Here is a 72089-nt window from a genome sequence, read left to right as displayed (position 1 = left end):
CATGATTCTAGGTATACGGTAATTCAGTCTGATTTTGTGCTTCTAGAAGGCAGCGCTGACATGTGATTCAAATTGACCCTGCTCTGCACCACAACACACACATATCCCCTTCCCCAGCTGATTAATTCTACTGGCCCTTGCCATTGACTGTTGTTCAGGGGATCCTGATACAAAGCCTTTGATCTCTGAGACAGTGAATCTGAAACAAGGATAGAGGAGCGACGCACAGCACGGTTCAAAAAATTTAACGTGTATATTGTGTTGTCTAATGGTTCTTGCGGATCTAGCAGTTTAGCCAGGACCATTGTCAGTTTTAATCTGTTGTAGCACACCCAGCATAGCAAAACAGTAGGTCCAGTGGACGGCACTAGACATACTTGCTTTTCTCACTAGTGTAAGCAGATGCACCAAGTTTTACTAATTGGGTTGAACCTTCAATCGTTTTAACAGAATGATGCAAATTGTTATCTTCACGCTAGACTACTACAGCTTTGTGAGACTTTCCTAAAGTATGGACAAAAACTGTGCAAGCGTATAGGATCGGACAAAATACAAGTATGTTGACATCAAAGACGTGCAGATTCTACAGCAATTTACATTTAGGCATGCCAAAAGCTATGCCGTTAAGAAAATTAGCTAATTTAATTTAAAAGGACATAAGTTGCAGATAAAAAAAAGATCAAAATTCGATTTCACAAATGGTACATATATGACAAAAGGATCATGGCTCATTAAGACTTAAATTAATTCCCAGCATTTTTTGATTAGTAACAATCAGTATATCAGTCTGTTAGCATTCTCATCCTACTGTCCCACAACAGCCACAGGTTGTTTTTGTGTTGTAATTATAAATAGACAAATATGCAAGTCCAATCGAATGCGGTTAGCCTGTAAGGTTGTCATAAAGTTATTCATCAAAGTCTCCAACTCCATTTTGGCTTTCGTATTCATTGGATATTGTTTTTCCTTACCAGATTGAAGTCCTGTTTAAGTTTTATCAGTGTAGTGTTGGCTTTACCGATACTTTGGCTGCCAATACTCGTGGAAATACAGCATCCAGCACTTCCTTGGAGATTTTTTGCTTGCAGCAAGCAGATCTGCACCATCCAAACATCTTCTTGTGGGACATGCAGCTGAACAGAATTCTCAGAAAACATTATTTGAGTTTACAATTTACTTAACAAATCTTGACCTAAGAGAGGTATAGGGCTTTCTGGCAAATACGAGAATTCAGTTGTTAAAACTTTTTTCCAAATTTGGCGTTCCATTGGTTTCAACAAAAAATGGCCTTTCTTTCTTTCTTTCTCACAATTTCAAAAACTATCACGGTGAATTTAATAAGAAGTCTCTTGCAACTAGTTACCAGAGAGAAAGTCTATTACAAAGGGTTTTGGTTTAATTTCCCAGCTTCATTAGAACTACGGATCTGCTGGAGATGCTTTTGAATTTCACCCTCAGACTGCTTCATTCAGTATTACACCACGGCTGCAGTGTCGGGGGGAGGAAACCCCCCCCTTTTTGCCGCTTTAGAATCTTCTCGCTGCAGTTTAGAAACAGACAAGGCCACACGGGCAGAGGAGGAGGAGGTTGAGCTTATCTTGCAGCTTGGCACAGGCTTTGAATTTATGTTCAAGCTGTACAGCACAGACCTGGGATATTTTGCTTTATTTACTTATTTCTCAAAGTTATGTAGAACAACATTAACTGCCATATAGCACTAAACCCCAGAATTCCACATTCAAACTACATTTTCCTTTTGTCGGAGTATTTCCCCAAAAAGTTACTCTAATGTGTAAGGATGCATCCTAAGGGGGATCAAGGTCGTATTTTAGTAGCGGAACTGGTTCCCATTTTGTAATTATCTCCCCAGACAAAATTATTTTGGTACCAAATATATATATATATTTGTTTATATATATATATATATATACACATACAAACTAAAATACTGAGCTCAGATATGAAAGCCAAACACTAAGTTCAAACATGCAGATGGATCACAGTTGCACTTATTCAAGACAATATCTCAGTTTTAGCATTGCACCTTTGGGCTGCTTGCAGCTCAGCCAGGTGGAGGTTGCCGCTGGATCTCCCTGACAAAACAGGTCAGTGCGCGCTGGAGCCCCAGCGGCACCTGCCCCCCCGCTGCCCTGGCAAGCCGAGCTGGGCAAGGCTTTTATACGCGTCTCATCTGAGGTGCTACAACTGTTATCCCAAAACAGGATTCTTTACTTGGTGTGCATACAAAAGAGCCACATTTAGTACACCGAGATGAGACACAGCCTATCACAGAGTTGCGCAAGTCTGGATGTTGGAATAAAGCTAGCATGGTAGAAAGAAAAGTAACAACTGTTACACACAATCTTATCACCACATTCACACAGTAAAAAACTGAATTACTCACGGTCTTCTGTATAATCACAAAATGCATATTTTGAGTCAACGGATTCTCATGATTCTGTGAACTTACTATATTATATCTCAGGCAAAGACTTATTAAACTGTAATATGCTTAAACAGATACCTACAAAGAAAACAGGTTAGTAAGGAAAACATCTATGACTGCTGTGTTATGCTACTTTTTTTTTCTTCTTTTTTTTATTTTTTTTTTTCCTTTTTTTTTCTTTTTTTTCCTCGCTTTAAAAACAACATTAATTGCAACCAAGTGTTATACTTAAAGGTACTGAAAGGTTCTATTCTCCAGCCGGTTTTCTCAATCATCTGACTTATACGGCAGCCACCACTGATTCTAATAATTCACAAGATCTTCCTTCTTCATATTTCCAAGTGCTTTCCTATGTTCTAAAACACCTTCCACCTTTTCCCAAGTCTCTATCTTAACTCATTGTCACGGCACCAAATGAATCTTTTGAGTCCTTTTCTGCAATAGGACCAACCTTCGCCTCTGGCGCGGCTGCAGCGGGCAAGTCTTTTCTCTCGCCACTCAACATTCTCCCCGCTCGCCGCCCCAGCCTCTGTCTCCGGCGCGGATGGTAACACAGGTTCAGGCGGCGGGCATCTCTCACCTCCTTGCGAATCGCCCTCTTTTTAAACTTTCGATAAAGGAACTGGCCCGATTGGAGGGAGAATTATATCAGTTGAAAAAATTGACGTGGTGACGGGGCATGCTATAGGAGGTTTTTGCTCAGGCGTAAGAGCAGCACACATAGCTGAAGCAGCTTTCTGTTCCTCTTTCATAGTTTGCAGTGTATTAAACAACTTCTGCCAAACCGTCGCATACTTGATCGCCTCTCGAGCTCCCTTGCCACCAGAGCTAATTGCCTCCCATAACGATTTCCCAATTGCTTCTCAAGTAGTCAGTTCAAAACCCACACCGACACCAGAAATCAGGTCTTTTTCCCAGACCCATAATAAAAAGTCTCTTAAAACAGAGGAGTCTATGCTGGAGGAATACTGGTATATGAATTGAACATGCAGTCTCACTGTTTAGAAAACACGATCTTTTTTTTTTATACTTTAAACTTGGATGAAATATTAAAAGGATGAATATTTGCATCCTACTCAACTTGAGTGCAAGCATCAATGTTAAGAATAGTTTCAGTGAAGCTACATTTTTATCTACATTACAGAAAAATGGTATATAGGAGTAATTATTTTTTATTGTTTTCAAGGGGAAAAAAGGAAGTGTTCAAGTACTTTAGGTTGTAGTTCTTTAATAAAAGGCTACGCTACTTGGTACCTTTAATAATTTTCAAACAGCCTCCTGTCTGAGAGCAGAGACACACAAAGTGCTGATATGGAAGCAACATCAGACTAATAAGAATGAGCATTTTGTGTATGCAGAAGATCTAGAATTTTGCAGAGTTGAAATGATAAGAAATTCAATCCCCTTCACTGATTTAATCATGTTCATGTTAAACATGATTACTATCCACTTATTACTATCCACATAAATACATGCTTGGAGGAATACACACCAGGAAAATAATTTTTAAAATGGTATTGTGTTATTTCTTTCTCTGGATATCAATTACATTCTGAATGTATTCAAACAGAAAAGAAAAGTTGTTGTTAATAAATTTGATGAGGGCAAGACAGCATCTAATTGCAACATGTTCCATTCACAGGCCCTCCATCTCTAGCCCACACAGACAATGAAGTCAACTGCATCAGTTGACACTGCTTCATCCACATGGGCTCGAAGAAACCCAAGATTTCCTTGTGTCAAGAGAATCACCACTTGCTTATTTATTTGTTTCTTTGCAGCCTACTCGTACCACCCTTGCAGTGCAAAAGAGCAGTGAACAAGGTTAGAAGCTGGTGCTTGGCTCTAAGGTGATGTACAACGAAAAGTGAAAAAAGCTAAAATACAAACAACTCAGATAAGGTAAATTAAACAGTGAGAGCGCTTCCATATCATTACCACAGGCCATTTGGGTACTCTCCAAAGAGGTAAGTGATTAACAGAACCATGTCCTGGGGCAATTTTCTTGCATAAAGACAATACAATGGAAAATGACAATGTATCTTTAATACTTACCATATTGTATGGGAGCGTAGCGGAAGATTTGGCGAGGAGGTTAGTTAAATGTAAATATGCTCAAAGTGACTTGCACCTGTCTGTAGAACAGGCACATACATCACACTAATTGTTTTACTGACCTTGTGTGCCTGATGAGTAGAACCTCTGTGTTAGATAACATAGGCCTGTGAGAAACTCCGGGCACCTTATCACTATGTCTGAGATTCCTGCTTTGTTGTGAGCAAGAGCGGGAGGCTGCGCCCGCCTGAAGCCTTGAAATCCAGGCGAGCTCAGCAGGCCCAGCGATCTTCCAGCAGGGCTGAACTCACCAGCGCCTGCGTCCCCGCTGGTGTCACCTCTGCCTGGGAGCTCAGGTGCGACTTCGGAGATCCCCCAGTAGAGAGGTAACTAAAATAAAACTTGCTCTTTGCAATGCATTTGTGGCCTCTGGCTCTTCTTGGGATGTGCCTGCGTTATGCGTACACAGTTAAAAACTTTCATATTCTGAAGGATTTATTCAATTACGAGAAAAGAGTCATTAAAATAAATAGAGCATTTTAGTTCACCCTGTGAGAAGCTCGTATTAAGGACAAATGTTTGAGTCAGAAAATCTCTTAAGCATCAAAAATAAACTGTATGGCTAAAGGAGATTCTTCAAAATGCACACTGAAAGTGCTTGATTCCTCTTCTGTTTTTACAGATGTAAATCACACTTCATTTAAAGTGATCAAAGAAAGTGGAGAATTCGGGCCACACTGTCTAACCACACAGTACATGAGTTTCAAATGTATAATGCTTTCTTTTTATTCTTTTTTTACTCAACAGAGGTATCATTTACAGTAAGCCACAGTAGTTAGAATCGTAAGGAAATGTATCATAGTCAGTGACTGATTGTCCTTTGATTAGATTCTGCTCCAGACTGCGTTTGTTCACATCACTTGTTTCTTTATATTTTCAGGATGCACAATTGCAGTCAGATCTCAGACATAAATAATCACAGTATACTTTAGCTGGAAAGATATTGCTCTTTACACAGAGGGGAGTCCTGCTGTCTTTTTCAAAGAATAGAGAAGGCTTTTTTGCCACATACATGAAGAATTGAACCCCTCATTTTTCTTGCTGACCCAGTGCCACCAAGTCTGTAGGAGGATGTTAGATTGAGTGCAGAGTGTAATACGCTGCATTTTCAGCTCCCATCCTAGCCCTGTAGATTCTGCTTCATGCTTGTTCCTAGGGAAACATTCCCAGGCTCAGGTGTTACCTGCCTTTGACATCACTCAAGGGTGGTCTCTTGGTATCTGGCTGATCTAAGCCCAATCTCAGAAAGTATAAGCTGCCTTGCCTTATTTAACATTACTACCCAAACCAAACACTTTATAAGCTATGATGAAAATCATCTTCTTAAAGGAACTACCTTTCAGTTTTTAGGATGCTTCGAATTGCTCTAGATAATACTAGTCCAAAGTGAAACTAAAGGTGCTGACTGATATAAAATGCTGCAAATCGTCTTCTTCTGGCTACAGTATAATGTTATGCCTTTGCTTATGAGGAAAATAAAGTGTACTATAGGATGTGAGCATTTTACTTAATTGATACATTTTCTTTTCCAGATGTTCTGCAGTAGCTGTCAAAAGCTGTGACTACTTTTTTGCTATGGGATTAATCATCATTAAACGCTAAACCATAAGAACATAAAGTAACGTGTCCAACATTATCAAGCTCTATAGATTTAGCAGGCATTACCACAGAATCAGTGCATAGGCCATCTTTAATTACCACGTGCCATTATAAATGTATTCAAATGTCTATGGCCAACCTATGATTGATTCATTTTACAAATGTATTAAACCCACTAAAGTAGCTTGCTCAGGAGATTGCCAGAAATTAGGTAGCTGACAAATGAGTTAAGAATTAACTTGTTCGTTGAATGTGGTCAAATAATTATGAAGTTGTCACGCTCACAAAATCCGTTAACTTTAGTACATAGCATGGTTAATCATGGAGCATTTCCAGGATTGCACATTGTGTGGTCCCTGTCCACAGAAAGAGAGAGAAGAGCTCTTCTTTCAACTGCAGGTTCTCCAACTGTGCCCACATTCTGAGAGTGATCAGATATTTCAGCAGCATGTGTAATGTAGTCTACCAGAAACATGTTAAAAAGGAGCTTTAAGGAAATTGTGTTACTTACCTACAGAGTACTGTTACATTTCCCAGGCTGCCAATCATCCTTTCTTGGTCAAGCATACACTAGGGAGTATATGGTGGCAAATGCAGAATTGCAGATACAGAACAAAATATTTGTAACTTTGATGAACAAATTCATCAGGGGAAGAGTCCCAGAGCCGTAGAGACAGACCACAAACAGCTTGCTCCCAGAGGGAGCAGGGCCAGCCACAAGAATTAGCTGCCATGTAAGGGTGAATACTGGCAGTGAATACGGAAAGAAGGCTCTACAGTATGCAAAAGCAAGACGTAAACTGTAGCTGAAAGACACTGGATATTCAAGGGGCATGGATCAAACTGCAATGCAGTGGGGAAGGAAACAAAAAAACCCCGTGTATTTTGCCCAGGTTGGTTTGTCTCCGGATCTGTTTATCTATGGATGGTACTAATAAAAAAGTAACTGGAATCCTATGATACACCAGCACGTGCAGTGTATTTAGTATTTACCATTTGCTTCTGAAACGTTAACCAATAGAAGCCAAAATTTAGAGCCAAGGGATTCATAAACTCCGGGAGGTATCGATAGTCCCAGGTGCCAGTAGCTGGGTCATGGGTTGTCAGCTCTCAGGCAAGTTGCCTCCAAGGATGTGCCTTCCGTCCCTGACAAAGGGCTGTAGGCACAGGGGAACTTGGTTTGCGAGCAATCACAGCAGCCTCAAAAGCGTCCAGCACTAGAGGACTTGGTTATGGTTCTCACTGGGTCCTAATATCCCCTCATGTCTTATCACATTGTACTCAGGGAAGAAAACAAAAGACAATGGCTCAGCCCTATATTCACAGAATGACTGAATCACAGAATGTTAGGTTTTGGAAGGGACCTCAAAAGATCATCTAGTCCAATCCCCCCGCCGGAGCAGGAACACCCAGATGAGGTTACACAGGAAGGCATCCAGGCGGGTTTTGAATGTCTCCAGAGAAGGAGACTCCACAACCTCCCTGGGCAGTCTGTTCCAGTGTTCCGTCACCCTCACTGAGAAGAAGTTTCTTCTCAAATTTAAGTGGAACCTCTTGTGTTCCAGCTTGAACCCATTACCCCTTGTCTTACTGTTGGTTGTCACCGAGAAGAGCCTGGCTCCATCCTTGTGACACTCACCCTTTACATATTTATAAACATGAATGGGGTCACCCCTCAGTCTCCTCCAAGCTAAAGAGACCCAGCTCCCTCAGCCTTTCCTCATAAGGGAGATGCTCCACTCCCTTCATCATCTTTGTTGCCCTGCGCTGGACTCTCTCCAGCAGTTCCCTATCCTTCTTGAACTGAGGGGCCCAGAACTGGACACAATATTCCAGATGAGGTCTCACCAGGGCAGAGTAGAGGGGAAGGAGAACCTCTCTCGACCTACTAACCACCCCCCTTCTAATACACCCCAGGATGCCATTGGCCTTCTTGGCCACAAGGGCACAGTGCTGGCTCATGGTCATCCTGCTGTCCACCAGGACCCCCAGGTCCCTTTCCCCTACACTGCTCTCTAACAGGTCATTCCCCAACCTATACTGGAACCTGGGGTTGTTCCTGCCCAGATGTAAGACTCTACACTTTCCCTTGTTATATTTCATTAAATTGATATATATGACAGTAAGATCACAGGATAGCCACGGATTAATACAGTGGGTGCCCCGCACACGTGCACTTTTAAACTTAGGGATAATAAGGCAATCATTTGTTTATTAGAGACCAAGACATTTGCTCCTCTCACTTGAAGTTGTAATGTGGCATAGTTCAAGAGATAAATTTTATTTTCTGAGAATAGGTGGAGTTTCAGCACATTCAATAGTTCTGAATCACATCTATCACATATAATTCCCAGTTGTGGTTCATCAAGGCCACAGGGAATGGGCTGAGTGGTATTTATTTATTTTAGACAGATCCAGAAGGCTTGCTATCTGATGAAGATTGTACTTTTCTGGTTAGTCAATAGAAGACACAGCTCAATCTTTTATTGGACATAATGGATAATCTCTGTGTAGTGCTGGTTTGTCATGTGAGACACAGCATTTACACAATAGGTCATATGCTTTTTGAAGACAACGCCACAGAAACATTGGGTATGGACGATTTTTATGTTGGAAAAGGTCTCCTGCCCTATGAATCTTAAAACTAAAGGTCCTGGGCTCCTGGTGGACACCAAGTTGAGCAGGAGCCAGCAAGGTGGCCTTGGCCCAAGGCGGCAGCGAGTGGTACCCTGGGCTGCATGGGGCGAAGCGCTGCCAGCAGCTGGAGGGAGGTGACCCTTCCCCTCTGCTCAGCGCTGCTGAGGCCAGACCTGAAGTGCTGTGCCCAGGGCTGGGCTCCCAGTCCCAGAGAGACCTGGGCATCCTGGGGAGAGCCCCCCGTGCCCCCCCCACCACTGAGGTCATTGGAATGGGGGGCTGTGTTGACCCGGTGCTGTCCTGGCAACGGTTCTGTGCCAACACGGAGTGTCACGGGCAGGAGCCGCACTCTTGCCCAGCAGCACCACTTGGCACTGGGCGTCCCTTTGGCTGACGTTCCCCACCTTGTCTGGCCACTCTCTTGTGCCCATAAAGCAAGATTTACAGGAGGCTTCTCCTGGCCTCGTCGGGATGGGCCAGGTGAACTGCTGCCGTGGCTCCAGGTAGGCGCCCCCCATGCAAGGCTCGGAGACAGCCCAGAACAGCCGGACCCCGCAGCAGCCGCCTTTGTCATTCCCGACACCGTTTGCTCTGCAGGGATGACCCTGAGCCCGTGCAGCAGTGCGTGCCCATCCCGGCACCAGGCGAGCCACTGCTCCGGCAGCGTGTGCGGGTGACCCAGGGCCGTGCGACGAGGAAGAGGGACCTCCTCCTCTTCAGGGATACCCTGGTCATCGCCAAGCACCAGTAAGATTTGCAGAGCCCAGCTGCCTTTCCTCCCAAGCCCTGGCCCTGGCACCAGGGCAGGGCCAGCCCAGGAGCAGCCCCAGGCCACCGGCACCCTGGTGCTGGATACACCCATGGCCGTGACTGTGGCAGGGGGACTCGGGAGGGGAGCCAGCGGGCTCAGGCTCCTCCAGCTCACTCGCTGCCGCTCCTCTCTGCAGACGTGGCGGCGCCCCGCGCCCAAAGCTCTGCCTGGCCCTGGGCCAGCTGCAGGTGCTGGGCAGCACCAAGGGGGCAGCCGGCGATGCCGCTGAAGAGGACGAAGGCAAACACACCGCCTCACTCGTCCTCGTCTGGCCCTGCGGCTCATGCGTCGTCACTTTCCGGTGAGTCTCGCTGCCACGTCCCCCGGCAGGGCTGGGCAGCGCCTCCGTCCTGCCCCACGGGGCTTCGTCCTGCCTCTGTGGCCGTCCCCACGGGGACAGCAGGGCTGTGCCAGCGCCCGCCTGTGCCCGCAGGCTGGGGAGCAGCGGCGCTCAGGCTGTTTCTCCTCTCTTTCCGCAGCTGCCGGGCAGTGAAGGAGCTGTGGCTCAGCGCTCTCCTTGGGTAAGCCCTGCCTGGCGGTGCAGCCTGGGGGACTCGTGCTCACACCTCAGGGGGATGCTCTAGGCATCGTAGCCTGCGATGTGGCAACAGCGCTCCCCAGCTGCAGAGAGCTGTGCCCATAGCTGTGGGCAGCTCTTGAGTGGGCAAAGCTGGTGGAGCACCTTCAGCCAGCTGTGTCCAGACAACAGCTGCCCAGCCCCGCCCTGATCTCTGCTGCTGCTCTCCGCTGGGATTCTGAGTGCTACATGGCTGCTTTGGGGCAAGCTGGAAGTGCTCCCTGGGCTGGCAGGGGAGGGAAAAGGCTGCTTGGTTCTCAGCCAGCTCTTTCTTTGCCCCTTTCCTGTGCACAGACCAGCAGAAGGAGTGGAGGGAGCCCAGGTCACCCGGCTGCCCTCCTTCAAGGCGCTGCTGAAAGAGCTGAGGGGCCGCAATGCTGTGAGTGTCCCTCCTGTCTCCGCTCTGTCCCCAGAGGCTGTTCCAGCCCAGCACCAGGTGCATCACTTCTCACCTGCTCTTTTTTGCTTGCCCAGGCCATGACGCTGCATGCCGGCAGCCTGGAGAGGCTGCTTGAGGGCCAGGCCAAGGTGAGGATCGCTCGGGGTGACATCTCAGCCATCTCCACCTCTCACACATGGCCAGGGCATGATGCAGCTCCCCAGGGGCCCTTTCTGCTGCAGGGCTGTTGGGTGAGCGCAGCACATTTCTTGCAGGCTGATGCAGAGCAGCGGCCCCCACCCGTCATCCCCTCTGGCAGCAAAGGTGGAAGTGGCCAGCTGGCTGGTGAGTTGGGAGAAACGGGTGCAGGATGGCCCTTCCCTGCTCTTCTTGCAGACGGGCACTCATGCTGCCCTGGGGTTGCTGCTGCCCTTCCCGCAGGGCACGTCTGTCCCCGTTGCTCTGCAGCAGGAGAGACCTGAGCCCCCAGGGTCCCTCGTTGCCAAATGACGCGTGTCCCGTGCGCTCGAGGATGGGGCACAGTGCTGAGAGGGTCCAGGAGCACTGGCCTGGCGCCGCTGCTCCACCTCTCTTTGCTCTCTTCTCCTTGGCAGAAGGTGGGACCCGCAGCAGGAGGAGGTGGCTGCCCTGGCACTTGGTGCGGCCAGAGACCTCGGCCGCTGCAGAGGCACAGGGGCCGTCGGGCTCTGCCCACACGGGGCTTCTCTTCGGGCGGCCCCTGGCAGATCTCTGCAGCCAGGACGGTGCGCTGCCCCAGCCCATCCAGGTAAGCAAGCCCGGCCAGGGGTCCCCATCCCACTGGCTCCCCTGCAGAGGCACCGTCCCCATCGGGGGCATCTCAGATGAGTCTTGGGGACAAAGCGCGCTCCTCTCCGTGTCGCCCAACTCCAGCCACCCCTCTGTCCTGCCCCAGGGAGAGCTGCAGACCATCCACACTCCCTGCTGCCCCTGGGGAAGCTTGGCCTGTGCCAGGGCCTGTCTCCAGCCCAGCAATGTCCTCCTGTCTCCCCTGCAGGACCTGCTGGCTCTGCTGCACGAGCAGGGCCCATCCACGGAGGGGATCTTCCGGCTGGCGGCCAGCGAGCGCGCCTCCCGGGAGATCAGGGAGGCCCTGGACACGGGAGCCGAGGTCCACCTGGCCAGCCAGCCGGTGCACGTCCTGGCCGTCATCCTGAAGGTGAGCCCTGCTGGCCTGGAGTCCGGCAGCTCCCGCTCCGGAGCTGCTGATGGGCTCCTGCTCGGCCCAACCCAGGAGCTGCTGGGCACCCAGCGTGCTGGGGATGCTGCCTGTGCTCCCGGCGGCACTGCTCACAGCCTCACGCTCAGCCCTTGCCATTGCAGGACTTCCTCCGCAAGATCCCCTCCAAGCTGCTCCACTCAGAGCTTTACCAACAGTGGATGGACGCCCTGCACAAGACCAGCAGGCAGGAGAGGCTGGCGGGGCTGAAGGAGTAAGTGTGGCCAGCAGCCTGGCGGCTCCACAGGGACTGGCAGAGCCCGGCACCTGCCTGCAAAGCCACAGCCTGCCTGAACAAGCTGTGTTTTCGGCCACCCACCTCTTGCTGCTGCTGTGGGCTCAGCGTTCTGGGGGGAAAGTGGCACAGAAAAGCATTTCTGTCCTTGGAGCACTGCCTGCAGGCATTGGGGCTGGCTCCACAAAGGGGCTCTGGCCAGAAGGGCAGGCGGGGAGGGAGGTGGCCATATCTCAGCGAAGGCAGTCCCTCTGCTGGAGAGCCGGCTTGGCCAAGGAGCCTTCCCTGGGGTGGGCTTGGCTGACATCAGCATGGGACACCTGTCTGGACAAGACCTACTACATCTATTAACGGTGGGTTCCTGTTCCCGCAGGGTCGCCAGCAAGTTACCCAAGGCCAACCTCCTCCTCCTCCAGACCTTGCTCATCCTGCTTCAGAAGATCAGCAGGAATGCCACCGTGAGCAAGATGAGCGCCAGCAACCTGGCCATCTGCATGGGGCCAAACCTCCTCGGCCCACCAGAGGAGGACACGCTGCCCCTGGACGTCCTGCTGCAGGTGACAGGGAAGGTACGCTGTGTTTCCCAGCCCGCTGCAGCCTTCCAGGCCCACGCCAGCTTTGCTCTTCAGAGGTTCCTGCCTGCCTCCTCTCTTCAGCAAATGCTCGCGGGGGAGCTGCTGGGAAGAGCCGCCCCACAGCTGCAGCCTTCTGTGCAGAAGGCAGGATGAGGAGTGGCAAGGGCTGTTGGACCCCTTTGCAGCCAGCGGGTTGGAAACCAGTGGTTTACTGTGTGCAGGTGACACAGCTGGTTGAGTTCCTCATCGAACACCGTGAGGAACTCTTTGAGGAGCAGGAGGAGGAGGCTGAGCTTCCAGGTGCAGCGGCCAAGGCTGGGCTTGCTGGTGAACAGGCCGAGGAGTCGCCAGCGCCAGGAGCAGAAGGAGAAACTGCAGAGGTATGTGAGGTCCACACGCAGCGTGAGAGAATGCCTCCCCCCTCAGAAGGTGGCATTGCTGCTGTAGGGACAAGCAACTTCATCCACCAACCTGCAGCTTTGCACAAGTGCAGAGTGAGGCTGATGCAGCTTGGCCATCACTCTTTGTGTGGTGATCCCACCAGAACTGGCACAGCTGGGCTGAGCAAACCCATGCAAGGGATCTGCCTTTCAGAGCTGAGCTGGAAAGTGGGCAGGTGTCATCCTGTACGTTTCCATTGCAGGTGGCTGCGGTCTCTCCAGAAAGCGAACCCCAGGAGAGCTCCTCTGGGCAGAGCAGGTAACATGAGCTAGCTTTGCTTAAGAGTAGAATCGATTCATGTGGATCATGGCTTTACCTGTCTAACAATCCTCTTGAATGGAAAGGTTGCCAGGCTCTTCGCAGCAAGGGGAAAAACCATCCCCCCAGAAGAGAAAACACAGCTGCGAAGAGGAGAGCGATGGCCCGCCGCTCAAGCGAAGGCGAAGGCTGGAAGCAGATTGCTCAGGAACGGGCAACTGAGACCAGCCAAGCCGGGCGAGGAGAACAAGAAGCCCAGGTGTGTAACAGAGCCTGCTCTCCCTCTTGTGAATTTTCGTGCTGCTCTGAGTATAGGGAATACTTCTGCAGTGCCCCAAGATGGTCCCAGAGAGGAAGCATTCACCTGTCCTTGGGAGAAGGTGGATGTCTGGAGGTAAAGAGCACTCCAGCGTTGGCAGTTTTCATTTTGCACTTAGAATCCTTGAATCAAAGCATAATGTGAGTTGGAAGGGACCTTCGAAGGCCATCTAGTCCAACAATCTAGTCCACAATCTAAACAATTAATAGAAAAACGCCAAAGCCTAATACCCAGCTCTAAGGAATCCTGCAGAGGGGAACTGTGGATGGGTATTGCCTTTCACGTCAAAACACATGTTGCTTGTTCTCCTCTCAGCCTAGTGCCTAATGCCTGTCTTTTCCACCCATCTTTCTCAAGGCAGGTTGAAGAGATGGCTGAAGAAGTCACCCTCATGTTGTCACCCTTTTGGCTCAGCCGGATGGTCATCACTACTCGTTCTCTCTGCAGAACATTCCCCAGCCCATGAAGAAGTCATGGGCAGAAAGGGCACTTGAGAGCTCTTAACACTTTTGTTTTCACATGCCAGTTGGCATCTTTCATGAGTTTATGATGGGTTTTTTAGCCAGTAGGGTAGAGAGTGAGTTAGTTAGTTAGTAAGAAGGTAGTTAGTTATTAAGTAAGTAAGTAAGTTAGTTAGTAAGTAAGTTAGTTAGTAAGTTAGTTAGTTAGTTTCTACTGTAGGTAGCTGTGTACTTCATGCATTTTTTCCACACACCGGTTTGCAACTTTCAAATATTTCAATAGTTTTTTGAGCCAACAGGGCGAGAGAGGCAGTTAGTCAGTTAGTCACACTGCGCTCAGAGAGAGCAATTCCTGCTGAATTAGGTCCCCTGGGGCAGGCTGTGGTGTTCCGCCAAAGGTCCCCCCATCATCAGGGGGTTACAGACTTTGCCAAAGAAGTTATTAAGGCAGAAGCTGGGAACAAGAGGGAGGATTCAGAAAGTTCGTCTGAGCAAATGCCACGTTTCCATGGTTTGAAAGATGTGAAGTTTCTCTACACAGAAAAAAGAAAATTCAGAATGACTTCACTTTTACTTTTGTAAAGCTGTGCAAAACATATTTGTAAATCTGACGTAAAAATCTGGTATGAGGGGAGTCAGGAGCACACAACAAATTTGCAATTTAGTCTGGGTCAATTCCACATCTGAAGGCCAGTTTTATCCACATGTTGTAATTTTGATTTTTGATCCTGGGGGTCCAGTAACTTCTGCTACTTTTGTAAACAGGGAAAGAGCATTCAGTACATTCCACTAGCAATTCATTCCTAAGCCATGCATAATAACTCCTTTCAAGTCATTTCATCGTCCTATGTGTGTTATTGTAAATGTCTGTTTGGTAGATGAAAAAAACTTACCTAAAAATGTAAGGAAAATGTAGCAAATATTGGACTAAGACTCATATCCAGCCTTGGGCCTTCTGTATTTAATTACATGTTGTTTACAAGAATAAATATTCAAAGTAACCCTGACAGTATATTTGAAAATATGCTCCTTGAGGAACAAGTGTATCATACACAAAGCACCGGCAAGAAGAGATGAAATCTCTGAAATCAAGAACCTGACAGTCAATTGACCTTTTTCATTATCTCCACCTTTTTTTTCCTCCTCCATTCTTTCTCCTACCTTACTTTGTTTAATTTTGGGGTGAAATGGGTTATTTCCAACCCAAACTGGCAAACTGAAGGAACTCAAAATAACCAATGATAATAACATAAGTAAAAAGAGCATAGGATACCATCTCCCAATCCGTTTTAGGAACACACACCTTTTCCACAGGCAAAGACCCACCAGCTCTTTAAAGACCCGTCTTTCCATCTTTTGCTGTCTCTCTGAACGAAATAAACTCCTACCTTATAAGCGCAAAATCTTCACCTGTTCTAAGGATTGAAATCAGGATCTGCCCTTGGTTCTTGGAAAAACCCAGTGTACAGAACTGAATTCCATCCTTGTAGAGTGTAACAACACACTTCTCACAGGTATAAAGCTTTACACAGAATTTCTCTTTCCTTTTTTCCCCCTTTCACCAAAACTAATGTGATGAATGACTAGAGTCTGAGATCGGATCACCAGAAACGGAGCTGCAGATGCCACCTTTGCTCTCTGAAATTCCCTGGAATTGCTGAAAGAGACAAAAGGCCCAAAATGTGTAAATGGGAGAAACATAAATGTAAGAAGCGTTCAGGCCAGTTTCTGTTTGACTTCTAGCCCTTGCTCACAGAAGCAGCAGATGGTCGGGCATGCCATTAAACACGGGGTTGTGAAATACAGGTGGGAATTTAATGTTGGCTGGTGGTCCTCTCAAGAGCAGAAAGAGCAGCTCCTGGAACATACACCCTGAAATATTTGTGAATACAAGGAAGACAAGTTTGCAGGACTTACACTGCCATAGGACAGCGCCACGGGGAAGCCATTCACTGCAGATCTCTCTCTGTGCTGCCACCCCACCGCACACAGAGGAGTGAGCTGCGTGCACGTGGGGGCTGCTCCCTTCTGCTCCAGCTGGATCATCTTCTCCCCGCCGCCTTTCTTGGCAAGACCGACCCGGCGAGTGCTCGGCTCCACCACGACGTGCTGCGTTTCACTCCCGATCCACCAGCTCTCACCCCACCACTGCTGCTGAAGCATCCCCCACCACCCTGGAGTGTCCTTCTGCCCTTGCTATGAGTCTGTTGGAAGTTTCCTCTTTAATTTCAGCTTTCAAACCTTGATACTGCCGAGGAAAGCCAAAATCAGCAGCAGGAACTCCTGGCAGCAGTAAAGCACCATCTCTCACCTCACTTGTCAATCTTTGCATGTGTAGTGAGAGAGAATATTTAGGAGGAAGATGGGGATTATGCCGTGGTGCAGTATTGAGCCAGTGGAGCAGTATCACAAGATAACACCCACCACTCTCATAGTTTTACTTGCTTTTCAAGTTTGTTATTGAATGCAAATTCATGTGGTTTAGCTGCAAACCTTGCCACATTTGCAACAAAGACTTCACTGGAAAGGCTTGTTCAAAGAGCCAACATATTCATCTGTTCCTCCTGTACAGGAATATGTATATAAACACGGGTGTGTTACGGGCATTTTAAATCAATCCTCTTTGTAAAAGAAAAAATGTCTAAAGAAGACTACCACAACCAGAAAGGTGTTTGAGAGACCACTTATTTAGAAAGACACTCCATTTTCCAGCTGGGAATTACCGGAGCCCTAGGCACACTATGAAATTTTGAAGAGAAAAGAGAAGCAAAATCCAAATAGAGGGTAAATATTTGCTGCCCAGCTCTCCCATCCCTAATTCTGTAGGGGGCAGCAGATTCACATAAACTTTTCAATTGTGGAATGGAGAAATTAATATCTGCCTGGATAAATTTGTGTGTTCCTGAATATCCCGTGTGGTGAGAAGTGTTACGGTCCCTCAGGGGCTGGTGCTGGGATACTGGCAAGGTGATGGATGCCGACAAGGTGATGGACATCAGCGAGGTGATGGATGCTGGGGAGGGGGAATGTGGGCAGACAAATGCTCTGAATGCAGCAACTTCTGTTTTCTTGGCAAAGGGAAATCTCTGGGTGGTGCAGTGTGGGCAGAAGGCTCCAGGAATCCCCAACTGGCAAACCGATGCTTCAGAGCTTATCATAAGCCAACACGATGTATAGATGTTGTCATGTTGCCCGGGACCACACCAAGAGCAGCATCCCTCTCCTAGGGCAGGCTGCTACCAGGTTCACTCTTAAAGCCCTGTAGCTTTTCCAGCTCAGTTTTCTGGCAAGTGCCGAATGTGGCACAGGTGAGGATGGGGAGAGGATGGAGACACGGAGGGGGTTGGTCTCTTCTCGGCGGGGCAGGAGGCGGCTTCTCCCGCGCCGCCCCGGGGGACTTTGATCCGAGCGGCTGCCGCCCCCGCCCCGCCCGCCGCTCTGCCCGCTGCCATGGCGGGCCGGCAGCGGCTGCTGCTGGAGAACGCCCAGCAGCTGGTGCTGGTCTGCGGCCGGGGCGAGGAGTTCCTGCTGCGGGAGGCGGCCGCCAGCCTGGCCGTGCTGCGGGGCGCCAGCCTGGTGGTGGGGCTGTGAGTGCGGGCGGGGGCGGCCGCGGGGCCGGGAGCGGAGCGGTGGCGGGAGCGGGGGGCGCGCCGGGAGCGGGTCGCTGCGGGCTGCCCGCGTCCCCACAGCCTGTCCGCCCGCTGCCGGCTGCCTGTGCCCGGGGGTGGTGGGGCTGCAGCGATCCTGCCTGCACTGAAACGTGCCTTCGTAGTTCTGATTATTTCAATCCATGTCGTGATAACTCCTTTATCATGCTGTATTTGTATATCTAGCCTCGTCAAGATCACTTCTAGCCTGGTGGCGATCCAACGCTAATGGTTCTGTGATTCTGTAGCTGCTGCTCTCCGCTGCCTCTGCGTTGTTTATAGGTGGACTGACATGAATGAACATCCTCTTGTGTAGGCATGGCATTACCCCATTGTTTTCTGTGCATCTGTAAAATTAGCAAACCACCTCCTGTGTGCACCTTCAGTCCTGCTGAAGGTCCCTACCTCTGCTTTCAGAGAGTTCTTGCTGCAGGAGCTCTGTCAATGGGCACTTGACTTTTCAACAGGCTCACGCTGCCCTTGGTCGCTGTCTGTTGTTTGCAGAGATGGTTGTATCAAAGCTGTGGGCCAGGCAGATGTTATTCACAATCAGTTTTCAGAAGCAGCATTTGAAAGAATAATTGACTGCTCTGGGAAGTGTGTGTTACCAGGTAAGTTTGTTTCTTCATAATGTTAAAATGCTGAATGGCGGCAAATGCTTAGAGACAAAGTAAGTGTGTATTAAATATCCCTCCATTCTTTTTCTTCTGTATTCAATACTGGTTTGACAATATCTTGCATTGAGGGGCAGACTATTGTAGCTTCTTCATTCGGAGTGCTACAAAGAGAACATTCCAGCACTTGGGATGTGTTTTGGGCCTTCATGGTGGAGCTCTGTGTCCTCATGGTTCATTTTACATCTGTTTCTCTGTATCATGGACCACAGCAGTAAAGTAGCTGACCTGCTACTTTAGTAGTCGCCTCTAATTTCTGTACCGTTTCCACCCATCAGCTGTTCAACGCCATTGCTCAGACTCTCCCTCCTGCCCGCAGCCGGTTGGAGCAAAAGGGCAGCGCAGGATTTTAAGCCACAGAAGCTGCAACTTTCCCTGACAAAAAATAAACCTGGACAAGTCTATTGCATGTTAAACTTCACAAGTGGTGTTCGCACAGGAGCTGCTAGACCACTGTTTCGTTTGCAGTGGCCTCGGGCATTCAGTAGTGTTGGTTTCACAGCTCATAGAAAAAGCTCCCACTGGAATGAGTGGACTATGGCTAGAGTAATAGCGTACTAAGCCCAGCCTAAACACTTTGCTTCTTCTTTAAAGAACATGGACTTAAAGTCTAATGAACTCTGTAATGAAGTTTGTAATATATAATTTCTTGGACAGTTTGCAAATGTCTTCAAAACAAAATGAAAAGCTCAGCAAGTGATGCACTAAGTGAGGGAGGAAGGATGACTTTTTAATACTAGTAGGCTGAGAGAGGAATGTAACTGCAGCTTTTTCAGCCAGCCTTGATAAATTTTTGCACTGATTGAAGCAATACAGGAGTGCTGCCTTCTATTACCATCTAAATCTAGATTTTTTAATTTTTTGGTTTTTCCACATAAGTGATTTTTTAGTTAGATATAGGTTTTCCCCTTGGGCTCAGTGGGAAGCAAATCTTCAGAGCAATTCTCTTTATGTTGCTTCTTACATCAGTTCTTCCCTTACGTGGAGGGAAAAGGAGGGGAAGGGAGGAAGAATGAAGGAAGATTCAGTCCCCCCACTTCTTCTCTCTTACTACAAAGGGACCTCAAGGCACTTTCCAGAATCCCTTGGACAGAAAATGCACATTTAATAGCTAATTGTATGGGGGAATTGTTTTTTGTTTTCCTTTTTTCCCCAAGCTGGCAGGTGCATCTTATATGGAGATCCACCAGGCTGGGGGAGGAATACATTTTACCGTGGAACATACGCGGAAAGCCACAGAAGAAGAGCTGTTCAATACTTTCAAACACCGACTCGAACGCATGCGCAGTGCAGGATCTACGTTGGTTGAGTGCAAGAGTGGATATGGCTTAAACTTAGCAACAGAGCTTAAAATGCTCAGGGTGATCGAACGTGCTGAGCAATCCATGGATATTGGCATTTCTTCAACGTACTGTGGAGCTCACTCTGTGCTGAAGTAATATGACTTGGTTTTTCTTGCTCTTGTTAAGTATTACTGCTTTGCATTGAAAATTGGCTGTTGTTTTCAGGAAGGTTTCTTCTGCCCAGCCCTCCTAAAATATAACATATTTGAAATGATAGCCAATATTTACCTAAGGCTCTCCTAAATTGTAATGTGAAGGAAGAGGGGGAGGCATTATTTAAGGGCTACTAAATGCCAATAAGAGCTTAGCACAGAATCGCTGCCTCCAGCTGATGCTCCCTCTGAACGTAACACGGATTACAGGGTTTCCCGTACAGAAAGTTGGGCTTGGGCTTGCTGCTCTCCTTGAAGTTTAGTCTCTGCCATGAGCTTTTATTTTGACCGGCTAACAGAAAAAAATATTGTATTTAATCCTTTTATACCTCAGTAAATAAAGCTTAATTATGCTTCCATGCAATGAAGAATTGCATACATCTTCTAGGTATGAGAGGAGTAGAAGATACACCTTGTAGGTATGAGTAGAAGATTAAGTGGGCTTAATCACAACTCTTTTGATAGCTCATGTAGACATACCATAACAAGCTTTCTGACTTTGACATTAAAAAAAAAAAATAGTCTCCCCAAAAATCTGACTTTTCCAAGATTCAAGAAAACATGACCTAGAAAAAGTTATTTGCAGTCTAATTATTGTGTGTTTGGGGCAGGATGGGAAATTGTCTTTTGTTAATGTAACTTTTCTAAAGGATTCCTTCAGTAACTGGAAGATGGTCAGGAACAAAGTAACTAAAATCTGCTGAAAACATCAAATATATTTTTCGGAAAGTTCTACTGACATTTGGAGGACTTAATGGTAAAATAAAAGTGAGGTTTTAGCCCAAACTGTATCTATTTCTCAGCTCTTCCTTTCCCTCTCCCCTAGAAAGCTTTGGGAGGATTTCAGTAAAACTCCCAATAGTCTTTCCCACAAAAATATTTCAAGCATTTCTATAAACTCATGAAATAAATTCCAGTGCTTTTACAAATACATCAAATCTTATGTGTTAAAATACAGGTGTACCATCTCGTTGTCTGCACAGTTCTGTCCCCACTGATGCACATCAAGCATAACAAAATATAGGTAGTGAGGATATTGTATTTTAAGTAAGGAAAAAGGACATTTTGGCATTTGAGGCAATTTCCTGAAGGAAATACTGAATTGTCCATATTTTCCAGTTTGGGTCTTCTTAAATCTTCTTTTCATTCAAATGTTTATGTCTAGAATATTTTGCTTGAATTTTCTGCTGCCCTTCAAACTTAGTCTGTGCCTTGGGTTTTTATCTTGACCAGGAGGAATCGCGCAGTTCTTCCCTGATCCAAGGCCTGATGTTCAGAGCCTTAGTCCTCAGCCTTTGGCTGCTGAGCATCTGGGCCAGTAACGTGCTGAGGGAAACATCCCGCTTTGTTGGGCTTCAGTTTTGAATTTCCTGCAGCTTTGGTAATTGTGGAGGATCGCAAGGGGAACATGATGCCTGCAGGCTTGGGGCTGGAAACTGCTCTTTGATATTATTTATGCAGATGAGATGATGACCTTGTAGGTTCTCAAAGCTGTTAAACAGACATCTTCCAAGTCACTTAAGCTCATGCCAGTTTTCTTTCAGTGTTATATTCCGTAGGACTGCCCTGTAGTTCAGTTATGCATCAATGATAGAAACGAGAGAGTAAGATTGATATAACTATTTTAATTTAAATCTTCTTCATTTATGTAGGTGTTAAAATGTAATGCCCTTTTTTGTAGGTACTTAATGGTAAAACTTGACTAGATAGGCATTCAAAGTCTAATAATCTTCTGATGGTTTTGGAATCATCATATTCATGCAAATTTGTTACCGCCTATCTGCTAACATTGAATCAATTTAAAATCATTCTGCTTAATGTGAAACAAGAGGGGAATGTTATGCTTGGTTATGGAACATGCTACTTAGACCCCTGTGGGACTTGCTGAGCCATTTGTTTGCTTTCTTACACTTGGCTTAATTCACTGTTGCAAGTCTGGCCTCTTAGAGCAGAAGCATCACCAGAGAGTTCATTTAATTGATAAAAGTGTCAGCTCTTCCGTGTTGCCAAGTCTTGCAATATGTGGCCTGAACCCTCAGTACAGGAAAGACATGGACCTGCTGGAGAGGGTCCGGAGGAGGCCACAAAAATGATGAGGGGGCTGGAACAGCTCTCCTGTGAGGACAGGCTGAGAGAGTTGGGGTTGTTCAGCCTGGAGAAGAGAAGGCTCTGGGGAGACCTTATTGTGGCCTTTCAGTACTTAAAAGGGGCTTATAAGAGAGATGGTTACAGACTTCTTAGCAGGGCCTGTTGTGAAAGGACAAGGGGTAATGGTTTTAAACTAAAGGAGGGGAGATTCAGGCCAAACACGAGGAAGAAATTTTTTACACTGAAGGTGGTGAAACACTGGCCCAGGTTGCCCAGAGAGGTGGTAGATGCCCCATCCCTGGAGACATCCCAGGCCAGGCTGGACGGGGCTCTGAGCAACCTGATCTAGTTGCAGATGTCCCTGCTTATTGCAGGGGGTTGGACTAGATCACCTTTGAAGGTCCCTTCCAACTCAAACTGTTCTATGCTTCTAGGCTTCTATGTCTTATAAAGCTTCAATATGTCTTTTCTGGAGTATGAAGAGTAGCCTACCTCCAGACTTGCCAGCGCTGGTTATTCTTTTTTCCCACTCGTAAACTAGCTTTGAGAAGATGTTGAGAACTTGCTGCATGTATCTGTTCGTGATTGTAGGTATACGGTAGTTCAGTCTGATTTTGTGCTTCTAGAAGGCAGCACTGACACGTGATTCAAATTGACCCTGCTCTGTACCAGGGTTTGGATCAGATGAGCTCCAGACATCCTTACAAACACAGTTATTCTGTGTGACTGTGATACAGTGTATTGGTAGCAGGCAGTACTCACTGAGGTGTGTGCCAAACCCTGCAGGCTACCTTAGTTTAAGCCATCCTAGGGAAAAATAAGGCTGCTGTGTTCATAGTGAGCCTTGTTCCCGTGCATTACTTTTAAAGTGTTTCAAGCCTTGTGTATCCCTTCTGAATTCAACTCTTCTCCTTCAATTAAGCTACATATTTATGTTTGAGAAACAGAAGTATTTTGATGGCAGTGTTACTTCTTAGGCAAAATGAAACATCCGCTGTTTAGCTGTTAATTTTGCTTTATTTTTTTTTTAATTTTATTTTTCTTTCCTGAAAAAAGGGTTATTTTCTGCAGTTGTCTAAGTGAACCGTTCCAAATTTTCAGGACATAGAAGAGACTCCCATACACAGCAGCTGGTGACAGAAAGAATGAGAACAAAACATGAGTCGGTGTCAGGAAGCTCTAGAACAGATATAGGGAAGGGCAGTGGAAACACATTGTGAGCATGAAGCCTGAAGGAAAAAATGAGGCAGGTACTTTCCCTGAAATACATTGTTATTGCCTCTGCTGAAAAAAAAGGGTTAGAGCTCAGAGAAAGCTGCAAAGTACCTCCTGCTTTAAAAGTTATTGGAGGAAGTGGCAGGGAAAAGGAACCTAATTAAAAAAAAAACCCAACCCAACCCAAACCAAAAACCAAACCAGGTCTGGAAGGGTGAGTTTCTGCAAGCTCTTAAGCTCTTCCTGCTCTAGTGGCTCAGTCCGATCTACCTATTGCTCCCCATTACTCATTGTCTTTCGTGGTGCTTTTGGGAACTGAAGTCTACATTAATAGGCTTTTCAAATTCATTTTTCGCTGAAAGTGGATGCGTTTACTATAGATCCTTTTCACTCAGTCCTCTTTGTCACAAGAACATTGCAGATCCTGTCCTTCTAAATCCTAACGCTGTTGTGGAATTTTTAACAATAAAAATTTCAGTGTTGCTGATATGACCGTATTATTAAGTAATGCGTATCAAAAGGAATGGCACTGTAGACCCCACACAAATTCTCTATATCTGAAAACTTTGTACCATGTATATATGTAGCCATAGAAATTAATATCAGCAATGCCTTGTCGTTTGTCTTGAATATAAAGAGATTTGACTGCAAAAGTTACTTTGTGTCTAAATTAATCCTCTGCCCTAGCCAGTTTTCACTTTAGCAGTGTCCCAAAGCCACGTCCATGACACAGAGAGCTCCTGGAATACCTGCCTTGCGCAAGCATCCTGTAGATATCGCCTGAATTGGAATGATTGCTGGAGGAATACTGGTATATGAATTAAACATGCAGTCTCACTGTTAGAAAACACGATTTTTTTTTTATACTTTAAACTTGGATGAAATATTAAAAGGGTGAATATTTGCATCCTACTCAAATTCGGTGCAAGCATCAATGTTAAGAATAGTTTCAGTGAAGCTACATTTTTACCTACATTATAGAAAAAAGGTGTATAGGAGTAATTATTTTTTATTGTTTTCAAGGGGAAAAAAGGAAGTGTTCAAGTACTTTAGGTTGTAGTTCTTTAATAAAAGGCTACACTACTTGGTACCTTTAATAATTTTCGAACAGCCTCCTGTCTGAGAGCAGAGACACACAAAGTACTGATATGGAAGCAACATCAGACTAATAAGAATGAGCATTTTGTGTATGCAGAAGATCTAGAATTTTGCAGAGTTGAACTGATGAGAACTTCAATCCCCTTCACTGATTTAATCATGTTCATGTTAAACATGATTACTATCCACTTATTACTATCCACATAAATACATGCATGGAGGAATACACACCAGGAAAATAATTTTTAAAATGGTATTGTGTTATTTTTTTTCTCTGGATATCAATTTCATTCTGAATGTATTCAAACAGAAAAGAAAAGTTGTTGTTAATAAATTTCATGAGGGCAAGACAGCATCTAATTGCAACATGTTCCATTCACAGGCCCTCCATCTCTAGCCCACACAGACAATGAAGTCAACTGGATCAGTTGACACTGCTTCATCCACATGGGCTCGAAGAAACCCAAGATTTCCTTGTGTCAAGAGAATCACCACTTGCTTTTTTATTTGTTTCTTTGCAGCCTACTCGTACCACCCTTGCAGTGCAGAAGAGCAGTGAACAAGGTTAGAAGCTGGTGCTTGGCTCTAAGGTGATGTACAACGAAAAGTGAAAAAAGCTAAAATACTAACAACTCTGATAAGGTAAATTAAACAGTGAGAGCGCTTCCATATCATTACCACAGGCCATTTGGGTACTCTCCAAAGAGGTAAGTGATTAACAGAACCATGTCCTGGAGATATTTTCTTGCATAAAGACAATATAATGGAAAATGACAATGTATCTTTAATACTTACCATATTGAACAGTTAAAAACTTTTGTGTTCTGAAGGATTTATTCAATTACGAGAAAAGAGTCATTAAAATAAATAGAGCATTTTAGTTCACCCTGTCAGAAGCTCCTATTAAGGACAAATGTTTGAGTCAGAAAATTTCTTAAGCATCAAAAATAAACTGTATGGCTAAAGGAGATTCTTCAAAATGCACACTGAAAGTGCTTGATTCCTCTTCTGTTTTTACAGATGTAAATCACACTTCATTTAAAGTGATAAAAGAAAGTAGAAAATTTGGGCCACACTGTCTAACCACAGAGTACATGAGTTTCAAATTTATACTGCTTTCTTTTTATTCTTTTTTTACTCAACAGAGGTAACATTTAGAGTAAGCCACGGCAGTTAGATTCATAAGGAAATGTATCATAGTCAGTGACTGATTGTCCTTTGGTTAGATTCTGCTCCAGACTGCATTTGTTCACATCACTTGTTTCTTTATATTTTCAGGATGCACAATTGCAATCAGATCTCAGACATAAATAATCACAGTATACTTTAGCTGGAAAGATATTGCTCTTTACACAGAGGGGAGTCCTGCTGTCTTTTTCAAAGAATAGAGAAGGCTTTTTTGCCACATACATGAAGAATTGAACCCCTCATTTTTCTTGCTGACCATGTGCCACCAAGTCTGTGGGAGGATGTTAGATTGAGTGCAGAGTGTAATACGCTGCATTTTCAGCTCCCATCCTAGCCGTGTAGATTCTGCTTCATGCTTGTTCCTAGGGAAACATTCCCAGGCTCAGGTGTTACCTGCCTTTGACATTACTCAAGGGTGGTCTCTTGGTATCTGGCTGATCTAAGCCCAATCTCAGAAAGTATAAGCTGCCTTGCCTTATTTAACATTAATACCCAAACCAAACACTTTATAAGCTATGATGAAAATCATCTTCTTAAGGGAACTACCTTTCAGTTTTTAGGATGCTTCAAATTGCTCTAGATTAATACCAGTCCAAAGTGAAACTAAAGGTGCTGACTAATTTAAAATGCTGCAAATCGTCTTCTTCTGGCTACAGTATAATGTTATGCCTTTGCTTATGAGGAAAATAAAATGTACTATAGGATGTGAGCATTTTACTTAATTGATAAATTTTCTTTTCCAGATGTTCTGCAGTAGCTGTCAAAAGCTGCGACTACTTTTTTGCTATGGGATTAATCATCATTAAACGCTAAACCATAAGAACATAAAGTAACGTGTCCAACATTATCAAGCTCTATAGATTTAGCAGGCATTACCACAGAATCAGTGCATAGGCCATCTTTAATTACCACATGCCATTATAAATGTATTCGAATGTCTATGTTCAACCTATGATTGATTCATTTTACAAACGTATTAAACCCACTAAAGTAGCTTGCTCAGGAGATTGCCAGAAATTAGGTAGCTGACAAATGAGTTAAGAATTAACTTGTTCGTTGAATGTGGTCAAATAATTATGAAGTTGTCACGCTCACAAAATCCGTTAACTTTAGTACATAGCATGGTTAATCATGGAGCATTTCCAGGATTGCACATTGTGTGGTCCCTGTCCACAGAAAGAGAGAGAAGAGCTCTTCTTTCAGCTGCAGGTTCTCTGACTGTGCCCACATTCTGAGAGTGATCAGATATTTCAGCAGCATGTGTAATGTAGTCTACCAGAAACATGTTAAAAATGAGCTTTATGGAAATTGTGTTACTTACCTACAGAGTACTGTTACATTTCCCGGGCTGCCAATCATCCTTTCTTGGTTCAAGGATACACTACAAGCAAGATTTTCAGCCGAGATGAAGGCTCCCTTTACAACAGATGATGAAATAAAATATGTCACATTCTTTCCAGGCCAAGAATGTCAGTCGTAACTTATTCGATGAAAATACCTTGGACAATGATTCCCTTAAAGAATAGGGAGTATATGGTGGAAAATACAGAATTGCAGATACAGAACAAAATATTTGTAACTTTGATGAACAAATTAATCAGGGGAAGAGTCCCAGAGCCATAGAGACAGACCACAAACAGCTTGCTCCCAGAGGGAGCAGGGCCAGCCACAAGAATTAGCTGCCGTGTAAGGGTGAATACTGGCAGTGAATACGGAAAGAAGGCTCTACAGTATGCAAAAGCAAGATGTAAACTGTAGCTGAAAGACACTGGATATTCAAGGGGCATGAATCAAACTGCAATGCAGTGAGGAAACAAAAAAAACCCGTGTATTTTGCCTAGGTTGGTTTGTCTCCGGATCTGTCTATCTATGGATGATACTAATAAAAAAGTAACTGAAATCCTATGATACACCAGCACACGCTTTGTATTTAGTATTTACTATTTGCTTCTGAAACGTTAACCAATACGAACCAAAATTTAGAGCCAAGGGATTCATAAACTCCGGGAGGTATCGATAGTCCCAGGTGCCAGTAGCTGGGTCATGGGTTGTCAGCTCTCAGGCAAGTTGCCTCCAAGGATGTGCCTTCCGTCCCTGACAAAGGGCTGTAGGCACAGGGGAACTTGGTTTGCGAGCAATCACAGCAGCCTCAAAAGCGTCCAGCACAAGAGGACTTGGTTATGGTTCTCACCGGGTCCTAATATCCCCTCATGTCTTATCACATTGTACTCAGGGAAGAAAACAAAAGACAATGGCTCAGCCCTATATTCACAGAATCACTGAATCACAGAATGTTAGGGATTGGAAGGGACCTCAAAGGTCATCTAGTCCAATCCCCCCACCGGAGCAGGAACACCCAGATGAGGTTACACAGGAAGGCGTCCAGGCGGGTTTTGAATGTCTCCAGAGAAGGAGACTCCACAACCTCCCTGGGCAGCCTGTTCCAGTGTTCCGTCACCCTCACTGAGAAGTTGTTTCTTCGCATATTTAAGTGGAACCTCCTGTGTTCCAGTTTATACCCATTGCCCCTTGTCCTATCATTGGTTCTCACCGAGAGGAGCCTGGCTCCATCCTCGTGACACCCACCCTTCATACATTTATAAACATGAATGAGGTCACCCCTCAGTCTCCTCCAAGCTAAAGAGCCCCAGCTCCCTCAGCCTTTCCTCATAAGGGAGATGCTCCACTCCCTTCATCATCTTTGTGGCCCTGCGCTGGACTCTCTCCAGCAGTTCTCTGTCCTTCCTGAACTGAGGGGCCCAGAACTGGACACAATATTCCAGATGAGGTCTCACCAGGGCAGAGGAGAGGGGAAGGAGAACCTCTCTCGACCTACTAACCACCCCCCTTCTAATACACCCCAGGATGCCATTGGCCTTCTTGGCCACAAGGGCACAGTGCTGGCTCATGGTCATCCTGCTGTCCACCAGGACCCCCAGGTCCCTTTCCCTACACTGCTCTCTAACAGGTCATTCCCCAACCTGTACTGGAACCTGGGGTTGTTCCTGCCCAGATGTAAGACTCTACACTTTCCCTTGTTATATTTCATTAAATTTATATATATGAGAGTAAGATCACAGGATAGCCACAGATTAGTACAGTGGGTGCCCTGCACATGTGCACTTTTAAACTTAGGGTTAATAAGGCAATCGCTTGTTTATTAGAGACCAAGACATTTGCTCCTCTCACTTGAAGTTGTAATGTGGCATAGTTCAAGAGATAAATTTTATTTTCTGAGAATAGGTGGAGTTTCAGCACATTCAATAGTTCTGAATCACATCTATCACATATAATTCCCAGTTGTGGTTCATCAAGGCCACAGGGAATGGGCTGAGTGGTATTTTTTTATTTTAGACAGATCCAGAAGGCTTGCTATCTGATGAAGATTGTACTTTTCTGGTTAGTCAATAGAAGACACAGCTCAATCTTTTATTGGACATAATGGATAATCTCTGTGTAGTGCTGGTTTGTCATGTGAGACACAGCATTTACACAATAGGTCATATGCTTTTTGAAGACAACACCACAGAAACATTGGGTATGGACGATTTTTATGTTGAAAAAGGTCTCCTGCCCTAGGAATCTTAAAACTAAGGGTCCTGGGCTCCTGGTGGACACCAAGTTGAGCAGGAGCCAGCAAGGTGGCCTTGGCCCAAGGCGGCAGCGAGTGGTACCCTGGGCTGCATGGGGCGAAGCGCTGCCAGCAGCTGGAGGGAGGTGACCCTTCCCCTCTGCTCAGCGCTGCTGAGGCCAGACCTGAAGTGCTGTGCCCAGGGCTGGGCTCCCAGTCCCAGAGAGACCTGGGCATCCTGGGGAGAGCCCCCAGTGCCCCCCCCACCACTGAGGTCATTGGAATGGGGGGCTGTGTTGACCCGGCGCTGTCCTGGCAACGGTTCTGTGCCAACGCGGAGTGTCACGGGCAGGAGCCGCGCTCTTGCCCAGCAGCACCACTTGGCACTGGGCGTCCCTTTGGCTGACGTTCCCCACCTTGTCTGGCCACTCTCTTGTGCCCGTAAAGCGAGATTTACAGGAGGCTTCTCCTGGCCTCGTCGGGATGGGCCAGGTGAACTGCTGCCGTGGCTCCAGGTAGGCGCCCCCCATGCAAGGCTCGGAGACAGCCCAGAACAGCCGGACCCCGCAGCAGCCGCCTTTGTCATTCCCGACACCGTTTGCTCTGCAGGGATGACCCTGAGCCCGTGCAGCAGTGCGTGCCCATCCCGGCACCAGGCGAGCCACTGCTCCGGCAGCGTGTGCGGGTGACCCAGGGCCGTGCGACGAGGAAGAGGGACCTCCTCCTCTTCAGGGATACCCTGGTCATCGCCAAGCACCAGTAAGATTTGCAGAGCCCAGCTGCCTTTCCTCCCAAGCCCTGGCCCTGGCACCAGGGCAGGGCCAGCCCAGGAGCAGCCCCAGGCCACCGGCACCCTGGTGCTGGATACCCCCATGGCCGTGACCGTGGCAGGGGGACTCGGGAGGGGAGCCAGCGGGCTCAGGCTCCTCCAGCTCACTCGCTGCCGCTCCTCTCTGCAGACGTGGCGGCGCCCCGCGCCCAAAGCTCTGCCTGGCCCTGGGCCAGCTGCAGGTGCTGGGCAGCACCAAGGGGGCAGCCGGCGATGCCGCTGAAGAGGAGGAAGGCAAACACACCGCCTCACTCGTCCTCGTCTGGCCCTGCGGCTCATGCGTCGTCACTTTCCGGTGAGTCTCGCTGCCACGTCCCCCGGCAGGGCTGGGCAGCGCCTCCGTCCTGCCCCACGGGGCTTCGTCCTGCCTCTGTGGCCGTCCCCACGGGGACAGCAGGGCTGTGCCAGCGCCCGCCTGTGCCCGCAGGCTGGGGAGCAGCGGCGCTCAGGCTGTTTCTCCTCTCTTTCCGCAGCTGCCGGGCAGTGAAGGAGCTGTGGCTCAGCGCTCTCCTTGGGTAAGCCCTGCCTGGCGGTGCAGCCTGGGGGACTCGTGCTCACACCTCAGGGGGATGCTCTAGGCATCGTAGCCTGCGATGTGGCAACAGCGCTCCCCAGCTGCAGAGAGCTGTGCCCATAGCTGTGGGCAGCTCTTGAGTGGGCAAAGCTGGTGGAGCACCTTCAGCCAGCTGTGTCCAGACAACAGCTGCCCAGCCCCGCCCTGATCTCTGCTGCTGCTCTCCGCTGGGATTCTGAGTGCTACATGGCTGCTTTGGGGCAAGCTGGAAGTGCTCCCTGGGCTGGCAGGGGAGGGAAAAGGCTGCTTGGTTCTCAGCCAGCTCTTTCTTTGCCCCTTTCCTGTGCACAGACCAGCAGAAGGAGTGGAGGGAGCCCAGGTCACCCGGCTGCCCTCCTTCAAGGCGCTGCTGAAAGAGCTGAGGGGCCGCAATGCTGTGAGTGTCCCTCCTGTCTCCGCTCTGTCCCCAGAGGCTGTTCCAGCCCAGCACCAGGTGCATCACTTCTCACCTGCTCTTTTTTGCTTGCCCAGGCCATGACGCTGCATGCCGGCAGCCTGGAGAGGCTGCTTGAGGGCCAGGCCAAGGTGAGGATCGCTCGGGGTGACATCTCAGCCATCTCCACCTCTCACACATGGCCAGGGCATGATGCAGCTCCCCAGGGGCCCTTTCTGCTGCAGGGCTGTTGGGTGAGCGCAGCACATTTCTTGCAGGCTGATGCAGAGCAGCGGCCCCCACCCGTCATCCCCTCTGGCAGCAAAGGTGGAAGTGGCCAGCTGGCTGGTGAGTTGGGAGAAACGGGTGCAGGATGGCCCTTCCCTGCTCTTCTTGCAGACGGGCACTCATGCTGCCCTGGGGCTGCTGCTGCCCTTCCCGCAGGGCACGTCTGTCCCCGTTGCTCTGCAGCAGGAGAGACCTGAGCCCCCAGGGTCCCTCGTTGCCAAATGACGCGTGTCCCGTGCGCTCGAGGATGGGGCACAGTGCTGAGAGGGTCCAGGAGCACTGGCCTGGCGCCGCTGCTCCACCTCTCTTTGCTCTCTTCTCCTTGGCAGAAGGTGGGACCCGCAGCAGGAGGAGGTGGCTGCCCTGGCACTTGGTGCGGCCAGAGACCTCGGCCGCTGCAGAGGCACAGGGGCCGTCGGGCTCTGCCCACACGGGGCTTCTCTTCGGGCGGCCCCTGGCAGATCTCTGCAGCCAGGACGGTGCGCTGCCCCAGCCCATCCAGGTAAGCAAGCCCGGCCAGGGGTCCCCATCCCACTGGCTCCCCTGCAGAGGCACCGTCCCCATCGGGGGCATCTCAGATGAGTCTTGGGGACAAAGCGCGCTCCTCTCCATGTCGCCCAACTCCAGCCACCCCTCTGTCCTGCCCCAGGGAGAGCTGCAGACCATCCACACTCCCTGCTGCCCCTGGGGAAGCTTGGCCTGTGCCAGGGCCTGTCTCCAGCCCAGCAATGTCCTCCTGTCTCCCCTGCAGGACCTGCTGGCTCTGCTGCACGAGCAGGGCCCATCCACGGAGGGGATCTTCCGGCTGGCGGCCAGCGAGCGCGCCTCCCGGGAGATCAGGGAGGCCCTGGACACGGGAGCCGAGGTCCACCTGGCCAGCCAGCCGGTGCACATCCTGGCCGTCATCCTGAAGGTGAGCCCTGCTGGCCTGGAGTCCGGCAGCTCCCGCTCCGGAGCTGCTGATGGGCTCCTGCTCGGCCCAACCCAGGAGCTGCTGGGCACCCAGCGTGCTGGGGATGCTGCCTGTGCTCCCGGCGGCACTGCTCACAGCCTCACGCTCAGCCCTTGCCATTGCAGGACTTCCTCCGCAAGATCCCCTCCAAGCTGCTCCACTCAGAGCTTTACCAACAGTGGATGGACGCCCTGCACAAGACCAGCAGGCAGGAGAGGCTGGCGGGGCTGAAGGAGTAAGTGTGGCCAGCAGCCTGGCGGCTCCACAGGGACTGGCAGAGCCCGGCACCGGCACCTGAACGAGCTGTGTTTTCGGCCACCCACCTCTTGCTGCTGCTGTGGGCTCAGCGTTCTGGGGGGAAAGTGGCACAGAAAAGCATTTCTGTCCTTGGAGCACTGCCTGCAGGCATTGGGGCTGGCTCCACAAAGGGGCTCTGGCCAGAAGGGCAGGCGGGGAGGGAGGTGGCCATATCTCAGCGAAGGCAGTCCCTCTGCTGGAGAGCCGGCTTGGCCAAGGAGCCTTCCCTGGGGTGGGCTTGGCTGACATCAGCATGGGACACCTGTCTGGACAACACCTCCTTCATCTGTTAACGGTGGGTTCCTGTTCCCGCAGGGTCGCCAGCAAGTTACCCAAGGCCAACCTCCTCCTCCTCCAGACCTTGCTCATCCTGCTTCAGAAGATCAGCAGGAATGCCACCGTGAGCAAGATGAGCGCCAGCAACCTGGCCATCTGCATGGGGCCAAACCTCCTCGGCCCACCAGAGGAGGACACGCTGCCCCTGGACGTCCTGATGCAGGTGACAGGGAAGGTACGCTGTGTTTCCCAGCCCGCTGCAGCCTTCCAGGCCCACGCCAGCTTTGCTCTTCAGAGGTTCCTGCCTGCCTCCTCTCTTCAGCAAATGCTCGCGGGGGAGCTGCTGGGAAGAGCCGCCCCACAGCTGCAGCCTTCTGTGCAGAAGGCAGGATGAGGAGTGGCAAGGGCTGTTGGACCCCTTTGCAGCCAGCGGGTTGGAAACCAGTGGTTTACTGTGTGCAGGTGACACAGCTGGTTGAGTTCCTCATCGAGCACCGTGAGGAACTCTTTGAGGAGCAGGAGGAGGAGGCTGAGCTTCCAGGTGCAGCGGCCAAGGCTGGGCTTGCTGGTGAACAGGCCGAGGAGTCGCCAGCGCCAGGAGCAGAAGGAGAAACTGCAGAGGTATGTGAGGTCCACAGGCAGCGTGAGAGAATGCCTCCCGCCTCAGAAGGTGGCATTGCTGCTGTAGGGACAAGCAACGTCATCCACCAACCTGCAGCTTTGCACAAGTGCAGAGTGAGGCTGATGCAGCTTGGCCATCACTCTTTGTGTGGTGATCCCACCAGAACTGGCACAGCTGGGCTGAGCAAACCCATGCAAGGGATCTGCCTTTTAGAGCCGAGCTGGAAAGTGGGCAGGTGTCATCCTGTACGTTTCCATTGCAGGTGGCTGCAGTCGCTCCAGAAAGCGAACCCCAGGAGAGCTCCTCTGGGCAGAGCAGGTAACATGAGCTAGCTTTGCTTAAGAGTAGAATCGATTCATGTGGATCATGGCTTTACCTGTCTAACAATCCTATTGAATGGAAAGTTTGCCAGGCTCTTCGCAGCAAGGGGAAAAACCATCCCCCCAGAAGAGAAAACACAGCTGCGAAGAGGAGAGCGATGGCCCGCCGCTCAAGCGAAGGCGAAGGCTGGAAGCAGATTGCTCAGGAACGGGCAACTGAGACCAGCCAAGCCGGGCGAGGAGAACAAGAAGCCCAGGTGTGTAACAGAGCCTGCTCTCCCTCTTGTGAATTTTCATGCTGCTCTGAGTATAGGGAATACTTCTGCGGTGCCCCGAGATGGTCCCAGAGAGGAAGCATTCACCTGTACTTGGGAGAAGGTGGATGTCTGGAGGTACAGAGCACTCCAGCGTTGGCAGTTTCCATTTTGCACCTAGAATCCTCGAATCAAAGAATAATGTGGGTTGGAAGGGACCTTCGAAGGCCATCTAGTCCAACAATCTAGTCCACAATCTAAACAATTAATAGAAAAACGCCAAAGCCTAATACCCAGCTCTAAGGAATCCTGCAGAGGGGAACTGTGGATGGGTATTGCCTTTCACGTCAAAACACATGTTGCTTGTTCTCCTCTCAGCCTAGTGCCTAATGCCTGTCTTTTCCACCCATCTTTCTCAAGGCAGGTTGAAGAGATGGCTGAAGAAGTCACCCTCATGTTGTCACCCTTTTGGCTCAGCCGGATGGTCATCACTACTCGTTCTCTCTGCAGAACATTCCCCAGCCCATGAAGAAGTCATGGGCAGAAAGGGCACTTGAGAGCTCTTAACACTTTTGTTTTCACATGCCAGTTGGCATCTTTCATGAGTTTATGATAGGTTTTTTAGCCAGTAGGTTAGAGAGTGAGTTAGTTAGTTAGTAAGAAGGTAGTTAGTTATTAAGTAAATAAGTAAGTTAGTTAGTAAGTAAGTTAGTTAGTAAGTTAGTTAGTTAGTTTCTACTGTAGGTAGCTGTGTACTTCATGCATTTTTTCCACACACCGGTTTGCAACTTTCAAATATTTCAATAGTTTTTTGAGCCAACAGGGCGAGAGAGGCAGTTAGTCAGTTAGTCACACTGAGCTCAGAGAGAGCAATTCCTGCTGAATTAGGTCCCCTGGGGCAGGCTGTGGTGTTCCACCAAAGGTCCCCCCATCATCAGGGGGTTACAGACTTTGCCAAAGAAGTTATTAAGGCAGAAGCTGGGAACAAGAGGGAGGATTCAGAAAGTTCGTCTGAGCAAATGCCACGTTTCCATGGTTTGAAAGATGTGAAGTTTCTCTACACAGAAAAAAGAAAATTCAGAATGACTTCACTTTTACTTTTGTAAAGCTGTGCAAAACATATTTGTAAATCTGACGTAAAAATCTGGTATGAGGGGAGTCAGGAGCACACAACAAATTTGCAATTTAGTCTGGGTCAATTCCACATCTGAAGGCCAGTTTTATCCACATGTTGTAATTTTGATTTTTGATCCTGGGGGGTCCAGTAACTTCTGCTACTTTTGTAAACAGGGAAAGAGCATTCAGTACATTCCACTAGCAATTCATTCCTAAGCCATGCATAATAACTCCTTTCAAGTCATTTCATCGTCCTATGTGTGTTATTGTAAATGTCTGTTTGGTAGATGAAAAAAACTTACCTAAAAATGTAAGGAAAATGTAGCAAATATTGGACTAAGACTCATATCCAGCCTTGGGCCTTCTGTATTTAATTACATGTTGTTTACAAGAATAAATATTCAAAGTAACCCTGACAGTATATTTGAAAATATGCTCCTTGAGGAACAAGTGTATCATACACAAAGCACCGGCAAGAAGAGATGAAATCTCTGAAATCAAGAACCTGACAGTCAATTGACCTTTTTCATTATCTCCACCTTTTTTTTCCTCCTCCATTCTTTCTCCTACCTTACTTTGTTTAATTTTGGGGTGAAATGGGTTATTTCCAACCCAAACTGGCAAACTGAAGGAACTCAAAATAACCAATGATAATAACATAAGTAAAAAGAGCATAGGATACCATCTCCCAATCCGTTTTAGGAACACACACCTTTTCCACAGGCAAAGACCCACCAGCTCTTTAAAGACCCGTCTTTCCATCTTTTGCTGTCTCTCTGAACGAAATAAACTCCTACCTTATAAGCGCAAAATCTTCACCTGTTCTAAGGATTGAAATCAGGATCTGCCCTTGGTTCTTGGAAAAACCCAGTGTACAGAACTGAATTCCATCCTTGTAGAGTGTAACAACACACTTCTCACAGGTATAAAGCTTTACACAGAATTTTTCTTTCCTTTTTTCCCCCTTTCACCAAAACTAATGTGATGAATGACTAGAGTCTGAGATCGGATCACCAGAAACGGAGCTGCAGATGCCACCTTTGCTCTCTGAAATTCCCTGGAATTGCTGAAAGAGACAAAAGGCCAAAAATGTGTAAATGGGAGAAACATAAAAGTAAGAAGCGTTCAGGCCAGTTTCTGTTTGACTTCTAGCCCTTGCTCACAGAAGCAGCAGATGGTCGGGCATGCCATTAAACACGGGGTTGTGAAATACAGGTGGGAATTTAATGTTGGCTGGTGGTCCTCTCAAGAGCAGAAAGAGCAGCTCCTGGAACATACACCCTGAAATATTTGTGAATACAAGGAAGACAAGTTTGCAGGACTTACACTGCCATAGGACAGCGCCACGGGGAAGCCATTCACTGCAGATCTCTCTCTGTGCTGCCACCCCACCGCACACAGAGGAGTGAGCTGCGTGCACGTGGGGGCTGCTCCCTTCTGCTCCAGCTGGATCATCTTCTCCCCGCCGCCTTTCTTGGCAAGACCGACCCGGCGAGTGCTCGGCTCCACCACGACGTGCTGCGTTTCACTCCCGATCCACCAGCTCTCACCCCACCACTGCTGCTGAAGCATCCCCCACCACCCTGGAGTGTCCTTCTGCCCTTGCTATGAGTCTGTTGGAAGTTTCCTCTTTAATTTCAGCTTTCAAACCTTGATACTGCCGAGGAAAGCCAAAATCAGCAGCAGGAACTCCTGGCAGCAGTAAAGCACCATCTCTCACCTCACTTGTCAATCTTTGCATGTGTAGTGAGAGAGAATATTTAGGAGGAAGATGGGGATTATGCCGTGGTGCAGTATTGAGCCAGTGGAGCAGTATCACAAGATAACACCCACCACTCTCATAGTTTTACTTGCTTTTCAAGTTTGTTATTGAATGCAAATTCATGTGGTTTAGCTGCAAACCTTGCCACATTTGCAACAAAGACTTCACTGGAAAGGCTTGTTCAAAGAGCCAACATATTCATCTGTTCCTCCTGTACAGGAATATGTATATAAACATGGCTGTGTTACGGGCATTTTAAATCAATCCTCTTTGTAAAAGAAAAAATGTCTAAAGAAGACTACCACAACCAGAAAGGTGTTTGAGAGACCACTTATTTAGAAAGACACTCCATTTTCCAGCTGGGAATTACCGGAGCCCTAGGCACACTATGAAATTTTGAAGAGAAAAGAGAAGCAAAATCCAAATAGAGGGTAAATATTTGCTGCCCAGCTCTCCCATCCCTAATTCTGTAGGGGGCAGCAGATTCACATAAACTTTTCAATTGTGGAATGGAGAAATTAATATCTGCCTGGATAAATTTGTGTGTTCCTGAATATCCCGTGTGGTGAGAAGTGTTACGGTCCCTCAGGGGCTGGTGCTGGGATACTGGCAAGGTGATGGATGCCGACAAGGTGATGGACATCAGCGAGGTGATGGATGCTGGGGAGGGGGAATGTGGGCAGACAAATGCTCTGAATGCAGCAACTTCTGTTTTCTTGGCAAAGGGAAATCTCTGGGTGGTGCAGTGTGGGCAGAAGGCTCCAGGAATCCCCAACTGGCAAACCGATGCTTCAGAGCTTATCATAAGCCAACACGATGTATAGATGTTGTCATGTTGCCCGGGACCACACCAAGAGCAGCATCCCTCTCCTAGGGCAGGCTGCTACCAGGTTCACTCTTAAAGCCCTGTAGCTTTTCCAGCTCGGTTTTCCGGCGAGTGCCGAATGTGGCACAGGTGAGGATGGGGAGAGGATGGAGACACGGAGGGGGTTGGTCTCTTCTCGGCGGGGCAGGAGGCGGCTTCTCCCGCGCCGCCCCGGGGGACTTTGATCCGAGCGGCTGCCGCCCCCGCCCCGCCCGCCGCTCTGCCCGCTGCCATGGCGGGCCGGCAGCGGCTGCTGCTGGAGAACGCCCAGCAGCTGGTGCTGGTCTGCGGCCGGGGCGAGGAGTTCCTGCTGCGGGAGGCGGCCGCCAGCCTGGCCGTGCTGCGGGGCGCCAGCCTGGTGGTGGGGCTGTGAGTGCGGGCGGGGGCGGCCGCGGGGCCGGGAGCGGAGCGGTGGCGGGAGCGGGGGGCGCGCCGGGAGCGGGTCGCTGCGGGCTGCCCGCGTCCCCACAGCCTGTCCGCCCGCTGCCGGCTGCCTGTGCCCGGGGGTGGTGGCGCTGCAGCGATCCTGCCTGCACTGAAACGTGCCTTCGTAGTTCTGATTATTTCAATCCATGTCGTGATAACTCCTTTATCATGCTGTATTTGTATATCTAGCCTCGTCAAGATCACTTCTAGCCTGGTGGCGATCCAACGCTAATGGTTCTGTGATTCTGTAGCTGCTGCTCTCCGCTGCCTCTGCGTTGTTTATAGGTGGACTGACATGAATGAACATCCTCTTGTGTAGGCATGGCATTACCCCATTGTTTTCTGTGCATCTGTAAAATTAGCAAACCACCTCCTGTGTGCACCTTCAGTCCTGCTGAAGGTCCCTACCTCTGCTTTCAGAGAGTTCTTGCTGCGGGAGCTCTGTCAATGGGCACTTGACTTTTCAACAGGCTCACGCTGCCCTTGGTCGCTGTCTGTCGTTTGCAGAGATGGTTGTATCAAAGCTGTGGGCCAGGCAGATGTTATTCACAATCAGTTTTCAGAAGCAGCATTTGAAAGAATAATTGACTGCTCTGGGAAGTGTGTGTTACCAGGTAAGTTTGTTTCTTCATAATGTTAAAATGCTGAATGGCGGCAAATGCTTAGAGACAAAGTAAGTGTGTATTAAATATCCCTCCATTCTTTTTCTTCTGTATTCAGTACTGGTTTGACAATATCTTGCATTGAGGGGCAGACTATTGTAGCTTCTTCATTCGGAGTGCTACAAAGAGAACATTCCAGCACTTGGGATGTGTTTTGGGCCTTCATGGTGGAGCTCTGTGTCCTCATGGTTCATTTTACATCTGTTTCTCTGTATCATGGACCACAGCAGTAAAGTAGCTGACCTGCTACTTTAGTAGTCGCCTCTAATTTCTGTACCGTTTCCACCCATCAGCTGTTCAACGCCATTGCTCAGACTCTCCCTCCTGCCCGCAGCCGGTTGGAGCAAAAGGGCAGCGCAGGATTTTAAGCCACAGAAGCTGCAACTTTCCCTGACAAAAAATAAACCTGGACAAGTCTATTGCATGTTAAACTTCACAAGTGGTGTTGGCACAGGAGCTGCTAGACCACTGTTTCGTTTGCAGTGGCCTCGGGCATTCAGTAGTGTTGGTTTCACAGCTCATAGAAAAAGCTCCCACTGGAATGAGTGGACTATGGCTAGAGTAATAGCGTACTAAGCCCAGCCTAAACACTTTGCTTCTTCTTTAAAGAACATGGACTTAAAGTCTAATGAACTCTGTAATGAAGTTTGTAATATATAATTTCTTGGACAGTTTGCAAATGTCTTCAAAACAAAATGAAAAGCTCAGCAAGTGATGCACTAAGTGAGGGAGGAAGGATGACTTTTTAATACTAGTAGGCTGAGAGAGGAATGTAACTGCAGCTTTTTCAGCCAGCCTTGATAAATTTTTGCACTGATTGAAGCAATACAGGAGTGCTGCCTTCTATTACCATCTAAATCTAGATTTTTTAATTTTTTGGTTTTTCCACATAAGTGATTTTTTAGTTAGATATAGGTTTTCCCCTTGGGCTCAGTGGGAAGCAAATCTTCAGAGTAATTCTCTTTATGTTGCTTCTTACATCAGTTCTTCCCTTACGTGGAGGGAAAAGGAGGGGAAGGGAGGAAGAATGAAGGAAGATTCAGTCCCCCCACTTCTTCTCTCTTACTACAAAGGGACCTCAAGGCACTTTCCAGAATCCCTTGGACAGAAAATGCACATTTAATAGCTAATTGTATGGGGGAATTGTTTTTTGTTTTCCTTTTTTCCCCAAGCTGGCAGGTGCATCTTATATGGAGATCCACCAGGCTGGGGGAGGAATACATTTTACCGTGGAACATACGCGGAAAGCCACAGAAGAAGAGCTGTTCAATACTTTCAAACCCCGACTCGAACGCATGCGCAGTGCAGGATCTACGTTGGTTGAGTGCAAGAGTGGATATGGCTTAAACTTAGCAACAGAGCTTAAAATGCTCAGGGTGATCGAACGTGCTGAGCAATCCATGGATATTGGCATTTCTTCAACGTACTGTGGAGCTCACTCTGTGCTGAAGTAATATGACTTGGTTTTTCTTGCTCTTGTTAAGTATTACTGCTTTGCATTGAAAATTGGCTGTTGTTTTCAGGAAGGTTTCTTCTGCCCAGCCCTCCTAAAATATAACATATTTGAAATGATAGCCAATATTTACCTAAGGCTCTCCTAAATTGTAATGTGAAGGAAGAGGGGGAGGCATTATTTAAGGGCTACTAAATGCCAATAAGAGCTTAGCACAGAATCGCTGCCTCCAGCTGATGCTCCCTCTGAACGTAACACGGATTACAGGGTTTCCCGTACAGAAAGTTGGGCTTGGGCTTGCTGCTGTCCTTCAAGTTTAGTCTCTGCCATGAGCTTTTATTTTGACCGGCTAACAGAAAAAAATATTGTATTTAATCCTTTTATACCTCAGTAAATAAAGCTTAATTATGCTTCCATGCAATGAAGAATTGCATACATCTTCTAGGTATGAGAGGAGTAGAAGATACACCTTGTAGGTATGAGTAGAAGATTAAGTGGGCTTAATCACAACTCTTTTGATAGCTCATGTAGACATACCATAACAAGCTTTCTGACTTTGACATTAAAAAAAAAAATAGTCTCCCCAAAAATCTGACTTTTCCAAGATTCAAGAAAACATGACCTAGAAAAAGTTATTTGCAGTCTAATTATTGTGTGTTTGGGGCAGGATGGGAAATTGTCTTTTGTTAATGTAACTTTTCTAAAGGATTCCTTCAGTAACTGGAAGATGGTCAGGAACAAAGTAACTAAAATCTGCTGAAAACATCAAATATATTTTTCGGAAAGTTCTACTGACATTTGGAGGACTTAATGGTAAAATAAAAGTGAGGTTTTAGCCCAAACTGTATCTATTTCTCAGCTCTTCCTTTCCCTCTCCCCTAGAAAGCTTTGGGAGGATTTCAGTAAAACTCCCAATAGTCTTTCCCACAAAAATATTTCAAGCATTTCTATAAACTCATGAAATAAATTCCAGTGCTTTTACAAATACATCAAATCTTATGTGTTAAAATACAGGTGTACCATCTCGTTGTCTGCACAGTTCTGTCCCCACTGATGCACATCAAGCATAACAAAATATAGGTAGTGCGGATATTGTATTTTAAGTAAGGAAAAAGGACATTTTGGCATTTGAGGCAATTTCCTGAAGGAAATACTGAATTGTCCATATTTTCCAGTTTGGGTCTTCTTAAATCTTCTTTTCATTCAAATGTTTATGTCTAGAATATTTTGCTTGAATTTTCTGCTGCCCTTCAAACTTAGTCTGTGCCTTGGGTTTTTATCTTGACCAGGAGGAATCGCGCAGTTCTTCCCTGATCCAAGGCCTGATGTTCAGAGCCTTAGTCCTCAGCCTTTGGCTGCTGAGCATCTGGGCCAGTAACGTGCTGAGGGAAACATCCCGCTTTGTTGGGCTTCAGTTTTGAATTTCCTGCAGCTTTGGTAATTGTGGAGGATCGCAAGGGGAACATGATGCCTGCAGGCTTGGGGCTGGAAACTGCTCTTTGATATTATTTATGCAGATGAGATGATGACCTTGTAGGTTCTCGAAGATGTTAAACAGACATCTTCCAAGTCACTTAAGCTCATGCCAGTTTTCTTTCAGCGTTATATTCCGTAAGACTGCCCTGTAGTTCAGTTATGCATCAATGATAGAAACGAGAGAGTAAGATTGATATAACTATTTTAATTTAAATCTTCTTCATTTATGTAGGTGTTAAAATGTAATGCCCTTTTTTGTAGGTACTTAATGGTAAAACTTGACTAGATAGGCATTCAAAGTCTAATAATCTTCTGATGGTTTTGGAATCATCATATTCATGCAAATTTGTTACCGCCTATCTGCTAACATTGAATCAATTTAAAATCATTCTGCTTAATGTGAAACAAGAGGGGAATGTTATGCTTGGTTATGGAACATGCTACTTAGACCCCTGTGGGACTTGCTGAGCCATTTGTTTGCTTTCTTACACTTGGCTTAATTCACTGTTGCAAGTCTGGCCTCTTAGAGCAGAAGCATCACCAGAGAGTTCATTTAATTGATGCAAGTGTCAACTCTTCCGTGTTGCCAAGTCTTGCAATATGTAGCCTGAACCCTCAGTACAGGAAAGACATGGACCTGCTGGAGAGGGTCCGGAGGAGGCCACAAAAATGATGAGGGGGCTGGAACAGCTCTCCTGTGAGGACAGGCTGAGAGAGTTGGGGTTGTTCAGCCTGGAGAAGAGAAGGCTCTGGGGAGACCTTATTGTGGCCTTTCAGTACTGAAAAGAAACCTGTAAGAAAGATGGGGACAGACTTTTTAGCAGGGCCTGTTATGACAGGACAAAGGGTAATGGTTTTAAGCTAAAAGAGGGGAGGTTCAGGCCAGACATGAGGAAGAAATTGTTTACACTGAGGGTGGTGAAACACTGGCCCAGGTTGCCCAGAGAGGTGGTAGATGCCCCATCCCTGGAGACATCCCAGGCCAGGCTGGACGGGGCTCTGAGCAACCTGATCTAGTTGCAGATGTCCCTGCTCATTGCAGGGGGTTGGACTAGATGACCTTTGAAGGTCCCTTCCAACCCAAACTGTTCTATGCTTCTAGGCTTCTATGTCTTATAAAGCTTCAATATGTCTTTTCTGGAGTATGAAGAGTAGCCTACCTCCAGACTTGCCAGCGCTGCTTATTCTTTTTTCCCCACCCGTAAATTAGCTTTGAGAAGATGTTGAGAACTTGCTGCATGTATCTGTCCATGATTCTAGGTATACGGTAATTCAGTCTGATTTTGTGCTTCTAGAAGGCACCGCTGACACGTGATTCAAATTGACCCTGCTCTGCACCAGAACACACACATATCCCCTTCCCCAGCTGATTAATTCTACTGGCCCTAGCCATTGACTGTTGTTCAGGGGATCCTGATACAAAGCCTTTGATCTCTGAGACAGTGAATCTGAAACAAGGATAGAGGAGGGACGCACAGCACGGTTCAAAAAATTTAACGTGTATATTGTGTTGTCTAATGGTTCTCGCGGATCTAGCAGTTTAGCCAGGACCATTGTCAGTTTTAATCTGTTGTAGCACACCCAGCATAGCAAAACAGTAGGTCCAGTGGACGGCACTAGACATACTTGCTTTTCTCACTAGTGTAAGCAGATGCACAAAGTTTTACTAATTGGGTTGAACCTTCAACCGTTTTAACAGAATGATGCAAATTGTTATCTTCACGCTAGACTACTACAGCTTTGTGAGACTTTCCTAAAGTATGGACAAAAACTGTGCAAGCGTATAGGATCGGACAAAATACAAGTATGTTGACATCAAAGACGTGCAGATTCTACAGCAATTTACATTTAGGCATGCCAAAAGCTATGCCGTTAAGAAAATTAGCTAATTTAATTTAAAAGGACATAAGTTGCAGATAAAAAAAAAGATCAAAATTAGATTTCACAAATGGTACATATATGACAAAAGGATCATGGCTCATTAAGACTTAAATTAATTCCCAGCATTTTTTGATTAGTAACAATCAGTATATCAGTCTGTTAGCATTCTCATCATACTGTCCCACAACAGCCACATGTTGGTTTTGTGTTGTAATTATAAATAGACAAATATGCAAGTCCAATCGAATGCGATTAGCCTGTAAGGTTGTCATAAAGTTATTCATCAAAGTCTCCAACTCCATTTTGGCTTTCGTATTCATTGGATATTGTTTTTCCTTACCAGATTGAAGTCCTGTTTAAGTTTTATCAGTGTAGTGTTGGCTTTACCGATACTTTGGCTGCCAATACTCATGGAAATACAGCATCCAGCACTTCCTTGGAGATTTTTTGCTTGCAGCAAGCAGATCTGCACCATCCAAACATCTTCTTGTGGGACATGCAGCTGAACAGAATTCTCAGAAAACATTATTTGAGTTTACAATTTACTTAACAAATCTTGACCTAAGAGAGGTATAGGGCTTTCTGGCAAATACGAGAATTCAGTTGTTAAAACTTTTTTCCAAATTTGGCGTTCCATTGGTTTCAACAAAAAATGGCCTTTCTTTCTTTCTTTCTTTCTCACAATTTCAAAAACTATCACGGTGAATTTAATAAGAAGTCTCTTACAACTAGTTACCAGAGAGAAAGTCTATTACAAAGGGTTTTGGTTTAATTTCCCAGCTTCATTAGAACTACGGATCTGCTGGAGATGCTTTTGAATTTCACCCTCAGACTGCTTCATTCAGTATTACACCACGGCTGCAGTGTCGGGGGGAGGAACCCCCCCCCCTTTTTGCCGCTTTAGAATCTTCTCGCTGCAGTTTAGAAACAGACAAGGCCACACGGGCAGAGGAGGAGGAGGTTGAGCTTATCTTGCAGCTTGGCACAGGCTTTGAATTTATGTTCAAGCTGTACAGCACAGACCTGGGATGTTTTGCTTTATTTACTTATTTCTCAAAGTTATGTAGAACAACATTAACTGGTGTGCATACAGAAGAGCCACATTTAGTACACCGAGGTGAGACACAGCCTATCACAGAGTTGCGCAAGTCTGGATGTTGGAATAAAGCTAGCATGGTAGAAAGAAAAGTAACAACTGTTACACACAATCGTATCATCACATTCACACAGTAAAAAACTGAATTACTCACGGTCTTCTGTATAATCACAAAATGCATATTTTGAGTCAACGGATTCTCATGATTCTGTGAACTTACTATATTATACAACAGGCAAAGACTTATTAAACTGTAATATGCTTAAACAGATACCTACAAAGAAAACAGGTTAGTAAGGAAAACATCTATGACTGCTGTGTTATGCTACTTTTTTTTTCTTCTTTTCTTTTTCTTTTTTTTTTCCTTTTTTTTTTCTTTTTTTTCCTCGCTTTAAAAACGACATTAATTGCAACCAAGTGTTATACTTAAAGGTACTGAAAGGTTCTATTCTCCAGCCGGTTTTCTCAATCATCTGACTTATACGGCAGCCACCACTGATTCTAATAATTCACAAGATCTTCCTTCTTCATATTTCCAAGTGCTTTCCTATGTTCTAAAACACCTTCCACCTTTTCCCAAGTCTCTATCTTAACTCATTGTCACGGCACCAAATTAATCTTTTGAATCCTTTTCTGCAATAGGAGCAACCTTCGCCTCTGGCGCGGCTGCAGCGGGCAAGTCTTTTCTCTCGCCACTCAACATTCTCCCCGCTCGCCGCCCCAGCCTCTGTCTCCAGCGCGGATGGTAACACAGGTTCAGGCGGCGGGCATCTCTCACCTCCTTGCGAATCGCCCTCTTTTTAAACTTTCGATAAAGGAACTGGCCCGATCGGAGGGAGAATTATATCAGTTGAAAAAATTGACGTGGTGACGGGGCATGCTATAGGAGGTTTTTGCTCAGGCGTAAGAGCAGCACACATAGCTGAAGCAGCTTTCTGTTCCTCTTTCATAGTTTGCAGCGTATTAAACAACTTCTGCCAAACCGTCGCATACTTGATCGCCTCTCGAGCTCCCTTGCCACCAGAGCTAATTGCCTCCCATAATGATTTCTCAATTGCTTCCCAAGTAGTCAGTTCAAAAGCCACACCGACACCAGAAATCAGGTCTTTTTCCCAGACCCATAATAAAAAGTCCCTTAAAACAGAGGAGTCTATGCTGGAGGAATACTGGTATATGAATTGAACATGCAGTCTCACTGTTTAGAAAACACGATCTTTTTTTTTTATACTTTAAACTTGGATCAAATATTAAAAGGATGAATATTTGCATCCTACTCAAGTTCAGTGCAAGCATGAATGTTAAGAATAGTTTCAGTGAAGCTACATTTTTATCTACATTATAGAAAAATGGTATATAGGAGTAGTTATTTTTTATTGTTTTCAAGGGGAAAAAAGGAAGTGTTCAAGTACTTTAGGTTGTAGTTCTTTAATAAAAGGCTACGCTACTTGGTACCTTTAATAATTTTCAAACAGCCTCCTGTCTGAGAGCAGAGACACACAAAGTGCTGATATGGAAGCAACATCAGACTAATAAGAATGAGCATTTTGTGTATGCAGAAGATCTAGAATTTTGCAGAGTTGAAATGATGAGAAAATCAATCCCCTTCACTGATTTAATCATGTTCATGTTAAACATGATTACTATCCACTTATTACTATCCACATAAATACAAGCTTGGAGGAATACACACCAGGAAAATAATTTTTTAAATGGTATTGTGTTATTTCTTTCTCTAGATATAAATTTCTTTCTGAATATATTCAAATAGAAAAAAAAAAGTCATTGTTAATAAATTTGATGAGGGCAAGACAGCATCTGATTGCAACATGCTCCATTCACAGGCCATCCATCTCTAAGCCCACACAGACAATGAAGTCAACTGGATCAGTTGACACTGCTTCATCCACATGGGCTCGAAGAAACCCAAGATTTCCTTGTGTCAAGAGAATCACCACTTGCTTTTTTATTTGTTTCTTTGCAGCCTACTCGTACCTTCCTTGCAGTGCAAAAGAGCAGTGAACAAGGTTAGAAGCTGGTGCTTGGCTCTAAGGTGATGTACAACGAAAAGTGAAAAAAGCTAAAATACTAACAACTCTGATAAGGTAAATTAAACAGTGAGAGCGCTTCCATATCATTACCACAGGCCATTTGGGTACTCTCCAAAGAGGTAAGTGATTAACAGAACCATGTCCTGGGGCAATTTTCTTGCATAAAGACAATACAATGGAAAATGACAATGTATCTTTAATACTTACCATATTGAAGAGTTAATGTATGGGAACGTAGCAGAAGATTTGGCAAGGAGGTTAGTTAAATGTAAATACGCTCAAAGTAACCTGCACCTGTCTGTAGAAAAAGCACATACATCACAGTAATTGTTTTACTGGCCTTGTGTGCTTGATGAGTAGAACCTCTGTGTTAGATAACATAGGCCTGTGAGAAACTCCGGGCACCTTATCACTGTGTCTGAGATTCCTGCTTTGTTGTGAGCAAGAGCGGGAGGCTGCGCCCGCCTGAAGCCTTGAAATCCAGGCGAGCTCAGCAGGCCCAGCGATCTTCCAGCAGGGCTGAACTCACCAGCGCCTGCGTCCCCGCTGGTGTCACCTCTGCCTGGGAGCTCAGGTGCGACTTCGGAGATCCCCCAGTAGAGAGGTAACTAAAATAAAACTTGCTCTTTGCAATGCATTCGTGGCCTCTGGCTCTTCTTGCGATGTGCCTGCGTATGTGTACACATTTGGCATTAGTCGGCAGTCGCTAGAACCAGGCATGCTGTGGTTTTCAAAAACACTGGGGACAGGGGAGGCCTCGAAGGTGACTCCCCAAATTCCGGGGTGGCCCAGTACGGAGCGCTGGGCCCCCGTGGCTGCTCTCCTGTCTGAATTGGCTCTGCCAGAGGCATGGCCTCAGATTGATGATGGGGTGGTGATTACCCCTCAGGTAATTCAGGCAGCTATGCTAAAGTTTCCATGGAGAGCGGCATCGACTTCTTCTCACAAATTAGCGGGGAGATTGGGATGGTTATTCGTTACCGGTCTTAGAGCTCTTGATCGTGAAGTTGTTGCATTGCAGAGTAAAATAAGAGAGTTGGAAAAGGAGGTTGAGATTTTACAGGATGCAAAGGTGATCGCACAAGAAGTAATTACTGTTCAAGCAGAGCGGTGCTATGAGCTGCAAGATCATGTAGACCGGTTGCTAGCGTGTATTGCTAAGGAACAAAGGGAAAAATATGCAAAAAGTGAGTTTCTGTGTTGTCAGGTTTGTGCTCTTACCACAAAATGCTCTTGGAATCCCAAGGAGTGGGATGGAAATATTTGGAATGAATCCTCAGACTCCAATATTGAGTCTGAATTTGATCCTGACTTAAATGGCAGGGAGGTGGTGAGAGCACAACCCCCCATATAAATGATGCGGCAGCACGAACAAGCAGATGGGGGGGGCAGTTAACGTCATTTTCAGAGATCTCTCAGCAGGAGAGTGGGGAAGGAACACAGGCACAGATTTTGCCAGCTTGGCATAGTGGAACTGTGTCTATCCATTTATCAGCAGATGAAAAAGATTTATTAAGCCCTATAGCCCATGATGATCAGATACAACAACGATATGCTCAGCTGCAAACTGTCAGAGGTCCAGACAGGCAAGATATTATTGCACCTACGCTATATCAATGTGTGTGTGCAGCAGTTTTAAGAGCATATGCTGAACCTGTTGAATCTGTGTTGTCCCGCGGAAATTGGTGCACAACGGAGGAAAGTATTGATTTAGTGTGGCAGATGGGGGCGGCGTATGCATTGATTATGGGATCCGATCTGGACAGGGTAGCAGCGACAAATGCTACAGGTAGTGCAGGCACTCCAGCAGATGCCTTGAGGGGAATTGGGGCTGTAATTTCAGGACCCCCTGTTTGGGGGGTGGATAATGGAAATCTGGCAAAACTGAAAGAAGTTACAGCCCAGGTGATGAGAACACTAATGTGGAATGATTTAGTACAAGCTGGTATCCCACGATCAGAAATGGGTGGGATCGTACCATCAGAAATTTTTTGCCCCCTGCAAAAGTTAATACTTATGCAAAAAAGCCACCCGACCCTAGTCCCCCCGCCAACACTGCACCCACCCTCCACCCCACCTGCCACCTCAGTGCAAGACCAGTTTGCTCTTACCTGGCAACAAAAGCAATATACTTGTCAAGTATTGTCTCAGAGATACACACACAGTTCCTCCGTTTGCCACCGAATGGTAGTAGCTGATATAGAGCTATGGTCTGGTACCATTACTGATTGCCATGATATGGATGATCTGTTGATTATGGCAGTGTCACAACAAGAACCTGAAACAGCTGCTGAATTTTTGAAGGTGCATTTGCAGGACCAAGGCTGGGTAATTAATCTGACTAAAACGCAGGGCCCTAGTGCTACTGTACTACTTTTAGAAATAGTTTGGCATAGGCAGCTTAGAGAAATACCAGATAAGGCACAGCACACAGTCCAGCAGTTTTCTGCACCAACTGCAATAAGACAATTACATGCCTTTTTAGGATTTTTAGGGCATTGGAAAACTTTCATCCCTATATTTTCTGCGGAGGAGGATTCCCCTTGTGAAGGGTTAAGAGCAGAGCACAATAAAGTTGATTCATTTGAGTCTCAAAACAGTAAGGAAGCAGATAATATGACCTCTGCCGAGCTGCATGCTCAAGCTCTGAACGTGCGTATAGCTTGTGGACATGGATCAGCTTATGCTGCACACGCATGGGACGTTGCTCACAATCAAACCCCTTTGCTGTTATATACTTGTAAAACATGCTCACGTCATTGTGCTACCTGTACACAGCTACATTTAAGAGCATGGGGAAAGGTAAAACAGGGTCAGTGGGCCTTGAATACCTGTCAGGCTGATTATATTGGCCCCCTACCCCCTTCTAGGGGGTGGCAATATGTATACACTTCTGTGGGTACAGTGTCAGGACTAACTACAGGGGAAATGAAATTATTCACACCAATGGATTGTGAAGTGGGACTGCAGCCTATTGACCTAGATGTAAAAATTCATATGAGTCCAGAGAATGCTGTATGGTTTTGTACCCTGACTTCTCCTCTTATGTTACATCCTTTGCTAATATCAGATTCTCGAGTTCTTGTATTTCAGGTATCTTCAGTGAACACCTGTGTTTTATCTAGAGGAGACAGCACTGGAACAATGTTATTGGTGTCACAGACCCAACATCCAACTGAAGTCCAATCTGAAAAAGTGCAGGCCACGACTTTCCAGTCTGTGTGGGCAATTAACCCACACCAGGTCGTTAAACCCAGCATGATACCAGCTGAAGGAGCTGGAGCAGCAGCATATGTATTACTGGAAGGTGAGGACACTTCTGTTGATTAACTTAGATTTGTCCTGGTAAGTTTAGTTTTGTTCAGCTGCTACTGTACCCTAATAATTTGCCTTTAATGCTTACAAGAAATTAATGGCTGCAGATCTCTTAACAATGTGTTTCACTGGCATGACAACCCTCATAGCTGTACTACAGAATTGTGCTACGCTAAGGGGTTTTAACATTAATGTTCCTTATTGTTGTTTCTCTGAGTAGGTAGTGGCTGCAAATGCTGCTTCGATTTTGAAGGCGTGTGTTGCTACAACATAGATGGTGAACTAACCAGCATGGAAGGCAACATCTCACATCTTTGGAACTAATGCAGCAAGTGAAACAATCTACTGATAATGCCTGGCTGACTGACTCGTTTAATTCCTTGACGAGATGAATGGGACACCTGATTATTGTAGAAATTATGCATTATTGTAGAAATATGTTTTTTCCTTTTTCTGTACGTGTTTATTGTGTGCCCCTGTAGATTGTGCTGTGCTACGCCTCACAAGCCCAAATGAACAACTCTGGCTTTGTCAGCCCCAGCAGAAGCAAGTCACGTGAGCGAGGGGGTGGAATGTACGGGAGCGTAGCAGAAGATTTGGCGAGGAGGTTAGTTAAATGTAAATACGCTCAAAGTGACTTGCCCCTGTCTGTAGAAAAAACACATACATCACACTAATTGTTTTACTGGCCTTGTGTTCTTGATGAGTAGAACCTCTGTGTTAGATAACATAGGCCTGTGAGAAACTCTGGGCACCTTATCACTATGTCTGAGATTCCTGCTTTGTTGTGAGCAAGAGCGGGAGGCTGCGCCTGCCTGAAGCCTTGAAATCCAGGCGAGCTCAGCAGGCCCAGCGATCTTCCAGCAGGGCTGAACTCACCAGCCCGCTTGTGTCACCTCTGCCTGGGAGCTCAGGTGCGACTTCGGAGATCCCCCAGTAGAGAGGTAACTAAAATAAAACTTGCTCTTTGCAATGCATTTGTGGCCTCTGGCTCTTCTTGTGATGTGCCTGCGTTATGCGTACGCAGTTAAAAACTTTCATATTCTGAAGGATTTATTCAATTACGAGAAAAGAGTCATTAAAATAAATAGAGCATTTTAGTTCACCCTGTGAGAAGCTCGTATTAAGGACAAATGTTTGAGTCAGAAAATCTCTTAAGCATCAAAAATAAACTGTATGGCTAAAGGAAATTCTTCAAAATGCACACTGAAAGTGCTTGATTCCTCTTCTGTTTTTACAGATGTAAATCACACTTCATTTAAAGTGATCAAAGAAAGTGGAGAATTCGGGCCACACTGTCTAACCACACAGTACATGAGTTTCAAATGTATAATGCTTTCTTTTTATTCTTTTTTTACTCAACAGAGGTAACATTTACAGTAAGCCACGGTAGTTAGAATCATAAGGAAATGTATCATAGTCAGTGACTGATTGTCCTTTGATTAGATTCTGCTCCAGACTGCATTTGTTCACATCACTTGTTTCTTTATATTTTCAGGATGCACAATTGCAATCAGATCTCAGACATAAATAATCACAGTATACTTTAGCTGGAAAGATATTGCTCTTTACACAAGGGGGAGCCCTGCTGTCTTTTTCAAAGAATAGAGAAGGCTTTTTTGCCACATACATGAAGAATTGAACCCCTCATTTTTCTTGCTGACCCAGTGCCACCAAGTCTGTGGGAGGATGTTAGATTGAGTGCAGAGTGTAATACGCTGCATTTTCCGCTCCCATCCTAGCCCTGTAGATTCTGCTTCATGCTTGTTCCTAGGGAAACATTCCCAGGCTCAGGTGTTACCTGCCTTTGACATTACTCAAGGGTGGTCTCTTGGTATCTGGCTGATCTAAGCCCAATCTCAGAAAGTATAAGCTGCCTTGCCTTATTTAACATTACTACCCAAACCAAACACTTTATAAGCTATGATGAAAATCATCTTCTTAAGGGAACTACCTTTCAGTTTTTAGGATGCTTTGAATTGCTTTAGATAATGCTAGTCCAAAGTGAAACTAAAGGTGCTGACTAATTTAAAATGCTGCATATCGTCTTCTTCTGGCTACAGCATAATGTTATGCCTTTGCTTATGAGGAAAATAAAGTGTACTATAGGATGTGAGCATTTTACTTAATTGATACATTTTCTTTTCCAGATGTTCTGCAGTAGCTGTCAAAAGCTGCGACTACTTTTTTGCTATGGGATTAATCATCATTAAACGCTAAACCATAAGAACATAAAGTAACGTGTCCAACATTATCAAGCTCTATAGATTTAGCAGGCATTACCACAGAATCAGTGCATAGGCCATCTTTAATTACCACGTGCCATTATAAATGTATTCAAATGTCTATGGCCAACCTATGATTGATTCATTTTACAAATGTATTAAACCCACTAAAGTAGCTTGCTCAGGAGATTGCCAGAAATTAGGTAGCTGACAAATGAGTTAAGAATTAACTTGTTCGTTGAATGTGGTCAAATAATTATGAAGTTGTCACGCTCACAAAATCCGTTAACTTTAGTACATAACATGGTTAATCATGGAGCATTTCCAGGATTGCACATTGTGTGGTCCCTGTCCACAGAAAGAGACAGAACAGCTCTTCTTTCAACTGCAGGTTCTCCAACTGTGCCCACATTCTGAGAGTGACCAGATATTTCAGCAGCATGTGTAATGTAGTCTACCAGAAACATGTTAAAAATGAGCTTTATGGAAATTGCGTTACTTACCTACAGAGTACTGCTACATTTCCCAGGCTGCCAATCATCCTTTCTTGGTCAAGCATACACTAGGGAGTATATGGTGGAAAATACAGAATTGCAGATACAGAGCAAAATATTTGTAACTTTGATGAACAAATTAATCAGGGGAAGAGTCCCAGAGCCATAGAGACAGACCACAAACAGCTTGCTCCCAGAGGGAGCAGGGCCAGCCACAAGAATTAGCTGCCATGTAAGGGTGAATACTGGCAGTGAATATGGAAAGAAGGCTCTACAGTATGCAAAAGCAAGACGTGAACTGTAGCTGAAAGACACTGGATATTCAAGGGGCATGGATCAAACTGCAATGCAGTGAGGAAACAAAAAAAACCCGTGTATTTTGCCTAGGTTGGCTTGTCTCCGGATCTGTTTATCTATGGATGGTACTAATAAAAAAGTAACTGGAATCCTATGATACACCAGCACATGCTTTGTATTTAGTATTTACTCTTTGCTTCTGAAACGTTAATCAATACAAACCAAAATTTAGAGCCAAGGGATTCATAAACTCCAGGAGGTATCGATAGTCCCAGGTGCCAGTAGCTGGGTCATGGGTTGTCAGCTCTCAGGCAAGTTGCCTCCAAGGATGTGCCTTCCGTCCCTGACAAAGGGCTGTAGGCACAGGGGAACTTGGTTTGCGAGCAATCACAGCAGCCTCAAAAGCATCCAGCACAAGAGGACTTGGTTATGGTTCTCACCGGGTCCTAATATCCCCTCATGTGTTATCACATTGTACTCAGGGAAGAAAACAAAAGACAATGGCTCAGCCCTATATTCACAGAATGACTGAATCACAGAATTTTAGGGATTGGAAGGGACCTCAAAAGATCATCTAGTCCAATCCCCCCGCCGGAGCAGGAACACCCAGATGAGGTTACACAGGAACGTGTCCAGGCGGGTTTTCAATATCTCCAGAGAAGGAGAATCCACAACCTCCCTGGGCAGCCTGTTCCAGTGTTCCGTCACCCTGACTGAGAAGAAGTTTCTTCTCAAATTTAAGTGGAACCTCTTGTGTTCCAGCTTGAACCCATTACCCCTTGTCTTACTGTTGGCTGTCACCGAGAAGAGCCTGGCTCCATCCTCGTGACACCCACCCTTTATATATTTATAAACATTGATGAGGTCACCCCTCAGTCTCCTCCAAGCTAAAGAGACCCAGCTCCCTCAGCCTTTCCTCATAAGGGGGATGCTCCGCTCCCTTCATCATCTTCGTGGCTCTGCGCTGGACTCTCTCCAGCAGTTCCCTGTCCTTCCTGAACTGAGGGGCCCAGAACTGGACACAATATTCCAGATGAGGTCTCACCAGGGCAGAGGAGAGGGGAAGGAGAACCCCTCTCGACCTACTAACCACCCCCCTTCTAATACACCCCAGGATGCCATTGGCCTTCTTGGCCGCAAGGGCACAGTGCTGGCTCATGGTCATCCTGCTGTCCACCAGGACCCCCAGGTCTCTTTCCCCTACACTGCTCTCTAACAGGTCATTCCCCAACCTATACTGGAACCTGGGGTTGTTCCTGCCCAGATGTAAGACTCTACATTTTCCCTTGTTATATTTCATTAAATTGATATATATGACAGTAAGATCACAGGATAGCCACAGCTTAATATAGTGGGTGCCCTTTTAAATATCATTAAATCAATTCTCCACAAGTCAATTCTCATTGAAATTACATCCATCTCGCCTTCTGTACATCTTGCTCTGAGCAATAACCCTGTTTTCTGCTATTATCAGTGACCTTTGCTTGCTCTGCACATCACTTGATAGTAATGAATTGCCCTGCACACGTGCACTTTTAAACTTAGGGTTAATAAGGCAATCACTTGTTTATTAGAGATCAAGACATTTCCTCCTCTCACTCGAAGTTGTTGAAAAAGGTCTCCTGCCCTATGAATCTTAAAACTAAGGGTCCTGGGCTCCTGGTGGACACCAAGTTGAGCAGGAGCCAGCAAGGTGGCCTTGGCCCAAGGCGGCAGCGAGTGGTACCCTGGGCTGCATGGGGCGAAGCGCTGCCAGCAGCTGGAGGGAGGTGACCCTTCCCCTCTGCTCAGCGCTGCTGAGGCCGGACCTGAAGTGCTGTGCCCAGGGCTGGGCTCCCAGTCCCAGAGAGACCTGGGCATCCTGGGGAGAGCCCCCCGTGCCCCCCCCACCACTGAGGTCATTGGAATGGGGGGCTGTGTTGACCCGGCGCTGTCCTGGCAACGGTTCTGTGCCAACGCGGAGTGTCACGGGCAGGAGCCGCGCTCTTGCCCAGCAGCACCACTTGGCACTGGGCGTCCCTTTGGCTGACGTTCTCCACCTTGTCTGGCCACTCTCTTGTGCCCGTAAAGCAAGATTTACAGGAGGCTTCTCCTGGCCTCGTCGGGATGGGCCAGGTGAACTGCTGCCGTGGCTCCAGGTAGGCGCCCCCCATGCAAGGCTCGGAGACAGCCCAGAACAGCCGGACCCCGCAGCAGCCGCCTTTGTCATTCCCGACACCGTTTGCTCTGCAGGGATGACCCTGAGCCCGTGCAGCAGTGCGTGCCCATCCCGGCACCAGGCGAGCCACTGCTCCGGCAGCGTGTGCGGGTGACCCAGGGCCGTGCGACGAGGAAGAGGGACCTCCTCCTCTTCAGGGATACCCTGGTCATCGCCAAGCACCAGTAAGATTTGCAGAGCCCAGCTGCCTTTCCTCCCAAGCCCTGGCCCTGGCACCAGGGCAGGGCCAGCCCAGGAGCAGCCCCAGGCCACCGGCACCCTGGTGCTGGATACACCCATGGCCGTGACCGTGGCAGGGGGACTCGGGAGGGGAGCCAGCGGGCTCAGGCTCCTCCAGCTCACTCGCTGCCGCTCCTCTCTGCAGACGTGGCGGCGCCCCGCGCCCAAAGCTCTGCCTGGCCCTGGGCCAGCTGCAGGTGCTGGGCAGCACCAAGGGGGCAGCCGGCGATGCCGCTGAAGAGGAGGAAGGCAAACACACCGCCTCACTCGTCCTCGTCTGGCCCTGCGGCTCATGCGTCGTCACTTTCCGGTGAGTCTCGCTGCCACGTCCCCCGGCAGGGCTGGGCAGCGCCTCCGTCCTGCCCCACGGGGCTTCGTCCTGCCTCTGTGGCCGTCCCCACGGGGACAGCAGGGCTGTGCCAGCGCCCGCCTGTGCCCGCAGGCTGGGGAGCAGCGGCGCTCAGGCTGTTTCTCCTCTCTTTCCGCAGCTGCCGGGCAGTGAAGGAGCTGTGGCTCAGCGCTCTCCTTGGGTAAGCCCTGCCTGGCGGTGCAGCCTGGGGGACTCGTGCTCACACCTCAGGGGGATGCTCTAGGCATCGTAGCCTGCGATGTGGCAACAGCGCTCCCCAGCTGCAGAGAGCTGTGCCCATAGCTGTGGGCAGCTCTTGAGTGGGCAAAGCTGGTGGAGCACCTTCAGCCAGCTGTGTCCAGACAACAGCTGCCCAGCCCCGCCCTGATCTCTGCTGCTGCTCTCCGCTGGGATTCTGAGTGCTACATGGCTGCTTTGGGGCAAGCTGGAAGTGCTCCCTGGGCTGGCAGGGGAGGGAAAAGGCTGCTTGGTTCTCAGCCAGCTCTTTCTTTGCCCCTTTCCTGTGCACAGACCAGCAGAAGGAGTGGAGGGAGCCCAGGTCACCCGGCTGCCCTCCTTCAAGGCGCTGCTGAAAGAGCTGAGGGGCCGCAATGCTGTGAGTGTCCCTCCTGTCTCCGCTCTGTCCCCAGAGGCTGTTCCAGCCCAGCACCAGGTGCATCACTTCTCACCTGCTCTTTTTTGCTTGCCCAGGCCATGACGCTGCATGCCGGCAGCCTGGAGAGGCTGCTTGAGGGCCAGGCCAAGGTGAGGATCGCTCGGGGTGACATCTCAGCCATCTCCACCTCTCACACATGGCCAGGGCATGATGCAGCTCCCCAGGGGCCCTTTCTGCTGCAGGGCTGTTGGGTGAGCGCAGCACATTTCTTGCAGGCTGATGCAGAGCAGCGGCCCCCACCCGTCATCCCCTCTGGCAGCAAAGGTGGAAGTGGCCAGCTGGCTGGTGAGTTGGGAGAAACGGGTGCAGGATGGCCCTTCCCTGCTCTTCTTGCAGACGGGCACTCATGCTGCCCTGGGGCTGCTGCTGCCCTTCCCGCAGGGCACGTCTGTCCCCGTTGCTCTGCAGCAGGAGAGACCTGAGCCCCCAGGGTCCCTCGTTGCCAAATGACGCGTGTCCCGTGCGCTCGAGGATGGGGCACAGTGCTGAGAGGGTCCAGGAGCACTGGCCTGGCGCCGCTGCTCCACCTCTCTTTGCTCTCTTCTCCTTGGCAGAAGGTGGGACCCGCAGCAGGAGGAGGTGGCTGCCCTGGCACTTGGTGCGGCCAGAGACCTCGGCCGCTGCAGAGGCACAGGGGCCGTCGGGCTCTGCCCACACGGGGCTTCTCTTCGGGCGGCCCCTGGCAGATCTCTGCAGCCAGGACGGTGCGCTGCCCCAGCCCATCCAGGTAAGCAAGCCCGGCCAGGGGTCCCCATCCCACTGGCTCCCCTGCAGAGGCACCGTCCCCATCGGGGGCATCTCAGATGAGTCTTGGGGACAAAGCGCGCTCCTCTCCGTGTCGCCCAGCTCCAGCCACCCCTCTGTCCTGCCCCAGGGAGAGCTGCAGACCATCCACACTCCCTGCTGCCCCTGGGGAAGCTTGGCCTGTGCCAGGGCCTGTCTCCAGCCCAGCAATGTCCTCCTGTCTCCCCTGCAGGACCTGCTGGCTCTGCTGCACGAGCAGGGCCCATCCACGGAGGGGATCTTCCGGCTGGCGGCCAGCGAGCGCGCCTCCCGGGAGATCAGGGAGGCCCTGGACACGGGAGCCGAGGTCCACCTGGCCAGCCAGCCGGTGCACGTCCTGGCCGTCATCCTGAAGGTGAGCCCTGCTGGCCTGGAGTCCGGCAGCTCCCGCTCCGGAGCTGCTGATGGGCTCCTGCTCGGCCCAACCCAGGAGCTGCTGGGCACCCAGCGTGCTGGGGATGCTGCCTGTGCTCCCGGCGGCACTGCTCACAGCCTCACGCTCAGCCCTTGCCATTGCAGGACTTCCTCCGCAAGATCCCCTCCAAGCTGCTCCACTCAGAGCTTTACCAACAGTGGATGGACGCCCTGCACAAGACCAGCAGGCAGGAGAGGCTGGCGGGGCTGAAGGAGTAAGTGTGGCCAGCAGCCTGGCGGCTCCACAGGGACTGGCAGAGCCCGGCACCTGCCTGCAAAGCCACAGCCTGCCTGAACAAGCTGTGTTTTCGGCCACCCGCCTCTTGCTGCTGATGTGGGCTCAGCGTTCTGGGGGGAAAGTGGCACAGAAAAGCATTTCTGTCCTTGGAGCACTGCCTGCAGGCGTTGGGGCTGGCTCCACAAAGGGGCTCTGGCCAGAAGGGCAGGCGGGGAGGGAGGTGGCCATATCTCAGCGAAGGCAGTCCCTCTGCTGGAGAGCCGGCTTGGCCAAGGAGCCTTCCCTGGGGTGGGCTTGGCTGACATCAGCATGGGACACCTGTCTGGACAAGACCTACTACATCTGTTAACGGTGGGTTCCTGTTCCCGCAGGGTTGCCAGCAAGTTACCCAAGGCCAACCTCCTCCTCCTCCAGACCTTGCTCATCCTGCTTCAGAAGATCAGCAGGAATGCCACCGTGAGCAAGATGAGCGCCAGCAACCTGGCCATCTGCATGGGGCCAAACCTCCTCGGCCCACCAGAGGAGGACACGCTGCCCCTGGACGTCCTGATGCAGGTGACAGGGAAGGTACGCTGTGTTTCCCAGCCCGCTGCAGCCTTCCAGGCCCACGCCAGCTTTGCTCTTCAGAGGTTCCTGCCTGCCTCCTCTCTTCAGCAAATGCTCGCGGGGGAGCTGCTGGGAAGAGCCGCCCCACAGCTGCAGCCTTCTGTGCAGAAGGCAGGATGAGGAGTGGCAAGGGCTGTTGGACCCCTTTGCAGCCAGCGGGTTGGAAACCAGTGGTTTACTGTGTGCAGGTGACACGGCTGGTTGAGTTCCTCATCGAGCACCGTGAGGAACTCTTTGAGGAGCAGGAGGAGGAGGCTGAGCTTCCAGGTGCAGCGGCCAAGGCTGGGCTTGCTGGTGAACAGGCCGAGGAGTCGCCAGCGCCAGGAGCAGAAGGAGAAACTGCAGAGGTATGTGAGGTCCACACGCAGCGTGAGAGAATGCCTCCCCCCTCAGAAGGTGGCATTGCTGCTGTAGGGACAAGCAACTTCATCCACCAACCTGCAGCTTTGCACAAGTGCAGAGTGAGGCTGATGCAGCTTGGCCATCACTCTTTGTGTGGTGATCCCACCAGAACTGGCACAGCTGGGCTGAGCAAACCCATGCAAGGGATCTGCCTTTTAGAGCTGAGCTGGAAAGTGGGCAGGTGTCATCCTGTACGTTTCCATTGCAGGTGGCTGCGGTCTCTCCAGAAAGCGAACCCCAGGAGAGCTCCTCTGGGCAGAGCAGGTAACATGAGCTAGCTTTGCTTAAGAGTAGAATCGATTCATGTGGATCATGGCTTTACCTGTCTAACAATCCTCTTGAATGGAAAGGTTGCCAGGCTCTTCGCAGCAAGGGGAAAAACCATCCCCCCAGAAGAGAAAACACAGCTGCGAAGAGGAGAGCGATGTCCCGCCGCTCAAGCGAAGGCGAAGGCTGGAAGCAGATTGCTCAGGAATGGGCAACTGAGACCAGCCAAGCCGGGCGAGGAGAACAAGAAGCCCAGGTGTGTAACAGAGCCTGCTCTCCCTCTTGTGAATTTTTGTGCTGCTCTGAGTATGGGGAATACTTCTGTGGTGCCCCGAGATGGTCCCAGAGAGGAAGCATTCACCTGTCCTTGGGAGAAGGTGGATGTCTGGAGGTAAAGAGCACTCCAGCGTTGGCAGTTTCCATTTTGCACCTAGAATCATCGAATCAAAGAATAATGTGGGTTGGAAGGGACCTTCCAAGGTCATCTAGTCCAACAATCTAGTCCACAATCTAAACAATTAATAGAAAAACGCCAAAGCCTAATACCCAGCTCTAAGGAATCCTGCAGAGGGGAACTGTGGATGGGTATTGCCTTTCACGTCAAAACACATGTTGCTTGTTCTCCTCTCAGCCTAGTGCCTAATGCCTGTCTTTTCCACCCATCTTTCTCAAGGCAGGTTGAAGAGATGGCTGAAGAAGTCACCCTCATGTTGTCACCCTTTTGGCTCAGCCGGATGGTCATCACTACTCGTTCTCTCTGCAGAACATTCCCCAGCCCATGAAGAAGTCATGGGCAGAAAGGGCACTTGAGAGCTCTTAACACTTTTGTTTTCACATGCCAGTTGGCATCTTTCATGAGTTTATGATAGGTTTTTTAGCCAGTAGGGTAGAGAGTAAGTTCGTTAGTTAGTAAGTAAGTTAGTTAGTTAGTAAGTTAGTTAGTTAGTAAGTTAGTTAGTTAGTTAGTTTCTACTGTAGGTAGCTGTGTACTTCATGCATTTTTTCCACACACCGGTTTGCAACTTTAAATTTTTCAATAGTTTTTTGAGCCAACAGGGCGAGAGAGGCAGTTAGTCAGTTAGTCACACTGCGCTCAGAGAGAGCAATTCCTGCTGAATTAGGTCCCCTGGGGCAGGCTGTGGTGTTCCGCCGAAGATCCCCCCATCATCAGGGGTTACAGACTTTGCCAAAGAAGTTATTAAGGCAGAAGCTGGGAACAAGAGGGAGGATTCAGAAAGTTCATCTGAGCAAATGCCACGTTTCCATGGTTTGAAAGATGTGAAGTTTCTCTGCATAGGAAAAAGAAAATTCAGAATGACTTCACTTTTACTTTTGTAAAGCTGTGCAAAACATATTTGTAAATCTGATGTAAAAATCTGGTATGAGGGGAGCCAGGAGCACAGGACGAATTTGCAATTTAGTCTGGGTCAATTCCACATCTGAAGGCCAGTTTTATCCACATGTTGTAATTTTGATTTTTGATCCTGAGGGTCCAGTAACTTCTGCTACTTTTGTAAACAGGGAAAGAGCATTCAGTACATTCCACTAGCAATTCATTCCTAAGCCATGCATCATATCTCCTTTCAGGACATTTCATCATCCTATGTGTGTTATTGTAAATGTCTGTTTGGTAGATGAAAAAACTTACCTAAAAATGTAAGGAAAATGTAGCAAATATTGGACTAAGACTCATATCCAGCCTTGGGCCTTCTGTATTTAACTACCTGTTGTTTACAAGAATAAATATTCAAAGTAACCCTGACAGTATATTTGAAAATATGTTCCTTGAGGAACAAGTGTATCATACACAAAGCACCGGCAAGAAGAGATGAAATCTCTGAAATCAAGAACCTGACAGTCAATTGACCTTTTTAATTATCTCCACCTTTTTTTTCCTCTTCCATTCTTTCTCCTACCTTACTTTGTTTAATTTTGGGGTGAAATGGGTTATTTCCAACCCAAACTGGCAAACTGAAGGAACTGAAAGTAACCAATGATAATAACATAAGTAAAAAGAGCATAGGATATCATCTCCCAATCCATTTTAGGAACACACACCTTTTCCACAGGCAAAGACCCACCAGCTCTTTAAAGAACAGTCTTTCCATCTTTTACTGTCTCTCTGAATGAAATAAACTCCTACCTTATAAGCACAAAATCTTCACCTATTCTAAGGATTGAAATCAGGATCTGCCCTTGGTTCTTGGAAAAAGCCAGTGTACAGAACTGAATTCCATCCTTGTAGAGTGCAACAACACACTTCTCACAGATATAAAGCTTTACACAGAATTTATCTTTCCTTTTTTCCCCCTTTCACCAAAACTAATGTGATGAATGACTAGAGTCTGAGATCGGATCACCAGAAATGGAGCTGCAGATGCCACCTTTGCTCTCTGAAATTCCCTGGAATTGCTGAAAGACAGAAAAGGCCAAAAATGTGTAAATGGGAGAAACATAAAAGTAAGAAGCGTTCAGGCCAGTTTCTGTTTGACTTCTAGCCCTTGCTCACAGAAGCAGCAGATGGTCGGGCATGCCATTAAACACGGAGTTGTGCAAATACAGGTGGGAATTTAATGTTGGCTGGTGGTCCTCTCAAGAGCAGAAAGAGCAGCTCCTGGAACATACACCCTGAAATATTTGTGAATACAAGGAAGACAAGTTTGCAGGACTTACACTGCCATAGGACAGCGCCACGGGGAAGCCATTCACTGCAGATCTCTCTCTGTGCTGCCACCCCACCGCACACAGAGGAGTGAGCTGCGTGCACGTGGGGGCTGCTCCCTTCTGCTCCAGCTGGATCATCTTCTCCCCGCCGCCTTTCTTGGCAAGACCGATCCGGCGAGTGCTCGGCTCCACCACGACGTGCTGCGTTTCACTCCCGATCCACCAGCTCTCACCCCACCACTGCTGCTGAAGCATCCCCCATCACCCTGGAGTGTCCTTCTGCCCTTGCTATGAGTCTGTTGGAAGGTTCCTCTTTAATTTCAGCTTTCAAACCTTGATACTGCCGGGGAAAGCTGAAGTCCGCAGCAGGAACTCCTGGCAGCAGTAAAGCACCATCTCTCACCTCCCTTGTCAATCTTTGCATGTGTAGTGAGAGAGAATATTTAGGAGGAAGGTGGAGATTACGCCGTGGTGCAGTATTGAGCCAGTGGAGCAGTATCACAAGATAACACCCAACACTATCATAGTTTTACTTGCTTTTCAAGTTTGTTATTGAATGCAAATTCCTGTGGTTTAGCTGCAAACCTTGCCACATTTACAACAAAGACTTCACCGGAAAGGCTCGTTCAAAGAGCCAACACATTCATCTGTTCCTCCTGTACAGGAATATGTATATAAACACGGCTGTGTTACGGGCATTTTAAATCAATCCTCTTTGTAAAAGAAAAAATGTCTAAAGAAGACTACCACAACCAGAAAGGTGTTTGAGAGACCACTTATTTAGAAAGACACTCCATTTTCCAGCTGGGAATTACCGGAGCCCTAGGCACCCTACGAATCTTTGAAGATAAAAGAGAAGCAAAAATCCATGTAGAGGGTAAATATTTGCTGCCCAGCTCTCCCATCCCTAATTCTGTAGGGGGCAGGAGATTCACGAAAACTTTTCTAATTGTGGAACAGGATAAATTAATATCTGCCTGGATAAATTTGTGTGTGCCTGAATATCCCGTGTGGTGAGAAGTGTCACGGTCCCTCAGGGGCTGGTGCTGGGATACTGGCAAGGTGATGGATGCCGACAAGGTGATGGACATCAGCGAGGTGGTGGATGCTGGGGAGGGGGAATGCGGGCAGACAAATGCTCTGAATGCAGCAACTTCTGTTTTCTTGGCAAAGGGAAATCTCCAGGTGGTGCAGTGTGGGCAGAAAGCTCCAGGAATCCCCAACTGGCAAACCGATGCTTCAGAGCTTATCATAAGCCAACACGATGTATAGATGTTGTCATGTTGCCCGGGACCACACCAAGAGCAGCATCCCTCTCCTGGGGCAGGCTGCTACCAGGTTCACTCTTAAAGCCCTGTAACTTTTTCAGCTCGGTTTTCTGGCAAGTGCCGAATGTGGCACAGGTGAGGATGGGGAGAGGATGGAGACACGGAGGGGGTTGGTCTCTTCTCGGCGGGGCAGGAGGCGGCTTCTCCCGCGCCGCCCCGGGGGACTTGGATCCGAGCGGCTGCCGCCCCCGCCCCGCCCGCCGCTCTGCCCGCTGCCATGGCGGGCCGGCAGCGGCTGCTGCTGGAGAACGCCCAGCAGCTGGTGCTGGTCTGCGGCCGGGGCGAGGAGTTCCTGCTGCGGGAGGCGGCCGCCAGCCTGGCCGTGCTGCGGGGCGCCAGCCTGGTGGTGGGGCTGTGAGTGCGGGCGGGGGCGGCCGCGGGGCCGGGAGCGGAGCGGTGGCGGGAGCGGGGGGCGCGCCGGGAGCGGGTCGCTGCGGGCTGCCCGCGTCCCCACAGCCTGTCCGCCCGCTGCCGGCTGCCTGTGCCCGGGGGTGGTGGGGCTGCAGCGATCCTGCCTGCGCTGAAACGTGCCTTCGTAGTTCTGATTATTTCAATCCCTGTCGTGAAAACTTCCTTTATCATGCTGTATTTGTATGTCTAGCCTCGTCAAGATCGCTTCTAGCCTGGTGGTGATGCAACCCTAACCGTTCTGTGATTCTGTAGCTGCTGCTCTCCGCTGCGTCTGCATTGTTTATAGGTGGACTGACATGAATGAACATCCTCTTGTGTAGGCATGGCATTACCCCATTGTTTTCTGTGCATCTGTAAAATTAGCAAACCACCTCCTGTGTGCACCTTCAGTCCTGCTGAAGGTCCCTACCTCTGCTTTCAGAGAGTTCTTGCTGCGGGAGCTCTGTCAATGGGCACTTGACTTTTCAACAGGCTCACGCTGCCTTTGGTCGCTGTCTGTTTTTTGCAGAGATGGTTGTATCAAAGCTGTGGGCCAGGCAGATGTTATTCACAATCAGTTTTCAGAAGCAACATTTGAAAGAATAATTGACTGCTCTGGGAAGTGTGTGTTACCAGGTAAGTTTGTTTCTTCATAATGTTAAAATGCTGAATGGCAGCAAATGCTTAGAGACAAGTGTATATTAAATATCCCTCCGTTCTTTTTCTTCTGTATTCAGTACTGGTTTGACAATATCTTGCATTGAGGGGCAGAGTATTGTACCTTCTTCATTCGGAGTGCTACAAAGAGAACATTCCAGCACTTGGGATGTGTTTTGGGCCTTCATGGTGGAGCTCTGTGTCCTCATGGTTCATTTTACATCTGTTTCTCTGTATCATGGACCACAGCAGTAAAGTAGCTGGCCTGCTGAGTGACTTTTCAGAGTCGCCTCTAATTTCTGTACCGTTTCCACCCATCAGCTGTTCAACGCCAGAGCTCAGACACTCCCTTCTGCCCGCAGCTGGTTGGAGGCAAAAGGGCAGCGCAGGATTTTAAGCCACAGAAGCTGCAACTTTCCCTGATAAGAAAATAAACCTAGGCAAGTCTATTGCATGTTAAACTTCACAAGTGGTGTTGGCACAGGAGCTGCTAGACCACCGTTTCGTTTGCAGTGGCCTCGGGCATTCAGTAGTGTTGGTTTCATGGCTCATAGGAAAAGCTCCCGCTGGAATAAGTGGACTATTGCTGGAGTAATAGCGTACTAAGCCCAGCCTAAACACTTCGCTTTTTTTTTTTCAAGAACATGGACTTAAAGTCTAATGAACTTTGTACTGAAGTTTGTAATATATAATTTCTTGGACAGTTTGCAAATGTCTTCAAAACAAAATGAAAAGCTCAGCAACTGATGCACTTACTTAGAGCTGTTTTACATAAGGTGTCATATGGAAAAAAATAGAAAGAAAATGAATAGCCTTTGAAGATAATCCTAGATTTGGGCTGGTTGGATTTTTCTTTTTCTTCTAACCAATAGAGGCTTTGTAGGGGAGCTTCTGCTCTCCACTTTGTTTGCTTGCGTGTTCATAAGGTTTTCTCTTACCCAGTGAAATAACCTCAGTGTATGTTTACTTTGTTTTCTTCAGGCCTGGTAGATGCACATACACACCCAGTGTGGGCTGGTGATAGGGTTCATGAGTTTGCAATGAAGGTAATGGCATAAAATTACACAGCTGGATTTTTCTTTCTCTCTCTCATTTTTTTTATGCATAACTATTTCTACTTTCTAGTGACTCCCGTCTTTCATTTGTAGAAAAATAGATAACTTCTGTCAGATAATCTAAATGAGGGAGGAAGGATGACTTTTTAATACTAGTAGGCTGAGAGAGGAATGTATCTGGAGCTTTTTCAGCCAGCCTCGATAAGTTTTTGCACTGCTTGAAGCAATGCAGGAGTGCTGCCTTCTATTACCATCTAAATCTTGATTTTTAAGTTATTTTTTCCCCACATAAATGAATTTTTAGTTAGATATAGGTTTTCCCCTTGGGCTCAGTGGGAAGCAAATCTTCAGAGTAATTCTCTTTATGTTGCTTCTTACATCAGTTCTTCGCTTAAGTGGAGGGAAGAGGAGGGGAAGGGAGGAAGAATGAATGAAGATTCAGCCCCCCCACTTCTTCTCTCTTACTACAAAGGGACCTCAAGGCACTTTCCAGAATCCCTTGGACAGAAAATGCACATTTAATAGCTAATTATATGGGGGAATTGTTTTTTGTTTTCTTTTTTTCCCCAAGCTGGCAGGTGCATCTTATATGGAGATCCACCAGGCTGGGGGAGGAATACATTTTACCGTGGAACATACACGGAAAGCCACAGAAGAAGAGCTGTTCAATACTTTCAAACACCGACTCGAACGCATGCGCAGAGCAGGATCTACGCTGGTTGAATGCAAGAGTGGATATGGCTTAAACTTAGCAACAGAGCTTAAAATGCTCAGGGTGATCGAACGTGCTGAGCAATCCATGGATATTGGCATTTCTTCAACGTACTGTGGAGCTCACTCTGTGCCGAAGTAATATGACTTGGTTTTTCTTGCTCTTGTTAAGTATTACTGCTTTGCATTGAAAATTGGCTGTTGTTTTCAGGAAGGTTTCTTCTGCCCAGCCCTCCTAAAATATAACATATTTGAAATGATAGCCAATATTTACCTAAGGCTCTCCTAAATTGTAATTTGAAGGAAGAGGGGGAGGCATTATTTAAGGGCTACTAAATGCCAATAAGAGCTTAGCACGGAATCGCTGCCTCCAGCTGATGCTCCCTCTGAACGTAACACGGATTACAGGGTTTCCCGTACAGAAAGTTGTGCTTGGGCTTGCTGCTCTCCTTCAAGTTTAGTCTCTGCCATGAGCTTTTATTTTGACCAGCTAACAGAAAAAAATATTGTATTTAATCCTTTTATACCTCAGTAAACGAAGCTTAATTATGCTTCCGTGCAATGAAGAATTGCATACATCTTCTAGGTATGAGATGAGTAGAAGCTACATCTTATAATTATGAGTAGAAGATTAAGTGGGCTTAATCACAACTTTTTTGGTAGCTCAAGTAGACGTACCATAACAAGCCTTTCTCACTTTGACATTTTTTTCTCTCTGATGAAAATAGCATCTTCAAGTTACCAGATTGCATTGTATGAAAGAATGAATTAGGAGTTTTAACTAGGTAGGTGTATGTGAAATGTATATTTTGCCAGACTAAGCAGTAGGCTGCTGCAAAACACGGCATGTAAGGTGGAGGCAAGCCTGGCATCGCAGAGATACTGTGGCAATAATTAAGAGATGTTAATTAAAAAAAAATACTCTCCCCAAAATTCTGACTTTTCCAGCATTCAAGAAAACATGACCTAGAAAAATTTATTTGCAGTCTAATTATTGTGTATTTGGGGCAGGATGGGAAATTGTCTTTTGTTAATGTAACTTTTCAAAAGGATTCCTTCAGTAATTGGAAGATGGTCAGGAACAAAGTAACTAAAATCTGCTGAAAACATCAAATACATTTTTCAGAAAGTTCTACTGAAATTTGGAGGACTTAGTGGTAAAATAAAACTGAGGTTTTAGCCCAAACTGTATCTATTTCTCAGCTCTTCCTTTCCTTCTCCCCTAGAAAGCTTTGGGAGGATTTCAGTAAAAATCCTGATAGTCTTTCCCACAAAAATATTTCAAGCATTCCTATAAACTCATGAAATAAATTCCAGTGTTTTTACAAATACATCAAATCTTATGTGTTAAAAAGACAGGTGTACCATCTCGTTGTCTGCACAGTTCTGTCCCCACTGATGCACGTCAAGCATAACAAAATATAGGTAGTGCGGATATTGTATTTTAAGTAAGGAAAAAAGGTATTTGGGCATTCGAGGCAATTTCCTGAAGGAAATACTGAATTGTCTATATTTTCCAGTCTGGGTCTTCTTAAATCCTCTTTTCATTCAAATGTTTATGTCTAGAACATTTTGCTTGAATTTTCTGCTACCCTTCAAACTTAGTCTGTGCCTTGGGTTTTTATCTTGACCAGGAGGAATCGCACAGTTCTTCCCTGATCCAAGGCCTGATGTTCAGAGCCTTAGTCCTCAGCCTTTGGCTGCTGAACATCTGGGCCAGTAACGTGCTGAGGGAAACATCCCGCTTTGTTGGGCTTGAGTTTTGAACTCTGAATTTCCTGCAGCTTCGGTAATTGTGGAGGATCGCAAGTGGAACATGATGCCTGCAGGCTTGGGGCTGGAAACTGCTCTTTAATATTATTTATGCAGATGAGATGATGATCTTGTAGGTTCTCGAAGCTGTTAAACAGACATCTTCCAAGTCACTTAAGCTCATGCCAGTTTTCTTTCAGCGTTATATTCCGTAAGACTGCCCTGTAGCGCAGTTATGCATCAATGATACAAAAAAGAGAGTAAGATCGGTATAACTATTTTAATTTAAATCTTCTTCATTTATGTAGGTGTTAATATGTAATGCCCTTGTTTTGTGGGTACTTAATGGTAATTCTTGACTAAATAGGCATTCAAAGTCTAATAATCTTCTGATGGTTTTGGAATCATCATATTCATGCAAATTTGTTACCGCCTATCTGCTAACATTGAATCAATTTAAAATCATTCTGCTTAATGTGAAACAAGAGGGGAATGTTACGCTTGGTTATGGAACGTGCTACTTAGACCCCTGTGGGACTTGCTGAGCCATTTGTTTGCTTTCTTACACTTGGCTTAATTCACTGTTGCAAGTCTGGCCTCTTAGAGCAGAAGCATCACCAGAGAGTTCATTTAACTGATCAAAGTGTCAACTCTTCCATGTTGCCAAGTCTTGCAATATGTGGCCTGGAACCCTCAGTACAGGAAAGACATGGACCTGTTGGAGAGGGTCCGGAGGAGGCCACAAAAATGATGAGGGGGCTGGAACAGCTCTCCTGTGAGGACAGGCTGAGAGAGTTGGGGTTGTTCAGCCTGGAGAAGAGAAGGCTCTGGGGAGACCTTATTGTGGCCTTTCAGTACTGAAAAGAAACCTGTAAGAAAGATGGGGACAGACTTTTTAGCAGGGCCTGTTATGACAGGACAAGGGGTGATGGTTTTAAGCTAAAAGAGGGGAGGTTCAGGCCAGACATGAGGAAGAAATTGTTTACACTGAGGGTGGTGAAGCACTGGCCCAGGTTGCCCAGAGAGGTGGTAGATGCCCCATCCCTGGAGACATCCCAGGCCAGGCTGGACGGGGCTCTGAGCAACCTGATCTAGTTGCAGATGTCCCTGCTCATTGCAGGGGTTGGACTAGATGAGCTTTGAAGGTCCCTTCCAACCCAAACTGTTCTATGCTTCTAGGCTTCTATGTCTTATAAAGCTTCAATATGTCTTTTCTGGAGTATGAAGAGTAGCCTACCTCCAGACTTGCCAGCGCTGGTTGTTCTTTTTTCCCACCCGTAAATTAGCTTTGAGAAGATGTTGAGAACTTGCTGCATGTATCTGTTCATGATTCTAGGTATACGGTAGTTCAGTCTGATTTTGTGCTTCTAGAAGGCAGCACTGACATGTGATTCAAATTGACCCTGCTCTGCACCAGAACACACACATATCCTCTTCCCCAGCTGATTAATTCTACTGGCCCTTGCCATTGACTGTTGTTCAGGGGATCCTGATACAAAGCTTTTGATCTCTGAGACAGTGAATCTGAAACAAGGATAGAGGAGCGACGCACAGCACGGTTCAAAAAATTTAAAGTGTATATTGTGTTGTCTAATGGTTCTTGCGGATCTAGCAGTTTAGCCAGGACCATTGTCAGTTTTAATCTGTTGTAGCACACCCAGCATAGCAAAACAGTAGGTCCAGTGGACGGCACTAGACATACTTGCTTTTCTCATTAGTGTAAGCAGATGCACAAAGTTTTACTAATTGGGTTGAACCTTCAACCGTTTTAACAGAATGATGCAAATTGTTATCTTCACGCTAGACTACTACAGCTTTGTGAGACTTTCCTAAAGTATGGACAAAAACTGTGCAAGCGTATAGGATCGGACAAAATACAAGTATGTTGACATCAAAGACGTGCAGATTCTACAGCAATTTACATTTAGGCATGCCAAAAGCTATGCCGTTAAGAAAATTAGCTAATTTAATTTAAAAGGACATAAGTTGCAGATAAAAAAAAAGATCAAAATTAGATTTCACAAATGGTACATATATGACAAAAGGATCATGGCTCATTAAGACTTAAATTAATTCCCAGCATTTTTTGATTAGTAACAATCAGTATATCAGTCTGTTAGCATTCTCATCCTACTGTCCCACAACAGCCACAGGTTGTTTTTGTGTTGTAATTATAAATAGACAAATACGCAAGTCCAATCGAATGCGGTTAGCCTGTAAGGTTGTCATGAAGTTATTCATCAAAGTCTCTAACTCCATTTTGGCTTTCGTATTCATTGGATATTGTTTTTCCTTACCAGATTGAAGTCAAGACAAGGCCACATGGGCAGAGGAGGAGGAGATTGAGCTTATCTTGCAGCTTGGCACAGGCTTTGAATTTATGTTCAAGCTGTACAGCACAGACCTGGGATATTTTGCTTTATTTACTTATTTCTCAAAGTTATGTAGAACAACATTAACTGCCATGTAGCACTAAAACCCAGAATTCCACATTCAAACTACATTTTCCTTTTGTCAGAGTATTTCCCCAAAAAGTTACTCTAATGTGTAAGGATGCATCCTTAGGGGGATCAAGGTCGTATTTTAGTAGCGGAACCGGTTCCCATTTTGTAATTATCTCCCCAGACAAAATTATTTTGGTACCAAATATATATATATATTTGTTTATATATATATATATACATACAAACTAAAATACTGAGCTCAGATATGAAAGCCAAACACTAAGTTCAAACATGCAGATGGATCACAGTTGCACTTATTCAAGACAATATCTCAGTTTTAGCATTGCACCTTTGGGCTGCTTGCAGCTCAGCCAGGTGGAGGTTGCCGCTGGATCTCCCTGACAAAACAGGTCAGTGCGCGCTGGAGCCCCAGCGGCACCTGCCCCCCCGCTGCCCTAGCAAGCCGAGCTGGGCAAGGCTTTTATACGCGTCTCATCTGAAGTGCTACAACTGTTATCCCAAAACAGGATTCTTTACTTGGTGTGCATACAAAAGAGCCACATTTAGTACACCGAGATGAGACACAGCCTATCACAGAGTTGCGCAAGTCTGGATGTTGGAATAAAGCTAGCATGGTAGAAAGAAAAGTAACAACTGTTACACACAATCTTATCACCACATTCACACAGTAAAAAACTGAATTATTCACGGTCTTCTGTATAATCACAAAATGCATATTTTGAGTCAACGGATTCTCATGATTCTGTGAACTTACTATATTATACAACAGGCAAAGACTTATTAAACTGTAATGTGCTTAAACAGATACCTACAAAGAAAACAGGTTAGTAAGGAAAACATCTATGACTGCTGTGTTATGCTACTTTTTTTTTCTTCTTTTTTTTTATTTTTTTTTCCTTTTTTTTTCTTTTTTTTCCTCGCTTTAAAAACAACATTAATTGCAACCAAGTGTTATACTTAAAGGTACTGAAAGGTTCTGTTCTCCAGCCGGTTTTCTCAATCATCTGACTTATACGGCAGCCACCACTGATTCTAATAATTCACAAGATCTTCCTTCTTCATATTTCCAAGTGCTTTCCTATGTTCTAAAACACCTTCCACCTTTTCCCAAGTCTCTATCTTAACTCATTGTCACGGCACCAAATTAATCTTTTGAATCCTTTTCTGCAATAGGAGCAACCTTCGCCTCTGGCGCGGCTGCAGCGGGCAAGTCTTTTCTCTCGCCACTCAACATTCTCCCCGCTCGCCGCCCCAGCCTCTGTCTCCAGCGCGGATGGTAACACAGGTTCAGGCGGCGGGCATCTCTCACCTCCTTGCGAATCGCCCTCTTTTTAAACTTTCGATAAAGGAACTGGCCCGATCGGAGGGAGAATTATATCAGCTGAAAAAATTGACGTGGTGACGGGGCATGCTATAGGAGGTTTTTGCTCAGGCGTAAGAGCAGCACACATAGCTGAAGCAGCTTTCTGTTCCTCTTTCATAGTTTGCAGTGTATTAAACAACTTCTGCCAAACCGTCGCATACTTGATCGCCTCTCGAGCTCCCTTGCCACCAGAGCTAATTGCCTCCCATAATGATTTCCCAATTGCTTCCCAAGTAGTCAGTTCAAAACCCACACCGACACCAGAAATCAGGTCTTTTTCCCAGACCCATAATAAAAAGTCTCTTAAAACAGAGGAGTCTATGCTGGAGGAATACTGGTATATGAATTGAACATGCAGTCTCACTGTTTAGAAAACACGATCTTTTTTTTTTATACTTTAAACTTGGATCAAATATTAAAAGGATGAATATTTGCATCCTACTCAACTTGAGTGCAAGCATCAATGTTAAGAATAGTTTCAGTGAAGCTACATTTTTATCTACATTACAGAAAAATGGTATATAGGAGTAGTTATTTTTTATTG

Source organism: Caloenas nicobarica, chromosome 1 (assembly GCF_036013445.1).
Source record: "Caloenas nicobarica isolate bCalNic1 chromosome 1, bCalNic1.hap1, whole genome shotgun sequence".
NCBI classification, from domain to species: Eukaryota; Metazoa; Chordata; class Aves; order Columbiformes; family Columbidae; genus Caloenas; species Caloenas nicobarica.
The sequence above is the reverse complement of the archived record's forward strand: the minus strand, read 5'-3'. Positions refer to the sequence as shown.